The sequence below is a fragment of the Galendromus occidentalis genome, unplaced genomic scaffold (genome assembly GCF_000255335.2).
Source record: "Galendromus occidentalis unplaced genomic scaffold, Mocc_1.1 scf7180000077485, whole genome shotgun sequence".
Classification (NCBI taxonomy): Eukaryota; Metazoa; Arthropoda; class Arachnida; order Mesostigmata; family Phytoseiidae; genus Galendromus; species Galendromus occidentalis.
The window spans coordinates 1245158-1313215 of record NW_003805473.1 but is presented as its reverse complement, the minus strand read 5'-3'; the positions used below and the strand labels follow the sequence as shown (position 1 = coordinate 1313215).

The following is a 68058-nucleotide window of genomic DNA, read 5'->3' as shown; positions in this document are numbered from 1 at the left end:
CCATGCGATTGATTCCGGGAATTGAAAACAATATCTGCCACCTATTCATGATTTATTGATCGAGGAATAGATAGTCATAATTCGAACTCGAAAATGACGGAACGGCCCCGCACAGAGAACGTGTTCTAGCCCACATATATACAAAGGCTCGGTTTGGGGGCACTTCAGCTCAACTATGTCATCTCGACCGAGTTGGGGTTCCGAACTCACGTAACGGGTCAGGGTCCGTCGGACGTGCCCTGGATCATGGCGTGTGGAGACACAAACAATCCTACCGTCGATGTTGTGTCGGGCGAGCTCAAACACTCTCGGCTGCTTTCCAAGAGCCCGAACTCAGCAGGCCACACTTTTCGGACGCGAATGCTACCACAAATAATTTTTTTTCGTTTGCGCTTGGGGTGGTCGACGTCGTCGGCATCGTCGTTACGATATTGAATTACGAGGGTCACCCGCCAAGAAATCTAGTTACATTGACCGAGAGGCTGCCGACGGCGCCCACATGATCGTCGGATCCTTCGTTTGCTTGTTTAGATGTCGCGACGGATGCTCCGTAAGTGGCTCAATTCGAGGATTATAACGTTCGGAGGTTCCCGGAGGAATTAGAGAGCGAAGCCTGCGCATTTGCAGAACAATCTCCTCTATGTCTGACGCGCTATAACGCGTGCGAGCTCGACGCGGCGGGGGATTGAACGTTTCTGGATTTTGATTCCGTGGGGCAACGCTCAGCTGATGCGGTCAAGGTCCTTGCCCACGGGCTCTGTCACTGGCGCAAAAGCTCGAGAACGTTCAGTCGTGCGGAGAACTCGTCCAATCCTTCTGTGGCTGCGCGGTTCAGAATGATGCTTCTGTCAGATCTGCTGAAGGTCACGGAACCTGCGATGGACGATGCCCCATCGGCGTCCGAATGCTCTGCGCGTGACGAAGACCGAACACTACAGGCGAATCGCAGCGGCAGTATTTGGCCAAGATGGAGAATTTGACGGAGCACTGGCAAGCAGCGGTCGCTCTAATACTGAACCTTCTCGAGAGCATACGCAAGGGATTCAGGAAACGGGTCATCCCGAGGAAAAACGTCTTGTATGAGATCTGTTCCCGCTCTGTTTCCCTCCTCCGAGTGCTTGTTTCCAGATTACTCAGTCAGTTCAGAACAACAGCCCCCGAGGAGTGGGACTGACTGTTCTTCAGTCTCTTCACAAACACTGTCAGCCCTTCGACTTCTTCGAATGTTGTTCCGGTAGTTTTGCTTTTCGATGCAAAAACAGATGATGATACGGGCTAAACCATGGAGGAATTTTATATTTCTCGATGTCGTCCATCGATGAGACGTGATGCTGCCGATTGAGGCAGCGGGAAGAAAAACGGGCGAAAAGATTCGGACTTCTGGCATCAGTCGATGATTTTTGTTGTTCTGACGCTTCCGCATAACTGTCCCTTCGGTTTACCGAATGATCTGCCGAGTTGCCAACGCATTGATTCGGGGGGCTTATTCCATCGAAATTCTCCGCCTTTCCTTTCCATTCGAGTTCTTCCTCAAACAATCGATGTTCACCATCACACTCAGGTGGTACTCGATGCTTCTTCTGTCGCGCCCAACCCTGTACCGAGGACCGGTGGAAAGGATGTGGAATTTGCCTGGGACAGCGGTACATATTCCCATGATCGACTCCATATTTTCATGGAGGCTGAGGGGAACTAGGGCAATCCGCTCGTGGAAGAATAAGACCGAGCGTCATGTTGTTCATCGGCAGTGAGCTGATCGAAAAACCAGCTCGAAGAGCGATAAGGAATCTCGACGAGACATGAGCTGCGAGCGGAACGTATATCTCCGTCGAATTTGCAGACTGAGCTCCGGAAGCTTCCCTGAGGATCCGCACGCGCTCGAGTGGGACTCACGCTCACAGCAAGGAATTACAATGCTCCGAAAAGCTCGAAAACGCAGCGTACAATGGCTAATTTGTTCACCCAACGGAACACGAGCTGAATTATGTTTCCGCGAGCCCTTTCGCGCGGTCGTTTGCAGAGGAGCTTCGTTAGCTACCGCAAAAAGCTTTTTTGCGCGGGACAAGACGCAATCGACGTTAAGTAACCTTTACAGATTACGAAGCACAGAGCGCGAGCTAATCATCATTTTCCTCCGTATCATGAATCTGACTCGAGGCTGAGGCCATTTTCCTCGAAGACTGCGAAACTAAAAATCTAAAAACTTGCGCAAATCCTCCAAGGACTCAAATTCGTGGTGGGACAACGCTTTGTTCAGCCCTGTCTTGCAGAGTGATCCCTGCAAGGTGGTGCGAGTGCTCGTACGTAGGACCCTTCGCACAGCGGCATCGAATCGAGGAGCAGGTCAAGCTCAGAAGGGAGAAATCCGAGCCGTGATCCATCAGCAGGCTCCCGGGGCGCGATCGGAGCTCCGCGAGATCGATTCGTACTGCGCTCCGTTCAGACGACCTTCTGGAGCGAAGACAATAGTCACCCTTAATGAATTGAAACACTCTGACAAACAGATCCTGTGTTCGACGTCCGAAGGTCGATGTCAGTTAGACTTCGTCTGGTAGTCTCTCAGAGAGTCCGAGCCTGGCTGCCACTTCGATCGCCAATCGTGAACAAAACGAAGTCAGTTCACTTGAACGTGCGTGCCTCGTTTTCACAATTAGGAGATTACGACGCACGAAACGACTCAGTCACAGCGTGTATTGAAAGCATAATTGAACGGGTTGTCACACTAATAGGACAGGGGTTCCAGTCCTCGAGGGGAAGTCACAGCGAGGACGAGCGAGGTGGTCCGCGAAATTCAGCCGATTTATTCCAAGTTCGGATTGGTGATATGTATGTGTGAGATAGATGAAAGGAATCGGATGAATTACCTGGACGGAACGCAGATGACTCTCGCCGGAAACGACCCGAGCCTTTCAATGAGGCGAGGGGAGTCTGAGCTCCTGCAGCGCGAGCTCAGACTCGCCTCAAATTGAAACAAATGGGCCGTCTTCTTTGTAAGTGCGGGTGAGAGACAAGGCGCTCGGAAATCTCGCTTTTCTGCTCGGGTCAGAGGTCAATACTTCTTCGGGAGGAGTACAGCGAGTCTGAGGAGCGTACCCAGCCACCGTTTACGTCGAGCGGGATCCTTAGTCAGTTGCGGTCGTTTTACTGTCGGGCCGAGTGCGGTTTCCGTAGCTGTGGAGTATTCCAGGGCTTATTCGAGAAGCGGCCGCCTAACGGATATTAATGAAACCGACACTCGAAGCTGCGTATCGTTCGTTCGGTTGGTCGTCGCTCCGGACTAATCGAATATAATTTATTCGAATAATGAATGGGCCGCTTGTTCCTTCTCCGATGCCAGACGTCTCCTCAGAGGGGCTGACTCCGAGAATTCTGCGTTTGCTTACGCTTATGAACATCGGGCTCTGGAAATTTTCCCATCTGTCTAGTCTCCGTTGAACGATGGTCACTCTCTCCGTTATTCCAGAGTCGAAGAATTGTATTCGAATCGGCGAGAATCCGAATCGATGGCTTCTGTCCCAGAGAAGAAAGAAAGATCGATTCGACTTGTTCTCATGGAAATCTTCGTGCATTCTGAATACTTGATTGTGTTTTCGGAATACCTTGAGTGGTGCGGCGTTCCTCGCAGCACGAATGCACTCGATGCAAGCATGTCTTCTTCATCTATCGTGCGACGCCTGGCTAAGATATTCCACGTCACGTACCAATACTCGGAGTTGTTTTTGCTCTCTCGCCGTCGGTTCATGCCTCGAATCAGCGAGAAAACCGAGAACTTTCTACTCCCTTCCAAGTTGCTGGTCGGAGGGAGAAACCACCGAACTCCGTCCGTGGAGTCCACTCAGCGATGAATGGAGCCTCAACGGAATCAACGGGGAGGGGAACTCTGTGAAATTATTGCTTGTTCCCTCATTCTTGATTGCTCGGGGGCATCCAGACTGAGGCGGCGAGTTTCGACTTTTTTTCGACCGTGGATTTCCTGATTGAAGAGAATGCTCACCTAAGTTTCGAGCCTACAGAGCCTGCCCGTTTGTCAGGGGGCACTCGTATGTTTGGAGCTGCTCTTCAATCCTTCTACTTTCCAGGGAGAGAATAGAGCGAATTTTTCTTTCAATGCTTCCGCCCTGGATTAAGATGTAGAAATACGTGAGCCATTCGGAATGGTTAATCGAAGCCGTTTCCGATGACCTTCTGCGGCATTCAGGGTATGGATACCTGAACCCCGACTCAGGGGGTTGCCCGTTCAATGGAGACTGCCCGTATGTTCAAGACTGTCCTGTCCTAGAATATTTGCGGTTTTGACCCTGATGTCGTGTCCCTGCACAGATCCATTTACACTACGAGAGTCGACTGAGTTCCCCCGACCCTCTGGGAATCTGGGTTAATCCAGAAAGCCGTCTTGATCTGATCCTTGGCCTGAAGTGACATATTTTGTATGGGACCTCGGTGGACTGTAAACTCAGTCAGGAGAATACTCTAACAAATGACCGAAAATATCCAGAACAACGTGCTTGCCGGAAAAATCGGTCTTGGTTTCCGCTGAGTGTGTGGGCTCCCCGGGGGATTCCCTTGGGATCTCCGCGAGGTGTCCGGAGGGTTTCCGCAGGGATTCCGCAGGGTTTCCGCAAGAAGCAGCCGACTGCGAGATCAGAAGCAAGGACCTCATGCAAGACACGACGTCCAGGTAGTCGAGCGCATAAGCTCTGCACACCCTTGTGACACCTTCTGGCAATTTGTCGGTGGATGAAGGTCCCGGAAGAAACTGAATTCGACAGATCCGTGCTGCGGCCCACTCGATCGGTATACTCGTCAGTCTAGACATGGGTACAGCGCATCGGGCCAGCTTCTTCCCGTGACCCGAGACCTGGAGCTCGCCGGACTTATCAACGTATTAATTATGCAGTAGCAGTCGGTGTAAGCGAATCGGTTGTCTGTGACCAACGAACAGTATTCTGAGGGCAGTTGTTTGGCATGGGCACAAAACTCTTCGTTGGATACGAAAACAGATGTGTGGAGGTCCCCTACCATTCGCAAACTCGCGCCCCGGACATAGCATCGAGATCACAATCTCGAATTGTCTGAGCGAAGTCGCAAGTCCCTGCTTCGTTTCCATGGCGGTTCCGCTTGTCTCCTTGAGTGCTCAACTGAAGTTCCAAGCCTTGTCTCAAGAACTCGGAGAACATGACGTTCAAATGCAGATCAAACATTCAACCTGAACGGCGCTGTGGTGCCGCTTCAAGACGCAGTTCTCCCATCGACACCGTCCTCAAAATGAGACCGAGACCCCGGCAGGAATTCCGATCGATGGGGTGAAGGGCGGCCACAACGCGCGTCCGGAAAAATGTAGGCCAGTCCGCGATTGATCATTCGTGCGTGCACGACCAGCGCAATGCGTAATTTCGCCGGTAGGATATGAACGTGAGTCCATAGTCGAAAAAAAAATTTGACCTGGCCTCCACCCACATGCAGAAAGGCATCGCGGACGTAAGGTGATTATGGAGAAGAAATGACGGTGGTGGGTCTGAAGACTGCGCGAAACTCAATCGAGTGCCATCAAATGGAAGGCGACATTCACAATCTCGTATTCCATCCGGAAGAAGAAGACTCTCTTCATCCTTTTTGCAGTATGATAAGTTGCTCAATCCAAGCTGGGAGCGATCCCGGGAACATATTATATATATGTATCTTCAAGACGGAAAACGGTTCCGACGTCGAATTGCTCCGAAAGTGGGAACATCGTGCAGACTCTCTCAGGAAACGTGTTGAGGATGATTTAGGATAAACGTGCGGAACTCCGACAGTTGGAGAGTTTTTTTTGTTATAACGAGAACCCAACGACGCCGCTGCCGGCACTCTGACACCTGAAAGATTTGTTCCTTGCGAGACGTTGAACGACCCTTCCCGCGGCGCTCTGAAATCCTTTTCGAGTACGCACTCTCCGCTTAATATTTTAATGACACTATCTCCCGCAGCACTTCGGAAAGCTTGCGGAGGAAGTGGTTCGCCGACCCTTGTCGGAATCGTGCGCACACTTAAAAAAAGTGAAGTGGAAAAACGATGATTGACGCCTGAAGATTTCAGGAGACGGAGACCGGAAGCGAATAGAGCTGGATATTGGCCCCGCACCACGTCGGACCATCAATAAATTGTACAGAAGCGCTCTCCCTCTCGAGAAATTGTATAAATTTTAATTGTTCCGCCCGAATCACATAATTCCATTTTTCGAACCGTCATCTTCATTACGCGAGGCTAGCCTTGGATTTCTCGTCTTCGTGCCCATGCCTGCAAGTTCCCCAACTTTTAGGACCCGAAAAAGCAGGGAGTCGCATCGGAGTTGAGCGAAACCGACAGCGAAACAGTTTCAGCCTCATTACTTCGGGTTGCTTCCGTCCCTAATCGAATTCATGCAGGTCCTCAATGTTTCAAATCTCGGGACATTCCGGTTATGCAGGCCTAGACTCCGACGCAATCCCATTCGCACCCGTCGGAAGCTTGTTCCATCAATAATCTCTTGTTCTCTCTCGTTTCCACAACAGTTCCCAAGCAGGTAACGGCGATACGAGACGTAGTTGTATGCATGGGTGGATTCAGCTCTCATTAGAGAGCCTAGCTCGATCAGCAAACGAAAGTTTGCAACTCCTGAACCGCTTTCGGTTTGCCCCATGTCTCCGAGCTTTCGGCTCGCCCGTCTAGCTGATACGACATATTCGTTACACCTCGTCCCGGTGAATGCTGCGCAATATATGTATGTAGACGAAAAAATGCAAGCCCGAAATAGCGCCCCTGCGTGCGGCCTAAAACGGAGGGCTGAGCCGAAACTTTCGTACTTCCTGTAAACGAGGCGAGGGGAAATTCTACGAACTCGTGACCCTTCTAGATAGCTGGCCGGCCGGACGGTCGGTCGCTTGGCTTTTGAGGCACGGAGAACCCTCGCGGGAGGAGTGGAGGAGGGTTCTCTGGTCACGAGAGCGTGATTCCAGCCTGCCAGCGGTGCTAGGCCATGTGAATGAGACTCGGCTGCCACGGCTCGAGCTCGGAACTCATCGGTGTGTCCTAGGGTGCTTCGTGACGTGTTTCGTGCTCGCTCTTTCCGAGAATATACCAGAAGGATATTTCGCGTGTGTGAGCTGGAAGAGATGATGGTTTGTGTTAGGTGAGTAGTTCTTAATGACATCAATGGTGGAGCAGGGGCAGATGGTGGAGACGACGGGATAGACCCGTTTCTAATCAGTCTATGCGTGGGATTTCGAGCTGGGTCTATGCCAAAAATCGTTGATATCACTTATCGGAGATGAATATTATCTAATCGTTCCGTACGCTGACATGGAGTCTCTGCATCCGTCAGAAAGTATGCGTGAGTCGCGGAAATTACACCGAGTCTTAGGTGATCGCTTCTGTTTTCCTTGTTGAAGTTTTGAATTACCATTCTGCTCGAGTGGACATTCATGCTGACGATGCGCTGATGTACACGATTAGATGCAGAGTCCCGGAGAGAGAAGCTCTCGATCGAGCCAGTGATATGCGAGCCATACTCTTAAGTGGAACATTAGTTTGCGGTACGGTCGACAGAGCTCAATCAAAACCAACCTGCAAATATCAAAGATCCATTTCAGTCTACAAGAATGATTCGGAGTTTCGCTGATTCTCTGCCGTAGAATTTGACTTTGTTACATGTGAGACCCCTGTTTTATTGCCTGTGTAGACGAAGTAGGAAGCGACGTGACTTGATTCGCTTGCGGCTTCAAAAATGCCATTCAGCAGATCGGTGACCGAAATTCATGTTCGACTCTCCACCTCCAGAAGGATGAATGACACTGGGGATTCACTGGTCCAAAACGATGCGAACGCATGAGAATCGGAGCTGCGGCAGAATCGTGACAATGTCGCATGAATCTCGATCCTGTTAGCTGCCGGTGGATTCGTATCCCTTGGATGACGTCATTGTCGATAAGAGCGGTGTCGCCTGTGAGGCACGAAGGCAGTGACTTCCTCCACGACAGAGAGAGAGAGAAGTTGAGATCTTAAATTCTGATCATGGTCGGATCCGCGCTCTTCCCGTATTGAGATTCATCTTGTCCTGTAAGACAAATCAAGGTTCCAATCGCAAGACGGTGAGTTTGCCCTGAGCTCGTATCATTAGCTCGATGGACGAGTCCATTTACTGTGTACCGAAAACGCTCTGGTCTGTGACACATTCATAACAGCGTAGCGTCGCAGGAGCCCGTCGAAGAGCCGCGGATTGTTCGATTGATTGCTTGCGGTGAACGCGAGACGTCGTGTTTGCAGGAGCTGAATAGCTTGTATCGATCAGACAACTTCCGGTACGCTTCATTCTCAGCGAGCTACTCGGAGAATCACTTGATTCACTCGCAGTGACCTTGAGATAGGCGACAAGTTCGACGGCCTCGCTGAAAACGTGCGGTCCACGCCCTGCGCTCAAGCTGGTTCGGATCAGCCTTCCCCCAAAGAATCTCCGATTTTACTTCGTTTCGTGCGTCCGTCGCGCCTCGACCAGAGGTGAAATTTCCCACGGGTGTTGTGAGCACCCAGCCTCATGGGACGACGATCTATAGACATATTCTCTCGGGAGTTCCCGCCTGTATTTTTCCGGACCTCGAGGGAGAATCTGCGACGTGAGCGACGGCTTCGGTTTCAGGGCTCTTGGAACCGTCAGCTCTGCGACAGACCTAACATTGAGTCGACATTTCCATTGGGTTCATTGGGTTTTCCACGGGCATCCCCTCCATCAGCGAAAGACCTCATCTGACGCAGCTTAGGCAACAGCGTGGATTCCGGACAGCCCTCTCTGCTAGGACTCGGAATCGTGTCGATCCTGAATCCGCTCTTCGTGATGTCCTCCGTTAGGCATGGCGACCTTGAGTGCCTCTCGCCGCGTGGCAACGTCATGAAGCTCTTCAAAGTCTCTTTGTCGATGACTGAGACGGAGTGTGTTGCTTGCGAACTGATGCAGCCAACCGTCGCCGCAGCTTCCGTCTACAGCAACACTGACTCGGATGCAATGATGTCAGAATGATCTAAACTCTTCGCGGTTTCGAGAGTGTTGATACAACGCAGTCGACAGGAAGATACACGGCCCCGGCACTCGTCGACTGACCTAGGTTCTCCTCGCGCCAATACGAATCAACTGTCGTACCTCTAGGCAAGATTCCGGGGATTCCTTAATTCATTATTATTCGTGAATCCTGAGAGGAACTACTCCGAGCCCCCACCACACCAATCAAAAGAGCTGCTTAGGGCTGGACACCGCCCCAGTTTTGATAATAAGTGGTCTCTGATGACTTCCCTGCTCCTCCAAGTACCTATCGGAGACTGCATGTCAGTATGGTCGGTCGATTGGCGACACATGCGACACGCGGGCATCCGTTCCTCGCAGGTTCCAAAATCCGTGACCGGGGCCATCGAAGCAAACCTGTGGAGGGGGACAGAACATCGCGGGAAACAGGACGAGAGCAAGTGAGTCGGCGTGATTGCAAAGCGAGGCTCGTTCGGAGTTGATTCAACCATTGCTAGAGTCCTTTGTCCCCTGTCACGGCGGAATCATCGTCATCGATCCGAGTGGTACCTACGCACACAATGACATCCGTGGGCTACTTTCTTAGGCAGCGCAAACAACATGGATCCGAGCGCTCACCGAGCGGGTACAATTTCGACCGTCGATCTGAAGTCGGTATCTCCCGAAGACTTTCCGTTGCCATAGAGGACGTTTGCCAGTCGATGAGCGCTTCGGGGACACCAGACTCAGCTTGACAATGACTTCAAAGACGGGAAACTAGTTATTGTTCTCTATCGGCATCCCGATCCAATGTTTGCTTGCGGGCTGTCTCTCTTCTAACGCGGCTCGACTTGCTGCTGCTGCCGCCAAAACGCGCGCATTTCTAACTTGTTTCCAAACATCCAACAAAGTCCCCGAAAGCACACAGGCTCCATTGAACTGGAAAACACTCGAAACTCACAAATTCGTAGTCCGCTTTCCCTTGGGCTTCAGGTCGGGTCAACAACGTGAAAGTTTTCAGTCCTCAAACAAGCCTACCAGACTCGGGAGCGGATTTTCGGTTTCGAATTCGTTATTTCTGTGCGTCAAACGATAGCGGGATTTCCTACTGTACAGTCTATGAATAGATCGGCAACCGGGCGATCCGTGCTAAATTCGTTTAGAATATCTGGTTTGGATTGGGAGACGCTGTCGCAAGCCGCGCGTCATCGCTGTTGACCCACGATTTCGGCTGCGTCAGCTCTTACGCCGTACCGTTATGACCACCACATCTACGACATTCTACGAACACTGTTTAGAAGTGGCAAACGATCGTGAAGCAGTGGCCGTAGGGCGTGTACCCGCGGTTGTTAGGGCCAATTTCCTTATTGCCTTTACATAACACTGTTTGTAGCAACGACGCCACCGACGTCGACGACGGTTCCTGCCAATGTCAGTCTGTCGACGGCGTCGCCGTGCCCGACCGAAGACCGAAAGCCTCACATGGGAAGCTTTTTCATCGAATCGTTGGAGTGAATCGCCGAATGAATTAACGGCGATCTCTTTGTGCCATCGTCCACACTTCGTTAGTTGCCTAGAGCATTATTCGAGCTCCGTTGAATCCAGCGAGAGAACTTCCAAATAAAGTCAAAACAAGGTCTGCGACCGTTGCATAACTATATCATTGTCGCCGACAGTGTCGTCGACGCCGCAACCGCCACCTACACAAGCGCCCCAAGCTGAGAGTGTCAATCAAATCTGAGTGAGAGAGCGTCAGAAGATGACTCGCGGCTGTTTCGGTGGACTGCCGCAGCGGAGAAACATCGAATGAGAAAAAGTTCTGGGATACGTTCCGGGGGAGAAAACCGCACGGCATGAAACTGTGGTGACGAGGCGGGTGTCAAGGCGTACGGCGGGGAATTCCACTTGCTGCTGTACGGATCCCAGCTCTAGGGAAGGTACCTGGGGGGGATTCCTCCCGGAAAAGTCAAGACATTGATCGAGTAGATTACGAGTCTCGGATCGACGAAATTCATCGGTGTTCACGCCAGCTCAGAATCTGCTCATCGACGAAAATCCGTCCGGTCCCTGAGTTTTTCCGATTAGTCGCGAGGAAATGGCTCGAACTTCTGCCGCGCTCTTGATCGGAGCGTCTGATGATGATTCTTCTCCCGAATAGAGATCACTCAAAGTCAAGGTTTTGATGCCGCTCCACGATCCGGCAAGTGCGGTGTTGCGATGACACATAAGCTGAGTGATCCGTAAGTGCCCTCCGCTCGAGTCCGCTTCAAAGCGAATGGTAACAGTTGTAGCGGAATTCTCCTGAAGAGCCCTGGATATATCGAAGGTGTTATGCGATATGTCGCGTACATCGTCTTCGATGTCCCGACCATACCACAACAAACTTTCGAAGCCCATTCTCGCCTAATGGTCTGTCGCACGCTTTTCGGCCGGTCTAGCAAGCAGACTTTTTGCGAAATCTAAATCAATGATAATTTAGGCGACTAATGTCGCACGATGCTTTACGACCAACCGTTTCGCCTGGAGCTGGAACTCTGCCCCGTAATCGTTTTTCACATTTATGATACCGTGAAAGATGAGGTCAAGGGAAGACCTTGAATTCTACCCGACCCCAGCTAACGATCGTGGTCAGCGGTCGAGCCAAAGAAGCGCCTGCGCAGATTGATTTCGGAGACTTTAAGTGCGTCACAAAATTAGGGAACATCGAGATCGCCTCTGTGGAAAGGGCGAAACTCGTGGTCTGATACCTCGAAACGCTCTGGGGATGTTCAAGCTTGGAAAAAAAGAGTTTCCGCCCATTGTCTGTTTCTTCTCGGTTTTTTCGACTCTAGCTGTTGGACTAGCATAGTCGTTCTGGAAGCGGTAGTTCTGAAGAGATAGACTCGCGCAGCCGGAACAATGCAGTTGAATTTCTGATAGAATAAACGATTGAGAAGAGAGAGGCACGGGATCGCCGAAGAGTTAGCTTCCACAGAATGCTATGTGGCGACGATCACGCAACCGGATCTTGCGTTGTGGTCGCCGTAGATAATTTCATCACGCAACATTTTATGTGTGGATGAAACATCGATACACGACAATCAGTCAGTCTGCACTCCGGACAGCCGACGTCGTGTGCTGCTCTTGGTCAACGAATCGGAACCGCATAGATCGTCTGGCACTCGACTGGGTCCAAATTATCTCGAGGGTCCCCGTCCTCGGAGGACGCTCTCCGCTGGGACGGATCGAGTCGAATTTATCGGTTGGACTAATTGTATTGATCGGCAGCGGATAATCATGGTCATGGCTAAGGCTCTGTGTCTGCAAGCAGGACATGCCGCTCCGGGGAACTCTTGCGAAGGTTGGACTCACGTCGATTCTCTTTTTGCTTGAGCCGGCAAGCGTGGCAAGCTCTCTCGCAGAAGACTTTCTTCTGAAGACCTTTCGGCATTGTAGTTGCGGCTCCGGCAGACGGCACAGTCATCCACCCGCCGCCTCTGTCTGACCGACAACCAGCCAGCCAGCCCGCTCGGTCGTTCGTTCGGCAACTTGCTGCCGGCTTCTGGAAGCACGACCGAGCCGCCAGTCAAGCGACCGCCGTCTACCCGAAGTCGGCTGTCTGAAGCTGCGGAAGAACTTTCTGAAGTTCAACCACTTCTTCGACGCACGGCGAAAATTTGCGACTCGACGCTCGGTGATGTGGAAGCGGAACTTGGACTAACTCACTATCGGAAGACTGGCTCAGGAGCTATACAAGTTGGCATCCTGTCGAAAGTCCTGATCTTTGCGGCGACCTCCTCCCTCGCCGTCCCTTGCCGGAGCCTTGCCAAGGCCAAGGCCACCTGGCCGGATTACATTTTCACAACTACTGGTCCCCCTGCGCCCGCTCATTCGCCGACCGGAGTCGAGGTGAGGCAATCGAAAGATCGGCTCCGGGCTATAGATTTCACAATTAGCGCGATCGGAGGGTAAAGAGCCCGTCGTGAGGTTCGTGGGTGATCACAGGAATGAACGTGGCTCGATTTGGATGTGAGTTCGGTTGAAACCAATCAACGAGGACGTGTGCCTCCTTCTGGATTAAGCGGATCGAAGCAAATGAAACCACGGAATATCAAGTGTGTGGCGTGTTCAGTTAGCGGTGTCCTCTCGCTGTTCATCGACCCGATTTATGCATGAGGCCTGAGCTGTTGAAATCTTCACTCGTTTAGACTGCACACATCGGAGCCGAATGAAAAGTAATTCATACCTCTCGTGTAGCGGTAGGAGTTGTTAGCACAGTAGCCTCCGGGCACGTCCGGCAAGTGTGACGACATAAAAATGACCATATCGATCAGACAGAGTCGCGAGCGCTTGACTCCGGCGATTCGCAGTGTGTAGCTATCCGTTTACTCTGAGGGTCCCCACCCCTACACTCTGCTGCCCGGATTGCGATTCCTGACCCAGAATGTGTCGGAAGGATACCACATGGAAAGCGCTGGATGGAGCCGAGGGGACAGTTTCCCTCGGTGGGGTTTCCTGTGAAGAGTCTAGAACCAAGGGACTTCGGGCATATGTACGTTCGCATATGCGCGGATCAGGCGTTCCATTGGTCCAATCATAGGCTCTTCGAGTGTGCCGGCAGCTTAGGACAGGAAAACACTCATTGAGGCGTCCCGGCTGTTTCCTGGATCCCTCGCATTCCAACACAATAAGGAATCCGCCACCGCAGACCGAAATGACCGTCGACTGACGAAGCCTTCCACGGCCAGTTTCACAAGCGTAGATTACGAGGCGCGTTGTGGCTTTTCTGGTGAATCGATCGCAGTCAGGGAATCCCGGAGGCAAAATCAAATTCAGTACCCGGATATCGCTTGCTCGACCGTTCTGGAATTAGTCGGTGGTGGTGCGCCCATTGCCTCCACGTTTTAGGGAATGACAACCGCGGCTCGATTCTGGTTTGAGTATTTTACTTCGCGTGTGCTCGGTCGCTTGGAACGTCGTTCTAATTCGCTTTAGTGCGCAATACTGTTCGTTTAAAGAATCTTCGGCGGCTATAGTTCCGTACGATGGAGGCTTCACCGTCGACGCCGGCTCGAAAATCCCGAGCGTCGACAGTGTCTCAGCCTACAGCGGGAGTCGAACGCGAAGACCGGTATGAGTCCCTGTCGACCGATATTCCAGAATCCCACGTAGAAACAGCGCAGGGCCGCGGCTAGTTGACTTTGCGAACGAACTAGCAGCTTGCGTTACATTTCATTGAAGCTGGCCTCGACTTCAATCTTTCGCTTCATCAAGCAACACATCAACAGGCGCTGGAATCGACTTGAACCGAACAATGCTCCTTTTAGCAGCAACAGCCCCGACAACAGCCGTGGCCGCCTCTCTTGCAGACGGCCGCACCAGTAGCGGACCCGGGGTCTTAGCTCTAATGAAGAAAGAGATCGTTAGATCTCTCAGCCATATGTGTCCCTCACGCAATCTCATATAGGAGGACACGTACGTCAGAGGCTATATCTCCCCTTTCGCGGGAGTCTTATCCCTCAATCAGGAACGAATTGCGAGATCATTCTCTCAAATGACCGACGGACGACGTACATCCGCGAGGGACGAAACGAGAGTCGGATTGGCAATCTGCGTAATGTTTGAGCTAATAATAACCCAGGAAAAACATTTTCAATCGTCACGATCAGTGTCCGCGTTATTTTCAGGCTCTGAATGGTCGTCGTCGGCGCGCTTGAGCGTCAGCAGGCTGTGGATACCGCCCCGGAGCTGAGACGATGCGCCGATACAGAGCACTTGACTCACTCTCGGAGTTGATACCGCTGACTCGCAAGGGGCTCGTCGTTTCGGAATAAAGGTTCGTCTTGTGGATGTGAGGAGTGAGCGCGCGCAAACTCTATCTATTGGTAGCGAATGGAATTGAGCATCACGATTTGGAGCTTCAAGAGTTCATCTGAGCTTCAGACTGTCTCCCTCACCCCTCAACCATCACAAAAGTGATGGAATCGAAAAATGAGGTAGAGCATGCGAATTGGGAAAAATTCTCCAAGTTTTGGGACAGCCGCTCCCAAGCCAGCTATCGGGCAAATTCCTTCCCCGATTCAACTAAATTAATTTTTGTTTTTTTCAATCCTTTTTCCAATCGATCTTCAGTTACTCCCCTCCAAGCCTCCCAGCATGGTCCAACGCTATTATTCCGATTCTCGCGCGAACTCGCTGGCAGGAGATCCCCCCATTTATTATTGTTCCTCCTGATTGGGATTTTTCCATGATTATTGTTTTCTCCCTTTCAGATCTCCGTCTCCGACTCGAAACGCTGAGGTGCGACGTCCGTCGTCCGGAAGAGAAGTGATGCTCATCACCTGACCTGTTCGCGTTGGATCCGTTGCATCTTCCACACGAGTCGAACCCCGTTGTCGTCGTCGACGTCGTCGTTAGCGGCAACGTCTTCCTGTCGCCGACGGGTTCGTTCGTACCATGAATGGCGACACTACCGGGAATAATGGCTCTGCTGAAGAAGTCAAGGACTCGAGCTTCTCCGCGTTCGGACTCTCGCTACGGAAGTTCGGCCTGCGCTCGGGTCGTAGAGCGACGATCACGTCCTTGGGCGAACAGGATGAGACCTGCGGCCTGTTCGGCTGGAAGCCGCGTTGTCTTCAGCGATTTCGCACCGTAGAATGGTTCCTGTTCTTCTTCTGCAGCATGGGCTACATCCAGGGCTTCATCAACAACGGCATCACAACTTCGGTTTCAGCGCACATCGAGCGCCGCTTCGAGCTCAAATCGGTGGATATTGGACTAGTGTACGCAGGGTACAACATAGCTTCATTTGCATGTATCACTCCAGTGAGTTATCTCTTGGCCGAGAGTCACCGGCCGAGGGTGTTGGCTCTGGGAGGAGTTATCAACACGATCTCGTACTTTCTGTTTACTGTGCCCCATTGGATTGCTCCGGCCCACGAAATCGGAGCTTCTAGCCATTCTCTACTGACCTGCGGCTATGAGTCGTCAACATGCCGGCAGAGCGAGACGAACCTCGAAAATTACAAATGGATATTCATTCTTGCCAACATTCTACACGGAATGGGCTCGTCGCCGTTCTATACGATCGGCGTCGCCTATCTCGACGACAATAGCCCCGCCGAACGCGCGGGGCTCTACATCGCGACGTTTTACGCCACAGCGATTCTGGGTCCGGCTTGCGGAGTAATGCTGGGAGGATACTTTTCGTCGCTGCCAGAAAACCTCAAAGATATCAGCAGCTTCTCGACGGGTGTACTCGCCAGGAGTGAGACCTGGGTCGGCAACTGGTGGATCGGTTACCTCGTTTCCGGATTCATCTGCGCCTCGCTCACGATTCCCATGGCGTTCTTTCCCAAGGTCATCGAGCCGAGTAAAGCGACCTTGCAGGATTCGCCTACGAGCGGGGAGAAGCAGGACGTCCCGGAGAAAACCTTCCTTCAGTACATGAAGTTCCTGCTGACGAACCCCATTTTCATTACACTTTCGCTCGCCGCCGCCAGCGAAACGTTCGTGGCCACGGGATACTTGAGTTTCGGTGTGAAATTGTTCATGACTCTGTTCGGTATGACAGGACACAGTGCCGCAGCCGTGCTCGGCGTGGTCGCTGTACCGAGTGCTTTCGGAGGGACGATACTCGGCGGTTACTTGACGCGTAAAATCAATGCGCGACCCGCCGTTGTGATTCGCATTTGCACGTTAATCGCGTGCGTCCCGTTCATAGCAACGTTCGCCTTCCGAAATTCCTGTCCGCCTCGCGAGTACATGATGCAAGGCGGCCCGAGGCCTCTGTACGCCAACTTCTCCGACAGCGACCTCTTGATGCAGTGCAGTTCGGCGTGCAGGTGCACCAAGAACACATTCGAGCCCACTTGCGGGTCGGATAGTTTCAACTATTATTCGCCTTGTCACGCAGGCTGTCGAGAATCAACGATGACTCCGGAGGGTCACGTAGTCTACTCGGACTGCCGTTGTATGAGCAACCATACGACGGGCAATCTGGACGGCATTCAATTAGAGCCCGGCCAGGCTCTGAAGCGGCCCTGCGAGCCCAAATCTTGTTCCGTGCTGTACATATTCTGCATTGCGGTGTTCGTGTATTTATTTTTTATATTTCTCGTAGCTACGCCGTCCTTACTGGCGATGATGAAATCGGTCCCCGAGGACTCGAAGACGCTGGCGTTGGGCATCAACTATGTCTCGTTACGATTGTTCGGAACGATTCCGGGCCCGTTGTTATTCGGTAAGGTGGTAGATTCAAGCTGTGTACTATTCAAGGACAAACCGTGCGACAGTTCAGGCGCCACCGGCAATTGTGTGATATATGAGAACGCGCGACTCGCCACGAACGTATTCAACCTCATGATCATTGTGAAGACTTTCGCGTTGGCGTTCTTCGTGTTGGCGTGCGTGGTCTCGAAAAATTCCTCGCAGACGGCTCCGGCAGAAGATCACCTCACTCCCATGAAGATGCCGACCGAAGAGAAGGTCTGATGTTTTCTTGCTTGTTAGTTTTCGTGAGTCATTCATGGAAAAGTGTCTTCAACGAGAGCCCGATTGAAAGTACCCCAGTGATAGGCGTCGTCGTTTCCCGATCGTTTTTTGGTGACAATGAGAGAATACTGCAAACTGAGACGCATGAAGACAAATCAACCGAAAAGTCAGAATAAAGTGAAAGTAGGCGGTATTTTTACAGCAGAAACGGATCGTTTCTACCTGAACGAGGGAGTACTCATTTCTTCGCTCGGAGCTGTCTCCGTGCCCGTCAGTTATTGGCGTTCGCTTTCTGGGGTTTGGACGAGAGCGGCACGCAGACAGATAAACAAGCGAGCTACAGATTGATTCGATGATTGTTTGAGAATATCCAGAAACAGACGAGCTACCATTGTGCGGCCACTGCTATTGCTGCTTCTTCTTCTTCTGCTTCTTCTGCTTTTTCTGATCTTGGTCGCGGTTGTTGTCTCGGTAATACGCGGCAAGATACGGACGGCATCCGAACGATGATTTCCCGCTGACGCGTCTCCCAAGGCTGTTGACTGGTTGCGATTCGTTTTTCTCCGCTTATTCGCTTGGTCGTCATCGAGGACGAAGCTGTACTTTAAGCCAAGTTCCACAATACACCAGGATTGCGTAGGTTGCGATTGCTTCCTCCTGTTTGGTTCTGAGGTATCCATTTCGGAAACTCGTTTCGCCATTCCCGCAACGTGGAAGCTTCCATTCACAGTAATCAATACTCTCTTCCTCAGGGAGGCGGAGAAAAGTATCGTCCTGGGCGGCTTAGGTAGAAATTTTGAACTCCCTCAGTAATAATGTAGCTCACCAGTATTTGCACGAGTAGCGGCCTTGTCCGTGTATGAGAGAGAAGCTCCTCGGCTCCAGCATTCTGTTGATACGCCGAGTACTGTTTCCTCACAATCGAATGGAAAGAAGCCGATCAACGTAAAATTACGGGGCTTTCAGAAAAAGCGAAAACCGCTTCGTCTCGCAGCCAGAACGATCTTCCAAGACCATTCAGTGGAGCAGAAATCGACCGCGGTATCTCTGGGCTTCCGTACTTTTCATTACCGAACGCGATGGGTTCTCTCAACGCCTACGATTTTCTGCTGGACGCTCGCGGCGGTCACCTTGGAGATGACGAAAAGCTCCTCCATTCGGGGATGCTGTCTTTCTACCAGCATTCCTTAATCCATTCCGTCAGCGAAAGAAGTCTCGCGATGGATTGTGATCGTCTGGAGCTCCTCTAGGCTCGCTGACTTCCGGTGGAATATCGCCGAACCCTCCTGAGACCGAGAGGATCAGGGACATAAAGATCGTTTAATAAGGCGTGCTGCGACCAGTGGTACGCTCTCTGAGTGGACTTCCCGGCCGCATGCCCAAGGCCGCTTCATTCAGGCGGAGAGCGGTGACACATGACACCTCCGTCATGGTCCTTGGTACAACGAGCGCGCGGCGGATGGAATACTGATCTGTTGAGCGAATAATCGACCGTTCACTATCCAAGCAAACTGTTCCAGAAATTACGCAGAGTGTATACTCTCGGCGATTGGGCCGATTGCGAGACGAGCGAGACATTGAATTCGCAATGGAAGTTCTGGAAAGACATAATTTTGATCGAAACCTCTGCGGGGGGAGGGGGCGGGATACGTCTGAACTGGACCCCGCGGAACTCTTATTCGTCTTCCGCGTTCCGAAGAGAAGAATCAGAATTCCGGAGAATTTCTCGATCCGGGAGGAAAATGCTGCACGAAACGTGGCCGCCGGGTCAGGGCTCCCTGCCTCCGCTGCCAGAAGACTAACCTGCTGCTATACTGGTAAGAATGAATAGGGAACTAGCGTGCCGGATGAATTCGGTAGCGGCATGAATAATTTAATCCGCACGTAATTGCGTCTGGTTCAAAAATTCATGTTGAGAGAGGACAGAATACGCTTCTCTGTCTGACGTCCCCGAAGCCGGAGGTGATAAACGAGCGTGTCCCGCGGCGAGATGGGAAATTCCCTAGGCAACTCCGAGGCTCGGAGACCTCCCGCCCTCCCATGGTGATTCTTGAGAGCTCTCCCGCGAATTCCAGTCGTCGCTGATCTCGGTCGGCCTTCCGCGTGAGATCCGCCTCGACAATGGGGAGAAGAGGGAACTGCCGGGAGTAATCGCTGCCCCCCTGATCATGGCGGGTTTGATGGGCGGGGGCCTACCATTTGTGGCGAGCTCGGCTCCGTTTCAGGAATCCACGATATGTCGTGCTCTGGTAGACCAGTGATACGCGCTCGGGGCTTATTCCCGGGAAGCATCAACGCAGCATCGGGAGCGTGATGAAGCCTTACAACCAGAAGAACTCCCCGAAGCTCGAAGCTTTGAAAAAACGCTTGAGTACTAGAGATTGTTTGCGCAGAGGATTCGCTATCGAGGGGCATCCAGACGGTCTGAGCGGAGGAGGAGGAAGTCATCGGCTGAGGCTGGTCGCGAGTAGCTGCTCCTCACACCTCGGGAGGTAAGACCGTCGCGTCTTCCAGACGTTTCCCAGAGGAACGTTTCTCGCTAGATATCTTGTAGAACAGAATTCGTAGCGAACAGATGTTAAGAATTCCGACAGGGTAGTCTCCTCATAGAGGTTCTGGTAAAATAAATTAGCCTCAAGATAAGAGGAACCCCGGTGCCCGGCCTGGTTTCCCAGCCTTCCTCCATTGGCGGGGGAGCGCAACGAGCCCGGTCGAAACTTTTGGGAGCGTTCGAATTCGGGGCACGGCACGCAATCGGTCGGAGAACTCGATGTCCACCAGGTGGGACCTGACGTTCCTACCGATCTTACTCTTTTAAGAAAACAAGATCGCTACGATACAGATCGAGCCTTCGTTCTTGCTGAGCTGCTGAGCGCCTCCAACACTTATCGTAATTACCTGGATTGGATGTTTTTGCACCATCTGCCTCCCTCTCCGACGTTGACGTGTCTGGAATACGGACACGACTCGATGGCCTGAAAACATTCGTGGGAACCCTCTATAATGCTTCTCATCCTTGCTTATGCCTTGGCAACACTGATGCCGCATCAGTCTTATGCCTCGGTATACAAGAGTCGGGGGAGTTTCTGAGCGATTCCATTCGGTCGGAGGAACAAATTATTGTGAGACTACTCTCAGGCTTTGCATGCGCTTCCCTCTTCATTTTCGTATTACTCCTCTCTCTGAGCGTTCTCCGAGAACCAGCCGAATTCATTGTCCAGATTTTTCGGAGCTCTTCCGCCGTTACGCACACCGCATTGGGGCTCCAACAGCATGAGCGTCTACGACGGGGCGAATTTCCCGACTGAGAGTCGGACCTGGCACCGTACACATGTCTCTTCTAGAATCGACTCGTGGGACAGAACGAGTAAAGACCTCGTGTCGGAAAGACACGGAAGAGCACGCGGATCGTTCCGCGGGCTCGAAGTCTCCCCAGACCGGCGTTTCGTGGGAGCGAGAAGTGTGTCACGAATGTCATAAATTACAGGTCTCTACCATTCGGCTTGATTTCTGTTCTTGTTTCCGATCGAGAGATGCGACCACGGAGGTATTCGTACTCGATCCGACCTTGACATGAGTCGGAATCTGATCCTGATCACTACGCCAACATCGACCATCTCGAGAAGTGAACTACTAGGGGTATTATATCGGATTAGAAATTCCCTCGCGATTCACTCAAAAATCATGCATACGATCGATGGAACGGATCTGTATGGAATCCCGATTCCCGAGTTTGGATAAAGGTGGACCTAGGACGATCCCCGAGTCTCCCTCGAAGTCCTTGAAAGGCGATGGTCATGAATTCTTCACGAGGTCCCATTACCATGAAGAGCGTACGCTTGGAAGAATATACGCTCAGCTCGGAGCCTCTGAGCACCGCTTTGAATTTCTCTAACGTCTGCGTTCGCAACGGCTGCGACTCAACGGAACTGCTCCGAAAAATCCGGAGCCGCGGGCGACGGGTGTAGGCTTCCGACCGTGTGTCGGTCGCTGGATCTACTCGATCATTCCACCGACTGACTTTCAATGCACCGGGATTCACAAGTTGTACAGCAGTCGAGCAATTAGCGTTGAAGGACAACGCAGCTCCTTGTCGAAAGCAGATCGATGCATAACTTTCCATCTCGCTCCAAGACGTCTATCTATGGCGCGTAATATTTCACGCTGGCACCGCAGGGATTTTGTTCCCGGTCGGTTCGGGGCCCCCATCGTTATGCCCGTGATGAAAGATGTGGCGAGCCGGTTGGGTGTACCGTGAATTTTCCTGTGGACGGGCAAACTCTGATAGAGGGGCAGTCTCCACTAGACGGGAAATATTAAGGGTGCGGCTTCAAGTAACCGAGACGCGAAGAATGGAGATTTCTCTCGTGGCTCTTTTTGTGAGTATTCGATGTGCTGAAGGTAGCTATATGATGGCTTCAATATAGTATGCTGAGATGGGAGTTCCCTTCGTTGGCGGACGGGAGAACTAAACGGACAGTCTCTGATGATCGGGAAGGTTTCGGATTGTCGAAAAATTGACGGACATGACGTTCTCTCAGAATTTCAACTGTATCCTACATAGGATCAGCGGCTCCCGGATGGGTTTCGGGACGAGCCTTCATGTCGTTTGTGATGAGTCGTTTGTAGAGATAACACGGAACATGGATGGAATCCTTCCGAGAAATTTGGCTCAGGGAAGCTCCCGCCGGCTCCTTCAGCGTGGAGGCGAGCACGTAAGCTAGAGTATGCTTCGAGAGCCTGCCGATGTTGTCCGCTCAGAGGACGTATTTATGCGGCGGCGTCACAAATGTAAGATGTCAGCGACCGGGATGCCAGATTGTCATATTGCCGAGAAAGACCGAATGGCAGAGCCGCCCTCGGGACCAAATCTCAGATTAGGGACAGTATGCGAAATTTCCCGGTCGTCGATACATTGTCCCTGGCTCCGACTAAGAAACCAAGCGATTGATGCAAACATGTTCTGGACGAACCGAAGATGAGGTCTTCTCCTTTGGCAGAAACTTCATACTCTTCGCGGATGATATGTAAATCATCAGACACCTTCATCATGAATCCCATTATTGCACAGCATCCTACGATTTTGATTTGAATTATTGAGATCGATGCACCGCATGAATGAGTCCACGATTCTCCAAGTCGATTATTCCCTGAGACAGGTTTTGTGTCCCCGCGAATTCTGTGCCATCATCATTTCATCAATGAACGGGAACTTGTCGTGTCCAATATGTCGTCTGGGTACGTTGCGTATGATAACAGTTGGGTGCGAAAGATAATCCACAATCCCAAACCATCTCTTATTGCAGAAGTGCGCTCCGCGCCTCCAGACTTCCTCGCCCTTTCCGAAGATTTCCAGGATTGGACGAAGCTCTGGGGCGAACGAAGACGATTTTCCCTCTGTGATTAATATCAATTCATTCCAGGAGGGTCATTCGAAAAGACGAGTTTCCGGAAGCCCCAAAACCTGTGAACGAGAAATCTCTGGGAAATATTCGCAACCCATTCGGCGAACTGACGACGAACGACCGCATTGGGACACATAATAACAAGCCATGAAGGGACTCGAGCCGCACCTGAATGCTCTCCGGTCGGAGCCCGGACTCACACATCTTCCACCAGCGAATTCACCTTCCCCGGGTTACCGATTTTTTCGTGGCCTCCCTTTGCCTCGGAGCTCGGTTGACCGATCCCCTGTATCTCAAGGGGGGGATTCCCAGCGCAGGTCGGAGGGTTCCGGCCATGGGATACCTGGCGAATGTAGAATGCTGGATCACTGGTTTCCTAGGCTTGCTTTAGCGTCCCCTGAGGAGTGAATCAGTGCAAGACTTGTCGACGAGAGTCTGAACTGAGCTTTCGCAATCTAGAGCCCATCGTCTCCAACAATACGAACTCGGAAAGATGCTGGACTTGAGCTATCATCCATCAATCTTTTCCGGATCGTGAAGGGGGACCGATGAAACTTCAAGTTCGGCCGTCCCGGACCGATCATTTTCTACCCATGCCCCGCTACGCCACCCGATGTGGACATTCGCCTTCCCAACCTCGACACCAGATAGCATTGAATGAGCTCGAGACAGCTAACGGTAACATTTTCGATGGGACTCGGGACCTTACATCTCCGGCCGTCGAGTCTCTAAAACGGGGAGCCTCGACGAGACCCTCCCGCTTGGATCCGATCGGGAAGTCCTCCCATCGGGGTTCGCGTACGCCATCCGGTGTTCTCGCTGTATTCAAATCCCGTCGAAGCTTGTGATCTCGAATTTTCACTCCACCAGCGCGTTTCCCTTTCGCTTCAAGCGCTCATTTCTCTTGGAGAGCTCATCTTTGCGGTATATTCTCCCCTGTTCCAAAAGCCTTCCTTCCGAGTTTTCGAGGCTTGGATGTCCGGCGCATTGAAGTGGGATCAATCCAGCATGCTCTGGCTGGTTTGCGGGGAGAAACTTGTCTCAGAATGTCGAACCACCGATCTGAGGGTCATGAAGTTCCTGAAATATGACTTTATCGGGATACCAATCCCGATAGTAGCGAACACCTAATGAGCTATATCAATCAAAGCTTGAGGACACCGACAATTCGACGCTGATCGACATCGGCAAACCGAACGAAAATATTTCAGCGGAAGCCGACTTCGGCCAAAATCAACGAGGCATTACTTCTTCGGAATGCTTCTGACGAACTTTCGTAGGAGAGTCGAGGGTTCGTCGAATGTCCGAGCCGGGCTGGAAAGACGCAGACCGGCTGTAGCGTTCCGCGAGATCGGAATCTCTCGATATTTTTCTGTCCAAAGTATTTCCTCGAATACCAATCCCCTTCTTCATTCCTTGAAACCCGACTAATCGTAAGGACACCGGCGAGTCAAAAATAGATATTCTCGTCTCGTTTCCGGGTGTGTTCATTTTGCGGAATCTCAGAGTGCGGATCCCTCCACGCCTGGTCCCAGGACGACGATGGAGACGATCCATCCCAATTCACGACCGCGGCTGATAATAATACATATCTGCGAAAAATGAGGATATCCGACGGAGACCGCCGATCGGAAAGGAAAATTATCGCCGACTTTCGGCAGAAAGCGTACTTCTTAGCTTCGATACATATTGTACAGGATTTTCCTTCCGAACGCTGCTTCGTAAGACCTCGACTGTAGCGGAGAACTCCACGATAACAATCGCGATCGGTCTCTTCGTATTCCTGCCTGTTTCAAATTTTGCGGAGGCGTTCAAGCGCGTTCAGGAGATATCTCCTACGCAGAGTTTCCAATCTTCTCCGACGGAAATCGACTTCGATCCCATTGCCCTCGGTAGCTTCGAGTTCTTCACTGCCATTCTCAGGTAGTTGCTGGTCTTGTTCTCCGCTGCTTTCTCGCTCCCTTTCCCCATCGTCTGGAGGCTCTTGGCTCCTTTTCTCCAATTCCTGGAAATTCCGGTCATCTGGTGAATCCTAGCCCGGCTCATACCCTCAGAGACGAACAGATAAATCGTGCTCTCCTAATTGCTCTCCGACGTTACCTGAGACCCCTCTTCGCTATAGCTCGGCTCCGTAATCGCTTCCGGAGAGGAATCCCGCACCGTGGGAACGTTTCGCGATTCCTGCGAGCCCTCGTCAGGGCTCACGGTTGTGGAATCGTCGCAATCCGGCTCAAGAACCTCGGCCGCAGTCGGCGGCGGAACAACTGTCGCCTTGTTGGCTGAGCCCTAGAAGTCAGCTGCGAGTTAGCTGAGTCGGAGTAACAGGGCAAAGAGCCGATTCCGCTGAGAGCCGGGGAAAAGCGGAACACGCCAAGAGCTACGTAGTCAACTCACGGAACCACGCTGTAATCCAGCTGCTGCACCTGGGGCCCCAGGTGGAGCTAGACCGAAATGTTGCAGCACCGCGTTCAGGTTGATCACTTGGCCCAAAATTTGGAGCACGGCAGGCACGTTGACGAACGACAGGAGCTGCTTCTTCTTCTCAGCGATAAACCGGAGGTCCCTGGAAAGACGTCGTTGGAGCTATTTTTCCTTGCCGGATAAAAACCTCTGTGTCCCTACTGTGAGTGTTTGCGGAAAAAAATATTCCGCGGTTAAATTCTGCGGGGATCACGAGCGGGAACGTACGGTTTAATGATCGGAATGAAAATCGCTTCACCCTCTTCAACGTGGTTCACCAAGACGAGGCACACAGCGACGCTCAAACTAAGCAGCATTGAAGAGCGCTTCATCCTCGAGCTGAATTCCCCAACACTTGTAATCGATTGCACTCGTCACAGAATCGGGGAATTTTATCGCTCCTCCAGTCTCGCCCTCCGAATTCTCCTCCAGAGTGTCACCGACGATGAGCTCCTCCGAAAGAGTTACCAACTCGCATTGGAACACTGTTCACTGAATTGGAAGTTTCCTCTCCGATTTGAATTTCGCTCAGACTGCTCTGTCTTCGGATTTGAAGTCGTTCCATCTGTGCCTCATTAAATACCTGATTCGAAGGAAAGCGCAGATCTGATAAGTTCCATGGGGACTTTGCTGTCCGTAGGTCTGTCGGCCGGCGCTTGCTTGGCTGGTCGATTGGCTGGCTGATCATCGGAGCGAGGAGGGTACTGGAGGAGACGTCGCAGGAGAATGGGACATGACACATGGGGAGCGTCTTGAGGAACAAACCCAAATTTTCGCCGGACTCGGCTCTCCGACTGCGAGACCGATTCAGGGATCGATTGTGTTCTTGCCACGCTGAGCCGAGACTGGATTGGCGTACGGAGGAGGTCCCAATCCTCGTCATGGATTAGTCGAAAGTCGGAGAGGTCTCAAGACATCGTTCAGGATGTATGCGTAATCCATTCCCGAATTTCATGGCATAGACTGTGTAGACCATCTCGGGTGACTGACGGGAATCGCGACGGATAGTTCCCCCCTCTAATCGCTGGGGCGCTTGGGAGACGTGCATTAGGGAGCTTCAATCATAGTGGCGGTCCGAGAGAGTTTCTCGGTCGAGTATCCCTGCGTGAAGGTTTGCTCCCCTCCCCGAAGCGTGCGATTATCTGGACCCGCTGTTCGGGGAACCTCGGGAGCCACCTCGAGCTCCGAATGCTCCAGACGACGCGGGGAAGGATCGTTCCAGATTGTGTGGGAACTCACCTTTCTTCGCGCTGCGTTCTCGGGACTGTGGAGCTCTCCTCCTCACAACATTTCGAGTCTAGCTGAAACTATTTTCTGTGGATGAAAGATTCTCGAGCAAGGAGATCCCGATCTACTCGGAGAGTATTCGTTTCTCATTCGCGCTCGTTGAGTAAAGGGACTGCACAGGAGGGGGGACAGGCGAGGCCCTGGATCTACGTTTCCGGGTACGCACTTCGCCCTCCCCACGAAGTCCTTTGAAACACATCAAAGGATGTGGATTGGACAGGCGAATGAGGAAATTTTTTAGACAGTTTGCGGGAAAACTCGATTACAGCGGGCCAAGAGCATGTATCTCGGTATCGATGCGCGTGATTATCATTGCTCTATTATTCGTATGAATCCTCTTTTTTATTCTACATTGATTCAGAAGCCCTTCGGCTCTGTGGAGCGGTCTCCATCTGCGCGTCCCGAAATAGCCGAATTATTATCGGATGCGGTGAAGCTGACATGAGCGGGTCGAGGATCTGAGAAGTCAAGCGTTCTCTCGTCTTATCGAGCGTCGTGAATCCGGTAGCCATTTGTCACATGTGACAGCAGAATCGACGAAATTTCACTTTGCAACCTTCAGCTTGACAGAATTTTCTTTTCTCAAAGTCGAGGTTGGCTTCCGTGTGACGAATCCGACAGCCACCATCTGACCAGCCTATCGTGTTCGCTGCTGCGCAAAACGAAACCTCAAATCGGGAGATCGGCATTTCATAATTGTATTTGACCACTTGTATTTGATCCGAGAACAGACGATTCCGTCCCAGGCATGGGGTGGAATCGATGAGCTTGACCTGTTGTCAGACAGTCGGCTCCTTCAAAGGTTCTCCGCAAGGGGCTCCACATCTGAGAATAGAATTTTGACATCAGCCTCATTGTTAGTTGATGGCACACTTCCGTCGATCTGTTGAGCAGTGCTCGCAGTTGGAAATCTCGTTTCGATCCCTTACAAGCCGTCTCCACGCTGTTCTGCGTCCGCACTCTCCCCCGATGCTTCCGAATTCAGATCAAATATTAAAAAGTACGCAGAACTTCTCCTCCAGAGAGAAGGAAGGAATTGGAGTCAGAGCGGAGCAGACGCAATGAAGAGAAATAGATAGCGATAGACCGTGAGAGGAGAAGCACCATCGGCCTGAGAGGAGAGCCTCGGTCCTCGAAGAAGAGATTCCTGAATCGAGAAGTCGAAAATCTTTGAGCCGAGGCGTTCGAGGAGAGCGATTCGATGAAAAGGGCTCTGCTGTAGACGACAGAACGCGGATCTGTTGGATAAACCGTAGCGCCTATCTCGGGGACCGAGGAGAGAGGGACCGTCGAGAGCCCTTTTTTCCCATCTGTCTGCACCCAGAGCTCTATCCAGACGAAAACTCGGTGAGTATGTCAATATATCTCTCGTCCAATTTGACCAGCTAAAGCTGGCTCCCGCCGCGGCCGATGGGAACTGCTTATTAGGTGTCTCAAAGAATACTGGATAGTGTCAGTTCCTGTCGTACGCATCTCGTTCGTAAAACCCGCCGACGAGACCGTGATTCCTTCATATCAACTGAAAAGTCTTCTAGAATCCAAAGTGCATTATCGTGTTCATTCATCGATTTTCTCGATTACCATCAGAATGACAACATTCACCTCTGAGAACGGGGACCGAAAAACTTGGCTGAAAGCGAGGAGATTGGCGGGCATACCGGGGGTAACTAATGTAATCGAAGTTCATCCTTAGATTCAAGGAGCTAAATCTGGACTGGCAGAACCAAACCTCGATGAGAATACAGGCGGCCTTGTGGCAAAGTTTTCAGCTTAGGGGAGTGTTTCTCTCTCTCGATGAAATTCTCTCATCGCACATCCTGGAAGCGACGTCCCCTATCCAATTAAAACGCAAGCTCAGAGAAGAACTCACTTGTGTTCGAGCACTGGGAAGCGATCTCATGAGAGATTCCGACAGAGATATCCATGAAGCCGAACGATCGTCGAATCACCCAGGCGCGACATTGAGTGGCGTATGCCAGCAATTGGATACAGTTGTCGAATTGCTCGAGGAAGCTAGATCCAAGGACGGAGTTTATAGCATACGGTGCTGCTGGATGCATGTCGGGAATTCTTCGAAAACCTCTCGAATTCGCCCTCAAGAGTTCGAATGTAGTCTCTTGACGACCTTGAGAGCGCCTCCGGATTGAGTAAACCCTCACCAACACCGATACTCACAAACACCGATTCGCAGTTCTCGCGACGAGAGAGAGAGCTGTTTTCTTGATGCTCTCACAAATCGCGACGGAGGTGCGCACCCTACTCGGTTCGCAGCGTTTGATATCAACGAAATTCTCCAATCGGTTCCGCTTATTCGGGATTCGATATCTTCTCGGGCGCGTCTGGTTGCTCTTTCGTTCCCCGAAGTGTCGCACAAGTTTAGTTTTCTTCATGATTTTCCACACGTCGACGTCGGGCCCCGGAACTCGTTTTCTCCAGAATTGCTCGACTAGAGACAGTATGTCCTCATCTCGAGATCCGTTTCTATTGAAAACGTCATAGTATTTCACCAAACGGTTCCCGGAGTTGGCGATGGCCACCAGCTTCTTGGTTCTACCTCGAGAGCCGAATCGGCTATGATTTCGCAGGGTCGTCGACACCATGGACCCGAGTGCATCGGTCGAGCTGCTATCCTCTTCGAGTGCTGCGAAACACACCAGCAGAAACGAGAGGTTGATGAACGAACCCGCTGTCATGGAGACACAGAACATTCTACGCCAGTTGAGCAGAGAGCTGAACATTTCCGGACGGAACCTGGAGCTCTTCATCGAGATCCATGAATGACATTCGGTTGCGCGCACAGACCCGAGGCTAAGACATACTCGCCGGGTGAGAGCGTCTTCCGTCACCGTTTCCATCTCCAATCGATCATCTGACTGTCGGTTAGGTGAAAAATTATAAGGATTGGAGAATTGTCGCGGAGACTGATCTTCGCTGGGAGAGTCCTCGTGATGGAAACGGGGGAGAGCACCCGAATCGGCGGGGAAACAGAAGAAGAAGAAGCGAAAAGTCAAACTTTAATTTGCAGAATCGGACAGGTAATGAGAAAAGCTCCGAGCGCGCCATCTGTAGCATAATTGCGTCGAGAAAGTTTCCGCGGTGAGCGGAGTGCAGCTAGTCGCGTCGTAATGATGATCGGCGTCGCTAGCTTATTAAAAAGTTGAACAATTAATACTGCGCACCTCTAGATGAGGACTGCAAAAACCCACATCTGGTTCGACGCGAGGGGAAACTCCACTCGTTTGTTCGAATACTTTCCGGAGGGTTAAAAATAACCCGAGCGTCATTTGAGCGTCGAATAATGAGAGTCCTCCCTCAGCGGCAGGCTTTGATGCACTACGTACGTCATCTTGTCTTTCCTCGGCCCCACACCTCGGGGCCTGTAAGACTCAACCCTCCTCAGACGGCTGTCCTGGGGCGTCTCCACGCAGGGCCTGATGGGTCAGAATAATTGAGCAGCAATTGAAATGAATCGTCGAATAGTGTCCGAGCGAGAAGCGGATCAGGGTCCGATCATTCATTGGAAGCCTCCCCGCAGTTTATCCCAAATCCACTGCTGAAGCACCGCGCACCGTGATCATTCGTATCCAAAGCATTCTATGAAGTGCCGAGTCTCTACAAACCCACGGTACGTATCGAGTCGGGGAGTCTCGAGGGAAATCGGAGACGGAGACTTGAATCTGGAAGAGAAACCCCCTAATCTCTCCGTAATTTTATCGCTTCCGGTTCCTCAACATGATATCCGATGAGACTCTGCTGAGGCATGTGTTTGGGCAGCCCTCTATCGCTCAAACCGGAACCGCGAGCCTCAATGCGAATGAATATACAAATAACCATAATGGTGATTCAAATCAGGGAACCTCTGGGGAGATGATACCATTCCGTTCGGGCTGCGTCGATAGGTGCTCCGCGCTTGCACCTTGTTCTTGAGCTTCTGGGAGCAATCTCCGCTCCGAGTATCTCGGCCTCCTCTCCAAGCCTGTCGTGAGGTGAATGGGACATATCCCTCACCCGCTCCATTCCGAATCGACAGGATGGTTCACTTGGGAAACACTGGCAGCAAAGCAGTCAGTGTTACAGCGGGAGCGTCCTCACACAACTCCTCTCGGGTTCGCAGATAACGGAATCAAGCTTCGTTTACCCCGCTTCCTTTCGACTCCAGACCTCGAATTGAGGAGGCGCTCAATGAAGAAACTCTTTCTTTCAGGGTTGAGCGCGTCATTTCTTCTCTCGTTATTGTCATTCCTCAGAGTAACACTCATCTCGGAGCCGTCTCCTGAGAGACTTGAGTTACAGTAGGGTTGTATAGCCCTAGTATGATAAATACAATAATTACAATGGAAAGTAAAATCTTCACTTGGACATGGAAAATCGGTCCTGCCACCGGTGCTGGTGCTTGGAAAAAAACTTTGGTGTTGTGATGCCGCTTCGAGCAGGTTCCTACCTAGGTTCACATAACCAGGTGACTTTACTGGGTGCTCCAACTCATTTGTTCTGTGAGCTCTGCGCAATCACGTAAAAATCATCTATCAGTTCGTCTGGAGCTCGCAAAGCGTGATCGGGGCTGAACTCGGTTTTGCGCTGCGACTCATCTCCTCGCAGAGCACTAAGCTGCTTTTTGAGTTGCTCGTTCTCCTCAGCTAGCTCCTTGATTCGGTTTGCGTCTTCCTCGTACTGCAATAATGTTGGTAATGGTGCGTTCTGGAAAACGACTGATAGGAGATTCCTCAGGGACACCATCAGAGATTCCTGCCAATGTCGAGTGAAGTACAGTTGAAAAACAGGGTTCTCCTCCGGAGCTTTTATGAAAGGCAGGACGAACCATTCTTTCCATTCGGGTTGGCCCTGGATTTCAGGCGTCATCTTCTCGAAGAAGTCTGAGACTTTATCCAACTTCCCGGTCGATATGCAGGTAACTAAATAGAGCCGGTACACGCCGAATTCCATCTTGCGGACAGGGTTCTGATATGAGTGCTCGAGCCTCCGGAATATTTGATTGTCCAGGTGGTGCCAAGTGTCTCTGAGTGCTTCGAGATCTCCAGCGTCGATGCAGCTTGCCATGTTTTCGACGATTTTATCCGGTCTCAAGGCTCGAGTTTTGTCGTTCTTCTGATCCACCTCAAAAGATTTCAAGGTGGCAACGAATCCTCGATACAGCAGGTAGTCGCGGACGAGCTCATCGACGTACTGGATGGCTGAAGCCATGTTTTCGCGGAGAGTTCAAGCGAAGTCCCTGATGAACTTAAGTCCTCCGCGGCTTTTTCGGTGAAGAGCACTTCGATCAGCTGTCAGTCACGAACGTTGTGGGTATGGAGTGGGGTCAGGCGCCTCTAGCGTTGAGGAGCTCGACGCACGCTCATCAGGCTTCCAGATGGCACTTATTTCCAATGGTCGAACACTTTTCTGTGAACTCAGTTTCTATGCAGCACTCTGCTGTCATCGCAGTTCCAGGAGTTCCTCCAGTGACATGGTGTGTGTGTTTCGATCTGTCCTTTCCTCTTCCCGACAGAAGATACAAACAAGGAATTTCAGATAGGGTGCGGAGACGATGGACCTCCCTCGATTCGATATTTTTCGGCTATACGCTACATGCTCCTTCTTATCTCGAGCATTTCCTTGTTTATTCAGTTTTCTACAGTAGCTAGGTCTGTGGCCTCCGGCGGACTCTCCTCTTCTTCGAGCGAGGGTATTGTTCGGGCGACTAATTGAAGCAAATCTTCGAGCTCCGCTTCTGAGAGTCGTTCTTCCATGTTCTCGATAATCACCTGAGGACCGCCACGAATGCTCTCATGAGATTGCTGCAGCAGGAGAGCCATGTGATCGGAATGCTTTCTAAATAGACGGCAGGAATGGGGAAAGAACAACCACTAAAATCAATCAGAGCAGACTCACCTGAATTTCAGCAAAGTTCGTGGGCCGCAAATTGAGCAGCTGCAGCTTCTCGGCCTTCGTCAACGGCTTCGGAAAGTTCTTCATCTCTTGCAAGAAGTTAAGCACAACCTCTTCACTCTGCTTCGAAGCGGGGCTGTTGACGAGGTGCTTCAGAGTCTCGTAGCTCAATGTCGCTAAACTCTTACAAGCTCGAACTTCGGCCTGTGACTTTTTGAGAATCGACATCACCTCAAAGTTGCTCAGCAAGTGAGACATTGCGTTGATGACACTCATCCCGAGAGAATGCGGGCACAAGTTCCGCAGATAAAGAAGTTCCGGATCACCACCGCAGAAGTTTCTCCGACGATTGAGCAGAAACGAAACACCGGCTGCCTGTTTCCGCTTCACCCTCACCTAAGCGTCTTGTTTATTCTAAAGCACCACGGAGGTACCGAGTTTTTTCCTTGATGATTCTTCGTCACAGTAGTCCTTGGATCGGACTGGGGAAAACGCCACGGAATTCCCCGGCAGGAACAGTGTTCCAGCCCGGATGTGTTCCCTGTGGGATGAGATTTCGGTCTAGTGGGAGGCGATCGCGCTCCGCCGAAGATGATAGCTGTGGTTCGAACCGAGAGCTCGTCTGGCTGAGAGTGAGGGCGATGGCGCTGTTGTAGAAAACACCACAGACCCACGTGCGGCGCTGCAAACACGCACGAGTGTCCAAGCTTCAGGTCTCTTGTTCTTCTTTTTTTTCCGGTGATTTTTCTGGGTTCTCCTGTCGAGATGGGCAAGCGGAAGCTGGAAGGAGAAGAAACTCCCTTGTCGAAGAAATCGAAGAAGGTATGTGTTTGTGTCAATTCTGACGGTAATGGCACCACCGATTCATGCATCGGCGCCGGCGTCGCCTGTTAGAATCGGAGCCAGAGAGCTTCGCGCGACGCTGCAGCAGCCAGGAACGGGGGCGTTTGGTCGAAAACCGATTTCGAGTGAGCCATCCTTCCGTCACAGATCATTCAGTGTCCGTCTTAATTTGAATTGCAGTCGCTGGCCGAAGACACCGCCGGTGAAGAAACCATCGTAGACGAAAACGTTCTCAGCTACGAAGACAAGGTAGCCACGTGCAATGCCATATCGAAACCGATGGCAACCGAGAAAGACTGCAAGAAAATCTACAAACTCTTGAAGAAAGCTTCGGAGAAGGAAAACGAACTCAGAGAACAGCGGAAGAGCTCGAAAACCAAAGCCAAGCCGGCTCTCACCTGTGGAATCAAGGCCGTGCAGAGGGCCTTCCGCAAGGGGGAGAAGGGAATTTGTATTCTGGCCGGAGACATCACTCCCATCGATATCTATTGCCACCTACCGATCCTCTGCGAGCAGCTGCAGATCCCGTACATTTATGTTCCGAGCAGATACGATATCGGTGGAGCTATGGGTCTCAAGCGACAATGTTCTGTCGTCTTGGTCCATGCGAACGAGGACTTCGAGAAGAACTACGATGCCGTCAAAGATGTAATGGAGAAGAGGTTTAACGCAGTCGATTTCCAGAATGTGAGTGCGGCGGCTTAAGATACGCGTTTTGTATATACACTAAAATAATAAAACCAAGCGTTCGATGTACTTCTTTATCTTGATCTCATTGAGCACTCTGTCCCAACGTTGAGGGACGCTCATTTATATATATTTTATTTTTTAAATCTATATTTATTCACATGAGTCCATAGCTACAGAACGAAAACGACTAGGTAGGTACGATGACGAGCGAGCCGTCAGTTCAAAAACTTGCAAGATGAATGAGTCTCACTTCGGATGATTCATGTACCGCTTATATTCTTGAGGAAATTCGTCATCTCCATGGCTACCTGAAAGAAAAGTGTTCATGGGATCCGCGCGTCTATTCGTTCACCGTCCGTCCAGGCGACGGCGTAGAGATTTTCCAAGGCGCCGCATCCGCGAATCACGAAGTGAACAGCGAATTCCGCACTACGGAAGCTCTACGTGTGAGCGAACCATGCCAAAAGCTCGACAGAAAATCCGTTAGTGTAACTGTTGCATGCTCACCTGGTGTGGTGCTTCAGCGAGGGGTAGTGTGCAATTGGCAATCTGGAAGGGTCTGACGCATGGGAAGCGGGCGAGGTTGCGTCTCGTTTGGTTCGCGTTTGGTGAAGCACCACCATAAACAGCCAGAGTGGGAGTCTTCAATTCCAGGTTCAAGGTTTTGCGTTTCGCGAACGCGCGCACGAATTCAGAGAGATTCGTCGGATGCTGCTGCTTGAACTTGTGGACGAACGCTGCCACGAGCTCCTTGTAACAGGAGGAGTCTAGTTCTCCACAGAAGTACCGAAACAAAATTTCTTCCGCCATGTCGGTCAATCCGAAGCGTTCTATTTCTGCTGAGGCCTGATTGAATGCCATGTAGTCGCGGCATGACGAGCCGTCTGTGACGACGTTTATCACGATCAGCGCCGATAAATGTTCTGGGTGCTCATTGGCGAAACCTGTCATGATGTACGCGCCAGCACCGTAGCCCAGAGCGACGCATTGAGCTATGTCGAGACTTTTGAGAACGTAGCCGATGCTCTCGATAATTTTCTCCAGGTCCGGGACAACCACATGTTCTCGGCATCCGGCGTGCTGACCCGGCGCATTGAGGTGGTAAAGACAGAAACGCGAGAATAGCGCAGATGCTGAGGGGTGCTGAAGGAAAGCGTCGAAAGTAGTTTCGGAATTGAACGCGAGCTCATGGAAAGTTACGAGAGGTGGTTTCGTGCGGTCGCCATCGATCGCAATGTGGATTTCACCGAATGGGGTCGGAACAACGGTGCGGATTCGTGTGTCTTGAACCGTGATGTCTCTCATCATGTTCAGCAGAGAATCGTCCACGCTCAGACCTCTAGCGCTCTCCATCGCTCAACCTGGAAAGGGAACGGGCGTGCATGATGCCTACAGCGTGCGATAAACCGTAGGACGGTACACGGCTCAGGCCTTTCCCCCGACTGCCATCGACAAGCATATTGGGCGGACTGGCCGTTCCGCAACGCTCGCTCCGCGCGAGAGGAGTTGATACGGTCCGACCCATCGACTTTCGCTGAAGTCTCTTAGATTTGAGACCATGCGAAGAAGGTAGCTTCTCATCCCAGCTGCAGTGAGATGAGGCATCCGGAAATTCGAACGCGAATCCCGACAGTATCTCGATTGATATGAATTTCCCGACAGTCAACCCGTATCCCTCAGTCAGTCTCTTTGTAGAGCTTCCACGCACGATCTCCTAGGAAACTCGGAATCGAAAACTTTGAGTACCTGGGCGATGGAATTCCAGTACTCCGATACTTGGTGACACCGGAACACTCCTCTCTCGTCCTCGATATCGAATATCGGAAACTGAATGATAGACCGCGGAAAATAGATACGAATTGGGCGATGATAATGATGATTTCTTCTTTCTTCCTAGTTTCCGAGGGGTCATGGGGCCATTGGGGACTCGAAGTTCGGTCCCGAGGACCGATGGATGCGAGGACGCAGCGCTAAGAGACACAGGGACGCTGTACTCTGAGCAAGCGTTCCTCGGATTGCACATTAACGCAGAGGATCGCAGAGGAGCCGAACCTTGTTCCATCAACTTCGGCCTCGCGCCTCCGCAGACGAATGTTCACCTACTCCAGATGATGATGATCTCTGCCTAACGCCGACGGGAATACATTCTTCACTCTCTCGCAAATGAGAGGAATACAATGCTCCGGCATGAGGCATGAGCATTGATTGATCGTTCAACGTGACCTGGCCTCTCTATGTCTCCGTAGATGATGGCTCGGCCGGTCAGAGTCATCGACGTTCCTCTTTCCTCTTCTTCTTCCTAGATGCCGCGAGGAGTCGCATCATGAATCGTTAAATCCAATAAAAGGCGAATATCGTCAACCTCGACATCCCTGCCACGGGTGAACAATAACGAGTCCCTGACCACTGATTTCACGAATCGAAGATCGATCTACAATAGTTTCAACGAAAAAGAATCGTCTCGACCTGGTAGCGTCTCGTGCGGCAAAAGCAAGATTTGACTCCCGTGCTTGTCTCCTCCCATCTTCAAGAGCGACAATAAATGATCCATCACCGGATGTTGGGCTCAGAGCCTCATCACGATGTCGGCGGCATTCGAGTCGCGGTATCGATGGAAGAATTCGCGGGGCTGACGATCACCTCCATGAAGTAACTAGAATCAGACTCGAGCTTAGAAGAGGCTCCAGACTCCTCTTGCTTCCCCCAGTAGATGGGAGTACGGTGAAATATTGCATGGGTTAATCAGAACAGAGCTCTTTCCGACGGAAAATCGGACCAGATCCTCCGCATACCTTGCTTGATGGTGAATCGGCGCGGTGCCGCTCCATGCCCGAGAGGACTCAGTTGAATTTCTTCTATGTCTCCCGTCTTCCCGCCGTCAGAATTCCAGCCGCGCCGGATCCTGTGTCTCGAATTCAAACACGCTTTGACGCAGCTTACATCGCGAGTCGTAACGTCAGCTGAGAGCGGGAGAAAATTCCTCATAGCCAAGCCCGTGAGCAATACTCGCACCGATCTTCTCCCGAATAACGAGGCATGGAACGAGGAATCCAGACCCTGAACACCTACAACTTCGCAAGGACCATGCCTCCCGATTTCAGCGGGGGGGATGAGACGTACAAACTCGCATACTTTTGACGCTCCCGGGAAAATCTGAGACCATGATACGAGAAAATAATATCACCTCCCTTTACCTCTCTACCTCGGAGAGATTTTGGCACATTCTACGTCATGGGGACTCTCCATTTTTTGTTTGAAGCAAAGATCAGCACCATCAGCGCCATACAAACGTTCAAAACCCATGTGGTGGCATGGAACGAGGAAACGCGCGAACAGCTGAAAGAAGTAGTCTTGTGCAGAGGAGCTGACAGCGCCTAGTGGAAATCCGAGCTCAAGCAAGTCGTCATGAGGAACCTAAAGCTATCAGAACACAATGCTGTCCCCGGTGTTCCGGGGGACGGCAGGTGCATAGTTACCGAGAATACGCAGGGAAACTTGGCGGCAGCGTGCGGCCGAAAATTATGGAAGCTCGAAGGTGGCCAATGGCTTGAAGTTATGGACCTCTTCGACATGGACGAGGATGAGGTGGTTTCCTTCGAGGCAATTTTCGGAAAATTCTGCGCGGCTTCCAAGATGGGACAAATCGTACGTATTTTCCCGTTCCGTCAATTGCGAAGTTCTTCGATCATCTTCATTTCCGTCAAAGGACCGACGTCGACCTTACGAACGCCGCGTTCTTCCGTTATAGGTGACCTGCCAATTGGAAAATGGCTCCGTTGAGAACGTCGGGGACATTTTCGGCGGAATTCAGTGCGCTAAATGGTCTCCCGATCTGGAACTTCTGGTAGTCGTAACTGGAAAGGGTCAGCTCTTACTGATGCGAGAGAATTTCGACACGGTTGTCGAGCAGGAGTTGGAGACTGAGGAACTCGGCGAGAAGAGTGCAATAACCGTCGGCTGGGGTCAGCTTCCACATCCGATATGATCATTATTATCGTTCATGTCTATGGCTCCTATGTGAGAGCACGGCTCGAAGCTAAGCACTACAATGCTCTCCCACACGAATCAGGCAAGAAAGAAACCCAATTCCACGGATCCGAGGGGAAAAAAGCGGCAAAAACGCTGGCTGTACAGCGCCAGGCTGTGGCGGATTTCGATGATCGAAGCTCTTACGTTGTTTGGAGAACAGATGGACAGCATTTCGCCGACACCGTTCATGAAAACATGCGGTGAGAAGAGTGTCCTCCCGCGCAAATCACAGCTCGGTGGAACGCCGCGAGGGAAGTCAGCAAGAATAAAACGTGAGATTTTTCCTTGCAGGAAAATTCGCGTGTGGTCTCGGGATGGAATCCTGGGGTATACGGCCGAGAACATCCCGAGACTACACGGTGGGCTCGCCTGGTGGTGGGGCGACGAGAACCTCATCGTATCCACCGATACCTCCGAGAAGGTAAGGTCTGCGATTGGTTCCTCACTTCCTCAGTCTCGTATTTGCCCCGACGGACCTTACCAGGGACTCAGGCATCACCCGAGGCAGCGGAATTCAGTCGATTGGGTCATTTGCAGGGTCAGAGGAGGGTAGTCTTCTATGAAACCAACGGTCTCCGTCACGGCGAATTCGAATTACCGCGGAACTACGTGGTCAGAGATATATCTCAGGGGACCATGAAGGCCGTGAGGGTTCTGACTCTATGGTGCAGCGAAGAGGACAGCGACGTCATCTTGGTGTACACCATGAACAACTATCACTGGTACCCGAAGCAAACCCTCAAATTCCAGCGGAGGGTACGAGGCATTATCTGGGACTCCCACGAGAACCTCAGAATATTGGCCGGCGAGAGACATTACCACTACAAGTGAGCTTCTATGTTCTTCGTGTTCTACAAACGTATTCTGTCGCGCGAACGATGAGCTCAGACCGCGGACAACGAATGAGGAACATTTTTCTTCTCCTCAGATGGGTCTTCTCCGTCGATCACGACGGTAGCGGCTCAGTGGCAAGTATCGACGGGGATCGTCTACTAGTGACCGACCTCTCGAAATGCATCATCCCACCCCCAATGGCTGGCTCGACTCTTGTCCTACCGCAACCCGTCAATCAGGTCGCTCTCTCGGAACATTTGACGGTAGCGCTGACCGCAGACGGTTCTATCCATTTTCTCGATCGAGATGGCGTACGCAAAGGTTTTCTCTTGCCGGATCAGTTCCGCAACTCCTTAATTCATCTGACTTGTTTGAATGAGACCAAAGTACTGGCCGTTCACAGCTCCGACGGTTCTCATCGTCTGATCACAATCGACCTTGCGGGCGAAACTGTGGACAAATATGTCGAATTGGCGGAATCCCCTGAATGTCTCTGCGTGTCCGATGCGAGCATTTGGGTGAAATTCAAAAAGTCGATTACACAGTTCTCGAATGAACTCGAAACCTTGGGGGCTCATCCCAGTTTCATGGGAAAAATCGAACAGCTGCTATGTTGTGCAAGGAAGCAGATTAATGTCGGTTTCAACGCTTCGGAGCGAATCGTTTATCTCAATGACCAAGAACTGTGCGCTTCCGCTTCATCCGTTGTACTTCACGATGACGCGTTCATTCTGGTCACTACCCTGGACAACACCCTTCGGACTTACCCATTGATCTGCGAGCAAAACAATTGTTGTGATAGTCGACAGCTCGAAATCGGTAGTCTCCTGGTCACTTCGGTGCCAACAGACGGCAGGGTCATTCTCCAAATGCCGCGAGGGAACCTGGAAACCATTTATCCTCGACCTCTCCTCCTGCGCGATATCCACGAGCAACTTTCTCGGGGGAAATTCGCGGAGGCCTTCAGGCTGATGAAAGTCAACCGCATCAATCTGAACCTGTTCTACGACGACGATCCAGATGCGTTCAACGGAAGGGTCGAAGACATTGTGGATCAGATCTGCAATAGCGCCGATCTTAACCTACTCGTCATGGATCTCAAGGAAGAGGATGTAACCAAAACAATGTACAAAAGCTATTACTCTTTGCTGCAGAGGCCGAAAAATCTGGCGGTCAAGGACATCGCTCAGATATGCGATACGATACGCGACGTGTGCCTGCGAAAAGACGCTCAAAAGCTCCACTTGAGCGTGATCGCTTGTCATGCGAAGAAAAACAAAGTCGAAGATCTAGAGGAAGCTCTGCAGTGGATCAGCAAGGACGAGGAGCGTTTCGACGAAGCGCTCAAGTATCTTCTGCTGCTCGTCGATGTAAAACAGCTCATGGACGTGGCGTTGGGGCTATACGACTTCAAATTATTCCTCAAAGTGGCCCAATTCTCACAGGTGGATCCGAAAGAGTACCTCGCGCTACTCAGAGAAATGAAATCGTATGAAGATGAGAACTATCGGAATTACAAAATCGATCTCCATCTCAAACGCTACGAGAAGGCTCTGAAGAACATCGCGAAGTGTCCCGATCATTTCGCCGAGTGTTTGGAACTTGTAATCAAGGAGAGACTTCACAACAAAAGCCGGAGTTTATTCCCTCGACACTCGCTCGAATCGCAAGCTTTGGCGTCGGCTCACGCCGAATATTTGTTCGCGAAAAAATACTGTAAGGATGCCGCGATCATGTTCATGCAGGCTCGAGAATACCAGAGGGCTTCACAGTGCTTCGAGAGAGCCCTCTGCGTCGAGCTCTGCTTGGAGGCCTCTCGTTTGGCCCGCAAGCCATTGGAGCCGATCGTGAAGCGAATCATCGCGACGCTCGTGTCTCTCAAGAGAAACGGAGAAGCCGGTGCGCTGATGAAACGATTCAACTATCCCGCGGAAGACGTGTGCTCCACATTCATCGATGGCGGTTGCTGGGAGGAAGCTTTCTGTAATCTACACCTCGTCCCCTCGGACCGGCAGGATTACCAGCGGCAGTATCTCGAGGACACCCTGCTCTCGCAAATCAAGGTCTCAGAGGAGAGGGTTTGCTATCTATCGATGAAACTCGATAATTTCGTTAAGCGACTAAGTGAAGTGCGGGAAACGAAAGTTTCTCGAGAAGCGGATCGTATAAACTTCTACGATGACTCGGATTTTCCCATGTCGGAAGCCGGTAGCATGATCAGCGGGGCTTCCGGGCGAAGATCCGCGGCGAGCTCGGCGAAGAGCGGGAGCATAACGACGCTCCAGACGAACAAGCAAATCAGGAAAGCAAAGAAACCTCGCTACACTCTGAAAGTTGGTTCTCCGTACGAAGACCTGGCAATTGTTCAGGAGTGTATCGATATCATCGAACGAGTGAAACCTCTTCATCAGGACATTGTGCCCATGCTCTACGGTTAGTACTCGGATTTGCGTGGCTGTTTGACCCGACGTCGATTCTTTCCGATCGATATCCAGAAATCGCAGGTTCCTCTTTTTGTTTTGCAGCTTCCCAACTACTTCGCGTGGCTGAGGATGCCGTCCGTCTGCAGAACGAATTCTCAAAACTGCTCCACAGAATCCGCGACTCCTACCTCAGCTCTATATGGCCTGAGATACCCGAAGGAGAGCCGCAAGTCATTTCAGATGCCGCACTCAGAACCCGCCCAGACCTCTCTGGAATTCCAACAACGTCATCGCTCCTCGCGACGCTGTGGTAGGTTGGTTTTGGATCGTACACCTTTCGTCGAGTAGCACTCAACCTCTCCTCTGTGACCAGTGGCTGGTTCGACAATCTGTGCGAATTCGTTGGATGAATGACTTAATAAATGTTTATTCTGTGATTCCTCGATGCTTCGAGCTTCATTGTCGAGCCATGGGATGTTCGGTAGAGGCTGTTGAACTTCCTCGAGGTGTACTTACGGAAGGCCTGAGGAACCGCGCTCAGCCGATTCTCTCTGGTTTGAGAATCGCAAGATGCTGCCTAGAATAGCCGATTCGGGATTCCGTTGCGGGGAAGGGGGACCCCAACCCGATCCGCTGCACGAGAGCGACACTCCCCAGAGCTGCTCTCAGAACATGCGAGAAATGAATACCCATCCATGTTCCCGCTCGTGAAGATAGACAATGACCAGAATATCAGCTCTCCCATTCCGTCTTTTCCGGAGTGTTTTTTTTGAACTTCCTTGCTAGCTGGTCTACTAAGTTCCTCCCCTTCACCCATCTCCCTGACTCGCTTGGGGAGACTGGACAAATATCGAATTAAGGCTCGCTCAGCGGGAATCACGCATAACATTATCGGAGCGATTCTCTCAGAGAGCGGAACTTATCCGTGCCCCTGGGAAACTCGGAAAAGCTCAAGTACCACTCAACACCGATCATCCATCATCATTCAATCGGAGCAAGTCCATTGCCGGGGAGGAACGTTTGACTAAATGTACAGTCGAATGAGGACGATGAGGTCCCCGTCCTCCCTCCGGCGGGGACCTCATCAACATCAGAGTGATTATCGGTCGCATCGTCATTACGTCATAACGCCATCGTGGAGCGTAATGTTACGGCGGACGCCAGCGCGAAAGCGAAAGATGAACTGAATCCGAGCGGAAAGATAAGATGACGTCATTTCTTCTATGGAAAGAACACGCCTTCGATTTTCTGGATCGGGTCAAAACGGATGGAACTGATAAGAGCGAGAGAGAAGCGACAATGCTTTGAAGAGTCGCGACGAATTCGCAGAAGTTCAGTTCTCAATTCTGAGAAATCTCTCTCCAGCAGGGTCAGGATTTGCTATGCGGGAAGAAAGCGGGATCTTCCCGGTCGAGGGAGGCCCTTGATTCCGCAGATGAGCCTCGAGGTTTGGGGAGGAGGGCGGAGCCAGAGTTAGGATGCCTCCAGGTATTCTGGGGTATACGCCCCCGGAAAGTGGGAGTATGAGACCCGAAGCATCTGCTAAGAAAACTCGCCTGTGATTCAGGGTCGCTCGTGTGTAAAATGGAAACGTGTAGACATGAAGGAGGATCACGAATAATCCATAACCCTCCTCGTCGTATTGATGAACCCCCACGGAATATGACGTACATCTGTGAAAAGTCCTCGGCATTGGCACTGAGTAGCTTTCTGGGAGCGTCGAAGACCAAGATTCGAGGCGGAGCTAGCATGGAAACCGTCGTACCGGTTCTTTTCGGGGTTGATGCCCCCTTTGTATGTAAACATTTACGGATGCAGTCGTGGCGACGATTCGGGTGAGTTGATGCCGGAAAGCCGCCGAGAAACAGACGGGGAAATATCGCTGAGAGTCGATTTCCGGACGGGAGAAAATACTCCTGCATTTAGAGGTCGCATAATTCGAAGAGGATCCGCCGTCGGAGAAAGAATTTATTACGATCAGATGAGATGATTCAGAAAAACATCGATTGGAGAGAATTCCCCTTCTGGTCGTGTCGATCGAGGAGGGTGACTGAGTCGAATCCAGGTGAATGTTGGGAGCGCTCCAGCGATCATTAGCGACTAAGCAGAATTTTGAATTTGACTTTTCCTACACTCACTCAGAGAAACCCACGGATTGGTAGTAAAAGTTTACGCGGTCAATCTTCGAGACCCATAATATTCCGGGGAATCAGGAGCGTTCCATCCTGACGCCTCACCAAAACGTCCCGAAAGGCGGTCAAGAATCGCTGGCGGTGACGAAGCCTTCTCTCTGGAAACCGAGGAAATCGAGAGTCTGTTGTCCCCAGGGAAGCATGATGTCCCCCTGCACCTGATGCGAAGCATGATACAAGCGCTCAATCAGCGGCCGCGAGATTACAGAACATCGGGAAGTGATCTTTGAGAGCAGCCGAATCAAAGTGCATTGACATGATCAACTCCTTGCTTACAATAACAGTCCCAAGGTCTCTTCCTACGGACTTCTCATTCACCTGTCCTTGGCATTTGATGCTTGATTAGACGAGCCTGACCGCCGTCGTGGCTGAGAATGTTTATCCATCTCCTCCAAAGACTTCCGCCACCGCTCTCGAGTCATGTTCGGATACAAACAATATTAAAGGTGTATTTCCGACACGAAGCATCCTGGAAGCTCCGGTGTACCCACCGAAGCCCAAGGCAACCTCAGCTCAGTCCAAGTCAATGACAGTCTCTCGAGACCTCTCATTCCGTAAATACCTACATTGCGTGGTTTCCCATCTATTTCGCCGACTCACGGCCTTTGCAGAAGCTATGCAGACTTTGCCGAAAGCAGCTCGATCATCTCAATGTACTTGAAGAAGATGGGGGAATCAACGAGATCGAACAAACCTTTCTCTACAATCGTACGAGGGTGCTCTGTACGTGCTGCGGGAGCGTAATCAGCATGAGGAACTGCTTATGGAGTTTCTCCATCTATCACTTCGACAGATGGGATCAGATGGAAAGGCAGCCCGTGGAGATTGTGGACAAAGAGAGTCGAGCGCAACTCATCTCAGATGCAGCGAGTTCGGTAAGCACAATATTACATCCAGAAAATAATGTCCCAGTCGAGCTTCATCAGAACATCATCACGACATGGGAGCCGTCAGTCGCGAACCGGTTACACGTTTCTGGTAGAAACGCTTCCGGTGAAGTTGAGTCCGACTTCCACGGAATCGCCCAGCGCCCGGCGTTCTGCTACGCGCTCGGGGATACTGATCGGAACGCGTACGGGCTGTGCGGCAAATTATACTCCAGACTGCCTCAGAAGATCAAAGCACTGAGGATGGAGAGATCAGCATTTCTCCACCTCGTGAGATTCTTTTCCACTTTCTGTCAGATCGCTCTCGCGGCTTCCCTGCTTCTGACGGAGTCGATGCTCACCGAATCTGACACTACGGAGACCACATATATTTTATATAAATAAAACGCTGACCGAGCAGCAGCCGTCACTTCTTCTACCGAGACGTCGTCGAGAGCGTCATGTTTCAGCTGGTGAGCGACAGGGATCATCCGTATTCGAATTACCTCGACCGGTGACCTGTGTTCCTTCCCGAATATCCTCCATTCGGGAAAGCGCTGAGACCAGGATTTCCGAACGATAGGCAGTAACCTAAACTTATTCGATAGCTCAAGACCCTTCTGTGCGTTACCCTTGTTGTGGCAGCTCGCGGCGCCCCGGCTCCCGAGGGACATCCTGATTTCGATGGCCTGGTCGCTGCTGTTCCTGTGAGTGAGAGCAAGCCCGAGGATAAGGTAGATCGGCAAGTCGATGCCAACTACGGCAAGAAAAAAGGTGTGGATGCAAAGAGCTTCTTCGGTCCCGGTCCAGGTTTCGGGATTGGCAACCCCATCGGATTTGGGCTTGGCTACGGTGGACTGGGTGGCTTGGGGGGGTTCGGGTACGGCGGATATGGCGGAGGTTATGGTGGCGGGTTTGCCGGCGGTAGCCACGGTAGCTACGGTTCCTTCAAGCAAACCGGAACATTCGGCAACTACGGATCCTTCGGACAAGGCGGCTACGGAGGCGGTTATGGAGGTCATGGAGGTTTCGGTGGCTACGGACATGGGGTCGGACTTTACTATTAGATGGAGTTCACGCTGAGCTATCTGTAAATTGATCTGTGATATATCGCTAAAACTTGAAGTGCGCCACTGCTGATCAATGAAAGCTACTCTGATGAATAAAAATTCGGAACGGATATCATCATTGTACGCTCTTGCCCACGTATTATTATGCCTTCAATGCTTCGCTGAATTTATCATTGTAAGAGCATTGTCTATTGAACTATGACCATTCGCAATGAAAATCATAAATGTTCGATCGTTCTCAAGTGGAGTTATGCTGTGTGAACATCCTCTGTTAAAATAAAACTGTATGAACATTCTCTACTGAAAAATTTGTATATTTGTATGAACATTGAGGATTTAGATCGAAACTGTATTGATATTCGCAACGGAAATCATAATTTTATGAGCATTCTCTTGGAAATATATATAATACGCTCTCCTCGACAATCGGTAGAGCAATCTCCAAAGAGTGCTCCGGGGAAACAGTCACAGATCTGGAGTCGAATCAGTCGCGGCCAGTCACCCTCTTCCCGCTGCGAAGATGGAAATCCGGGATTCTTCTCGGGAGCGTCATCAGGACAAGCAGCCTAAATGAACCGTCGGAGACCTCGGAGAGAGTTACGGCTTCGTGTCTCATAATTTGGAGCGGAAGCCATCGAATAGTAACTTCGAAGCTCAAAGGAAGACAGGCAAGAGAGAAAACCGGGCCTTGCACCTGATAAGCTTTCATGGAGCCAACAGTATCCGGTCTATTCGGATATCATACACAGCAGCTCCCCGAGATTCTCTGACCATTCACGATCTGATTTCAACACCTTCAGACTGAATTCTAGTCCTTGCTGGCATCACTCAAGAATATTCGGATGATCCACCCGCTACGAGAGGACTCCTCGGAAAGAGAATATAATGCTACGCGATCGGTCCACGAGATACGGAATTGTCGGAAGTCACGGACAGCAGTCAGGTAAGGTGTCGGAAATAATTCCGACTTGACTCTTGCCGTAAAGAACTCCGTAGCTTCCCTCGCTCAATCCAGCCTCTCAGATCTTTGGGAGATTCTCCTAATGGGTATCAAGGGAGTTCGCGGCCGCGGGTCGGAGGAATATATCTGTACTCAGAATAAAGGCTGACTTCCAGGCCAGTTCGAGCACTGTGGAATAAATGATTTTCGCCAAAGAAGAGCCGCTGAGTGTAGATTGCTCCGAGCTCATCGAGACCTGAAAATGTCGCGACCGATTGCTTCGCAGTACGTCTCTCTTGGAGTCTTTCGATATTCGTTATCCGTTCCTGGGGTTCCGAATCCATGATGCAGGAGATCCGATAGCTCTAGGTGTGGAATGGTTCATTCAACGCCCGTTTTGGGCGGGGGTCGCATACCGGAGCGTCAATTGGACTTTCTACAAGATCATCTAGCATCAGGACTGTCTCTCCGGCGGCCTCCTCCCCACAACCGAACCATGTACATCACCGTGAAAATTCCGAAACTTCGTTGAGTTTTGCAAGGCTGCTGTTAAAGGCAAACTATCTGCGATTCTCGGGGATTTATCCGATGATCAGCCTCTTACATCAGGTGCAAAATCCATCGACACACCCCGGATCACGGCTCCGAAGAGAAGCCTAGAGCCGTTCCCGATCGGGACGTAAAAGGGAGCGTAAATTCCGGTGCTGCGGAGTTTTTCACTTCGTTCAAGATTGATCCTCCTCCCAGAAGGAAGTCCTCACTCGGGACCTATCGAATCAAATGGATATTGCGGTTGCTCGATCTGAACTCCGTACGATTCTCCGGGAATCCGTTAAGATTTAACGGAAACGACTTCTAGAAATAATACCTCATTAATTCGGGGAAACATTGAGCGAAATAGTCCAAGTTCTGGGAAGATCCTAGAACTGTATTTTCTCAGAGAGGGCGATGCAGTACCGGCCTCTTAGTTTCGAATTATCTCAGCTAGCGGAGACGTCGGGACAGCCCCTTGCCGTGTTTATTTTTTCAGGAACGGCAGTCCCCTTCTCGCAGGGCTTCTGGCAGCGCGTCGGTTACCGAATATGACGCAGTGTGTTCGGTGCCGGTGTATAAAACAAGCGAGCCGAACCCGAACCGGCATCATTCTCATCTGACCGAGACAGCAACTCACAGCAAACAAGGCAATGGCTCGCATGGTGAGCTTTGAGGACTCATTCTCGGTCCGATCTACGGTGACAGAACCGAGCTCATTGATGAGACTAAAATCGAGAGTTTTCCAATTTCAGTTCAAGATTGCTCTGTGCGCAGCGCTCGTGATGGCCGCTATCGCCGCACCTGTCGCCGAAGACAGCAAAGCTTCAAAGGAAGCCTCAGTGATCGCAAAATCTTCGGAAAAGGCCACTGAGAGCGTCGATGGAAAGATCTTTCCCGGAGCCGGAATCGGCTTCGGACAAGGTCTCGGACAGGGTCTTGGATACGGTGGACTCGGGGGATTCGGATACGGTGGTTACGGTGGAGGATACGGCGGTGCGAACTACGGAAACTTCGGCTCCTTCCGGCAAAGCGGATCCTACGGGAACTACGGCGGTTTCGGCCAGGGTGGTTACGGCGGTGCCGGCGGACTGGGATACGGCGGTGCCGGTGGATTAGGATACGGCGGCTACGGTCAGGGAGTCGGTCTCTACGGCTGAGCTCCTGTCTCAATCTCACCAAGAGAACTCGTTGAATCTGTGATACATCTGAATCAAATCGTGCTCAAGCGAAGTCATCTTTCTTTAATAAATTGAGAGCCATGAGCTTCCAAAAGATCGTACTCGATGGTATCCTTCATCTCTCAGCCGTTCGATTCGATATTCGCTCGAAGTGTCCTGGAAGTTCTGCGGAAAAGACTTGAGTTGAAACACGGCGTCGAGGTGATGTTTTAATGTTATAGGCGCTGTTTTATTTCTCGATTGAATACAAATCGGACGAGAAAGAGGGGATATCTCAGCGGTTCGGACGTTACGTGCGGATCTGATCGCCACGTTGACGTTCCTTCGAGCTGGAGGTCGTGATCTCGGATCCGACAGCCGGCCGCTTCCTACGGAAACAAAGAGTTCATGGTTCCCTTCGGATCAGTATCGGAATGGCTTCCTTGGGTCATGGCCGGCCGGAAGCCGGACCTAACTTCCGTGGCGCAGGCAAGTACGGCTCCTGGCGACCGGCTCGAGGTAGGAGGAAGGAGAAGAAAAACAACACACGTTTGTATGCCGAGAATGAATCGAATATATATCGATAATATATAATGTATTTTAAAACTAAGCATAACTAGTTTGCATGTCATAGCTCAGGTATTTTCAGATCGTTGCGGAAGAGATCTTCGCGAAGTCCTTGCTGCCCTAAACAGCAGAGAAAGTTATTTCAAATGAAAATCCACCAAGACAGTTCTTAAGTTCATATCGAGATCGCGCTCGAATTTCAATACACTAGAAACCATGCTCTCCGCGGTTCGCTACACCGGCTGAGAAACCATCAATCGCTTCTGTTCTCGCTTTTTCTCCATCACAATAACTATGGCTAGTGCTAAAAAAGAGAAGCCTCACCTAATATATAGATATTAGCCAATGATTTCGAACCCATCAAATGAATATTGCTCGCTCTCTGAGAATTATGTACAAGATGTTGGCATTCGTTCATGCCGTCGATCGGGCGAGATTTCAATTCTTGAATCCTCCGTCCAGTGAACTACGATTCGATGGGTAGAATAAATCTATCTAGAGTGACCGATGTGGCTGGAATTAGTGGACAGAATCGACGCATACGAGGCTCGGTAGGAAATCGCGAAGGGCATCATGGACGCCAAGACAAACAGCTCCTGAATGGTTCAGTCCTCTGTTCTTTCGTCGACAAATCCCAGCTCCACGGAACATTCGTATTGCCGTGAGTACAACAGAAAGTCAACTAATTCACCGGCGACTGATTTCGGTCATGGGTCCCTATTGCCCTAATATGGCATCGCTTGTTTTGGCCGAGGAGGCTTCGATTTTCACGTCGTTGAAAGTTTGATTGTTGAGACTCTCGTTCTCGCAGTTGAACTTTGATCTGTAGAATTGTTGATCATGATATAAAACCAATCGATGGCCATCCTTTGCGGATCAGTAGTTGAGTTCCTGTGGGGGTTAAATTAGTCACCGCTCGATTCGCAACAAGTCTCAAGCAGATAAACCGACAATAAAGGGTTTGAGACCATCGTTCTGGTTCCGAGATGGACTCACCTTCAGACAGAGTTAAAAGCAATGTCGTTCGGGCTTATCGGCGAGTTGGCGCACTTTTGCTGCTTCTGCTCCCAGCTCTTCCGCGCGGTTTTGTATCTCTCCATTTCATGGCACCATTCAGAGTACATTTTTCGGTATTCTCCTTCGTTGGGAGCCGTGCAAGTTTGAGTATCGAGAGTGACGTTATGAGCGCAGATAGGACCCCCGTTAGGGAGCAGAGACTGCTCGTAGCGGCCTGCGTCGCGCTGGTTTGCCCCCATGATGACCTGCAAGCGAAAACTCGTTCTTGGAATTCTGGATCGATCCCAGCCGATCCTCGACCGAAGATCTCACACAGTCGGTCGATCATCGATCAGCAACACCAGGGGCGATCGGCGAGGAAAGATATGCTTTTTCGCCGGAGGCAATGGGTAAATTAAACATGCATATCGTTCCAAGATTACAGGGATGCTCACCAATCCTCCGTCCCATGTGAGGAACTTGCGCGGACCCATGACGATCTCGACCCCATTGTGACGCCATTGCGGGGGCTGCCCCTGAGGATGACGCTGCGGGTCGACACAAGTCGCCAGATGGATCGTTTCACCCCAGAAAGCGCGAGTTTCACGACGTTTCAGAGACGCTGCGCAGACGGATGGCATCACGCCGGCGACGTCTTGGATGAATCCAGTAGAGTAGGGTCTACACTCTTGTTGCTCGGGATCCCAACCGCAGTAGGGATCTCGGACGCATTGGTTGCAAGTCTTGTGACGCGTACGACACATGACCAGGTCGAGTTGAACAACGCCTGTAAATATCGGAGAGATGTCTAAACTCAGGGAATTGGCGCGACGGGGATCGTGAGGGAAGGACATTCATCGGGGTATCGGATCAAATCCGGAAAAATTAAAACTTCGAGCAGATGCACCCACCGGAATCCGAAGCTACGAAGAGAGCTCGATGCTTCGTGGAAATCTCCATCGTACGGATCGGTTCGGGAGCGGTGACGCGCATAACGTCCACCAGATGCGAGTACGGCTGCTGGGTCCCTGTGTTACCTTGGACCAGTTTGAAAACACGTCCATCCCGAGACCCGGCGTAATGAATCGTGTACTCCACGCCTTCAACCTCTTCGCGGTGCACAGCGAGGGATGTGAACACAACGTTGGCCCTGCGAGAATCCGGAACCGATGTTAGCGATTCTCGGGCCCCTCCGATCCCAGAGTGACTCAATTTCAAAACAATCTCTTGAGCGTCTCGCCACAGAAAAAAATCGAAGGGACTTCGAGTCCACTCACCGATGGTAGACCGGACGCCCTCCAGAATGACCGACAGCCGAGTCCATGAGCGAATGTCCCCGTATGAAGTTGAGCACGGAATCAGGAAGGGTCTGAGTGTCGTTGACACAGGATCCGGGTCGAGGTTCTGGAACCTTCGACGAGAGTACCGGCAGCCATGCCGAAGATGAAGTTTCTTGTTCTTTGAACTTGCCGTTGAACACCTCGTTGATCGAGTCGAGCGAGAACGCGCACACAGCTGATCCGTAGAGACCGTTCATCGGCGTAGTGAAGACGGCGTAGAACATGCGATCGTCTCCGGGGATCTTGTAGACAGATTGGATCTCGTTGAAATAGAAGGGATAATCGCCCGGAATCGAGCAGTTGAGACGGGCCTTCAGGTAGGTGGCCCAGTTCTTGTTGAGGATGTTCTTGCCACCGGTGTCTCGTTTACAGATCCGAGCCACCCGGGAATAAACCGATTTCCCGCAATTAATGTACTCGACGGCGCTCTCACGGAAGAAGAAGTACACGTATTCTCCTATGTCGAAGGAGCCCACGAAATTCGGCCTGTCGAGCCACTTGGAATCGTATTTGATAGTTCTTTTGAAGTGATACTTCTTCTGGCGAGTGGTCTGATCAAACAAATCGGTCCGGAAGATGACCGTGTCGGCTTTCGTGAATTCGGCTACGGTCCCCGAGTAGAGCCCAGGAAGATCGCCTGGGTTACCCTTCTCGACCCAAACTGCGGTTGAGTTATCATCGGGATCGAAGGGACACTTCGCTACGCCGCTCCCGATTCCCGGGATCGTGTCATGAATGTGCGATAGGTTTGCCTGGAAAAGGAGGGAATTCTCTGGTGAGCGACGGTCCAGGGAGGCTAGCCAGTCCGATTAGAGAAGAGTGGTCAGGTGGGTAAAAGTCTCACGAGTCGTCAGTCGATATGTACTCACATGAACGACCCAATCTTTGGGGTTTTGAGCGTTGGTGCCGCAGACGTAGAGACGGTCCCGTCCCATGGGTTGAATGACTTTGATATGGTTCCGACATTCATATTGCTCGCTCTTGCCTTTCGAAACGCAACTCTGCACGTTGTGGGGATTCAGCGCGAGGGAGTCCATGTCACACCTAGGGTTCAAGCCGCAAGTGTTTTAATAAGTGTACTCAAAATCGATCGCATCATTCCCGATAGGGGTTACGGTCGACTTCGACTCCCGGTTCGAACCTTGTACGATTGATGTCCTTTGTGGGGAGCTTGAAAATTCGATCCATTGAACCCACATACAACGCATCGTGTCGTTGGTCCAAGTGGAACGTCCTATAATGGAGTTTTCCACACGAGAACATGCGAACGTGAGCCTTGGAGACGAGGCTCGAAGCCTCGCTCAGCGCCACCAAGGCAGTAATTAACAGGATAGCTCGCATCTTTCCTCGCTCCGAACTCCTCCACTCCTGGAAATACTGGCGGAGAAGGATATTTAGAGAATAGTCCCAGAGTCTCGCATGCTCCCGCGGCATTTCACTGCACAGAAAACCCTGAACATGGAAATCGAGAACCGTACATCCGCAAAACTCGAAATTCCACAGACGGAGCTCAATCGTCCAGGGAAAGAAACAGAAAGAATTGATTACGAGTTTGGAGGACGAAGTTCCGAATTTCCATGGCGACGGCCTGGGTGAACTTCCTCCGAGAAGTCTCTGTGCGTCAGAAAATTCTGCTGGGAGATCATGAACTTCAATCCCGCTAGCTGAATGAGAGCTCTAAGCGAACCCGGACGAAAGTTGTCAAGTTTCGCCGGATTAGAGGAGGAGCCCTCGATTCAGCACGGAGGAAGCGTATGGGGGGAACGGCCGAGCTAATGTCACGAGAGCTCATAATAGTTCCCTACTGTCACCATTCCATGGACATCGATCTCAGCTCACCGTTCAGAAAGTCTTCACTGTGGACTGACGCCTCAGACGATCATTTCGGGCGAACTTCCAAAGAGAGGTTGCGGAGAACCGGTCGTGATTGAAATGCAATGTCCGCCACTCGCAAAGCTGGACTTTATTCTCAGCGAGATTCCGATCCTACGTAGGTCACAAAACGCAGAACTCGGTTTTCGGAACTGAAGCTTCAGCACCGCAGACACTCGCACCACACAAACATGGCTCCGCTCTCTCACTTCGCAGCGACCGATAGCATAGTACCGACGTCGTCTCTCGAAGCTAAGACAGATACCCCCTGGCAGCGCTCCTGTGTATTCCGGATATGTCCCGATTGCTTCAAACGGAATTCGGGCTCGAATGCTGCTTCCTCTTCCTCCGACCTCGGAATATACGTGCCTCAGGTTTCCGCTTCCAGCTGGGCCAACGAAGCAGCCCGGCCCCTTTGGGGGCGCTCTTCAGACAAAAAATACAGTTGGCATTCCCTCATCTCTAGGGAGAGTCATCCTTCGCTATTGTTAGATCATTCTCGAGAATTCGAATAGGGGGACGCACTGTGGAATTTTCCCCACCGTTTCTCGAGCTGTGTACGTTCCCCCTGGATGGCAGCGCTCGAGAACAGGATCGACGCAACTATGCTGTGAGCGCCCCGGTGCAGAGCGACACACGATATGTATTGTGCCTGGTTCTGGGACGTACCAGTTTCGAATACCCATCAATCGATGAAATCATCGGACTCGGGGAAGGCTCGAGCAGAATCTCCGCTGTAATAACGTCGAGTTCCGAAAGCTCCAGCATACTCAAGAACTCACGAATCGGAGATGAGCGAGACATGGCAACAGGTTCCACACTCCGGAACATCTCTTCCGCATTGGTAGATGAGAAAAGGTCCGAGGCTCGGAGTCCACGAGCAGAATCAGCTCTTGCCGGCATGGGAAGCTTCTCTTTCCTCGCGGCTCAGTTTGCCGACTCGAGGAGATATTTTGAGGAGGACTGGATTCAAGCCGGAACTCGTTCCGGAAGGAAAACTATGGTCTGATCCGCTGACGTAAGGAAGACGACCAACGCCGACGCATCAAGAATATTACGGGACAGGAATATCGACAATTGGCTCGCCGTTCATTGGAATCATTCCCGAGAAATCCTGAACCGTCTCAGAGGAGAGCGGGCGCCGCGTCTCCCACGAATGCTGGACGAGGCTCGAGAACGATTGGGTGCTTCAACCTAATTGGAAGCGCTCGATTCAGAAAGCGAACGCTATAGATTCAGGGTTGCGGTTCTCGGAATTTACTCAGCAGACGACGACACCCGAGAGATGAATCATGATTTTTCCCCGATTCTCGGCGAACCTGGGCCCAATCACGAGATCGTTCCGGGAAGCAAACTACACCCACGCACGCAAGGCTCGTATCCTCCCTTGATGCCATTACGATTCCATCATCTACCGGCGCTACATGATTCCGCCTGCTCCCCCTCGCTGCGGCGCTGTTTCAGGGGAACTGGGTATTCGCGGCCTCTCGATCACTCATGACATCTTCGTGGGAGGAGCCTGAAAATCTCTCGAGTACCCCCTTCCCATCGGACGGGGATGAGAGACCGCATACACCGGAGTTCAGGGAGAAGAACGACCGCGGCGCCTTCGAATTCACTTGCATTCGAGGCGTTGCTCTACGTTCTACGCGGGGAAGCTTGTCAAAATCGGACAACTGTCAGAACGAGGGAACAGTATCCGCTTCAACGAGTTCCTTCCGGAACATTGAAAGCTATCGAGTTCCCTCTTATGCGCCTCGTGTTCGATTTCGTACACAGAGTGGATACATGGTACGGGTGGGCTCTCGCTGCTGCCTGAAGAGGGAAAATGAACAATGTGTTCTCCGCTTTACCAGTCGCTCGTCCGCCGAGCCATCCCACCGAAATTCCCCTCGTCGATCCCGACTCAATTTTTAATTTCATTTTAGCTCCAAAGTCCCTGAGGCTTTCGAGCGCCTTCCCATTACTCCGAGCCCCACGTTCGCTTTCTCGTCCGTTCGTTCGTTCCCACAATGTCTTCCTCCGTACCAGCCCCACGAGTGTCTCCGGCTCCCCACACCCCTCCCGCACTTCTGTCTCGGAGCGTCAGAGACTCGTCGAGCAAATACATTCGTAATCGGTAGGTTTTCTGCTCGGATGGTCTTCTGAATCATCCGGCGATGTAGAAGAGCGCAGAGAAAAACGAATTGAATTAATATTCCATTATCAATCGTCGATTATCATCGGAGCCAGGTAGAGTTCTACATCCTCGACGGGAAGACTGTGAGCTTCATCAAAAACGCGACAACATTCCTTCATTTCATCGTAACACGCCAGCTGTCACGGCTCCGCTGGCGTCAGCTGTTCCGAGACGCAGAGAGACGGTGGGAGACGCGTCGCCTGTCGAGATGTACGGGGCGGATGTAGAGACACTCCGTTCTCAGTTTTCCGGTTCTCGGCGTTCGAATCATCATCAGGAGGAAATTATCCCACCGAGACCTTGGGACCTCGCCGAATTCGTTCCCCTCTTGCTGCGGCAGCGGCTCATGGTGCGAGTGATCAGGCATTGAGATCGGATCCTAATATATTTAGTGCGTGACATTGTTTAGTGGTTGTTTCGTGTTAGAATTATCACAAATCATCGTTAGCTCGGCTGCTCGTTCCATGTGAGTGTGTCTGTGCGCCTCAAAGGAAGAGCAGAAGAGGAACACGAACAGCGTTTTCCGACGCTTGTCTGACACAAAAGACTCTTGGCTCCCTACCAAGCTTTGGTCCCCGAGAAGGATCAACGACGGAGCCTGCCAAGTCTGGAGAATTTTACTGCCACGCGACCGAAATAACAACATCGACGAAGCTACCAGGGGTGTCGACTTCAAAATTCTGCTTTAAAAACGCCGAGAGGAATACGAGCTTGGTCCCACCCGAAGATGCGCTATGAATGTGCTCTAGGAATAAGTACGTCGCCGATGGAATTCCCGAAGCTGGCGGGGAGCAGATGTGACCTTGAATGTCGATGAAGGACGAATATCACTTGCGAGGCTCTTGTGCCAATCAAAATCGCTGCCAGGGAGCCAATGCCGTAAGTGTCGCTCACCGCCGGAATCTCGAGGACGAAGGATCGATTGAGCGGATCCATGAGCATGCGGAACTTGGGCCTTGTCGAGTCGTGGACGCGATAGTTTTTCTCCGGGGCGGAAAATACGCGATATTGTGTCTGTCCGAGAGACAAACCTTTTCGAGCAACAATACTTTTCTTCCCTGCACCGATCGAGACAATGCGAGTTCCGAACGATTCTCCCCTCGTTGTGGAGGGAGTAGTCGTAATTCAATTCCTGTATCTTGAGGGGTTCGAGGGGAAAGGCGCGATTCCCCAAATCCAAGGTGTGCTCCTTCCATCCACCCCGACTGGCGCTTATTTCTTTCCGGAAATCCTCTTTGTCGGCCAACGAGATCTAGACCGGAGCCCGGCGAAATCAGCTCTGGATGTGCTTTAAAGATCTGCGAATCGCTTTCTGCGTCTCATCATCTTAGAGGTCTGCTTCTCAAGGACGCCGTTCGGTGTAGCTTTGTTCAGGTTGGAGCGGCGCAACAATTCCCCTGAGCTCCACAAGGCCGAATGAGCGGGAGATAGCTGATGGATCGGAGGCAACTCCTCACTCAGAAAAGACGGGGAGGTAGATGGATAAACGAAAAGCGTATCGATCAAATGGACACCGAGCGAACCGCCGATGAGCGGCGAGCAGAGTGCCAAGGTTGGCGCAGCTTGAGACTAGTCGGAGAAAGAAAAACACAACGGAAGAGGTTCAAAGCCGCTTAGACCACTTCTCCACTCGACCATAGATGGATAGAACTAAGACGACGCTCTGCTTGCTACTTCTTCGCTTCGAGCTTTCATTTTAAGCCGCCTACTGTTTACACGGGAAGCTCCGAGCATCGCTTGGCGAAGCTTGCCGTCGAGGCTCCGGAGGAATCGAGGACCGTTTTCCCAAGAGGGGCGCAATCGGTGACAGAGGGAAAGGGGGTACTTCCACATTCGGAATTTCGTTCCCGTGTCCTTTCCTTTCGGCGGAACAAACAGGAAGATCTTGGATGTTAATGAGCGGAGGAGCATTTGAGTGAAGGCGAAATAAGTCATTAGCGCTCCTCAAGGACGATGTGACGAAGGGGGTTTGGGAGGGGAGCGTTCATTTTCTACCCACCGTCGAGCTGGTTTCCTATTTTCCCTCATTCGTTTGCATTCTCAAATCAGAGCATCTCTCTCACTCACTACGATGGGGAGTGATGATGTGACAGCAGCGCTGCAGCGTCGACATCCGGTGTGGCGAAGGGGTCTAGGAGCAGGCAACAAAAAATTCGGGTCGCCGGCTTGGTGGTCATCGAGATTGGAACCGACGCCGACGCCCGTAAACCCTAGACGAGCTCCGCGGCTTGCCCTGCTAGGCACCGGGGACTAGCTCCCCGGGGGCGTCAAGGGTCACCAGACAGGCTCGCGCTGCTTCGGCAGCTGAGAAGATCTGAATCTAAAAAGAATTCAGGGAAGCGGTGGGAAAGAGCGATTCTCGAGAGAAGACATCGTGTGCCCGTGATGTCATTAGAGTTACGGCGGGAGCCCACGATCCTTGAAATGTTGCTGAGATGCGGAGGCTTCGCGTGTCAAGGCTTCGCTCCAGATGTCGTCGTTCTCTGCTCCTCGCTCGGGGACCCTTTGAACTCTATGCGGAATCTACTTGACTTATTTTTTCAAGTTTCCCATATCCGGACCGCTGCTGCTAAAACCACCATGAATGGGCGTGGGGACCGCGCTTGAGCGAGGTCCAGATGCTTCCAGGACTCCTCGAATTGAATCGTTTTAGATGGCCCTAGCTCTCGATTGAGTCATCAGGGAGCATACTCGTAACAGAGGTTATCGGAAGAGCGCATCAGATTCCAAAAGAGCACCAGAGTCCCCGTGTGCCCTGGATGAAGGTTTCAAGAATAACCGAAGCGGCCTAATCCATGAGAACGACGTCCAAGGTCAACGTTTGTCTCCAATAAAAATGGATTCCCCTTCTCTTCCTCGTCTCGAGACGAGGAGTCACATCGGCTGCCCTGACGAAGCCAATAAGTGCTTCAAAGTGAAAAATCGATCGAAGGCGTGGAAGAATAGATCGCCAGCGGTGGTCGCTTGGTAGTTGGTGGGTACGTTCGCATATTTTTCGCCCCAGTCGAGGTTATTTTTAGCGACGATATGCGGGAGACAGATGCTCCGGTCTCGTTCACCCCGATCGATTAGAGGAAGACGGATATAAGAGATTGAAAATAAAAAATAGAAAGTGAACACAACGAGAGGGATTTTCTCGTCGTCTCCGAGCACATCTCTCGCGTCGACAAGGAAGAGGACCCTAAGGTAAACCTACCCGACCGGGGCTGATTTGCATTTTGACAAATGATCGGATATCGATCGACGCATCTTTAATGCGAGGGACCCGGCAAGAAAAATATCCGCTGGGCCAAAACGATCACACGCCTGGGGGAACTCCGGATCGTACATACATAAAGTATCAAGGGCTAGATTCAATCTGGGCGCTTCCGACGAGGACCTCAGCTGTACACGATAGCGGACCGTCTTGCGAGCGAGGAGCCGTCAGTTTTCATCAATGGTATAAGAATTGTATCGCTATGATAGGAAAGCGGCTGACAATGGAAAGGGCCCCCGAGCCTGCCATGAGAAGGAAGGCCACCATCGCCTCGCTGTTGACAGACATCTCCAGAGCAGACTGACGGGGAACCGCGGAATGTTTTCCGTTGTCCTGAAGAACTTCCCGGGATTCTGGAATCTCTCCATGCTAGACCAACTCTCGGGGCCGGGCGAATGATCTCCCTCTGAACTGATAGCTCCACTAACTTATAAACATACGTATATACGCTGCATCATCATCGTCATCATGTCCCATCGAGCTCCGCCTAAACGATTTCTATCTAAACGAGGCGGCGAATCTCTGAAAGAGCGATAAACGGGACTTTCGTGGGAAATCGTCCGCCTATCATGGATGGAATAACCATGAATCATCCCCGTCGACGCTTCGGTAGTGAAGGATCTCGAGTTTCAGGAACTGACGGCCTAAGTTGGGGCCGCAGCAAAGTTGGAGCTGCCATCCGTCGAGGTAAGTATCGAATACGGAGATCGGATTCGTTGTCGCATCGTGTATTCCAGCCTGTCAAACTTGCGGGATCTCTTCATCTCTATCAATGGTCCGGCTCATGTTCCGAGGTAAAATACCGAGGTGAAATACCGAGGACGGTCGTACATACATAAGTTCCAGCCCCAACGTCGGAGCCGACGCCTTCCCATGGATACCCTGCTCCATCCGGGTATCCAACCAATGAGGATATTAGCTCATATTGCTAAGCGTCATGGAAGCTATTTCGTTATACGGAGACTCCCTTGGTCGGATCCCCGCTATCTGCGTGACTGAGAGTCGGCTCGTATAGGATTTTCATTCAATCTTCCCTAGATGACCTTTATTGAGGGCCATCTGTTGCCCGTTGTCCGTATATATATCGACTCTTCGGAAAACCGTTAAGTCGAGCCGCGCTCAAGCAGCAACTTAACTTATCTTCATCTGGTCTGCAATGCGAGTAGTAGGCGGAATTTTCAAGCTGCCCAGCGACAGTTTCATGATCATTCAGATATATGGACATCGACAGCTGCTTCGTCCGCTCAGGGTCCGACTCCACTACTACGCGCTTCTCCCAGCCATGAGCTCCCCAGTGTACCGATCCGCTACGAAGCGGCGATAAAATGCTTGGAGGCATCAAGGCACTTTCGCCGTACGAAGGCCATAAGGTTAAATATTTATTCTTGATGATGCGTCGGCCTTCAGTCACCGGGCCTCCTGAATCGCTTCCGACCCATGTCGCAATCCGTCCTCGATCGAGAGCTTCCGCCATCGTTCCCGAGAGCGACAAGCTTTGACGCATTCAACAAGAAACGGGCGAATGGCGAGCGACATATACATTTCTCAATTGCACAATTTTTACCGACCAACGTAGTTCTTGCGGCTTGAGTATCTGTGTTTGTACGGCGGCTCGCTCGCCGCAGAGAGTTCGTTCTGGCAGTATTTGCATCGTAAGACGGTCCGGGAAGTTTCCTCGCTCCGAAAATGAAGGATCGGCTTTTGGGGCTTCTTGCTCGCGAACCCCTTCCTGGAGTTCCCCCTGTCTGCCTGTCTTCACCTGCGGGCAGGGTGAACGGGACGGCAAGGCACGCGCATCCCGCCCCGAAATATAGGCATTCGCGCCTGATTATCACGATGTAAATGCAGATTTGTTCCCCTTCCTGTTATTTCGCTGCACCCGACGTTACTTCCTCGACCGAAGATTGCCTCGGAGTCCTGAACATCGCCAAGGGGTCGTGCCGTGAACTTCAAGCTCGAACATTATTCAAATCCCGGAAGGAGGGAATCGCTGATCCTCGAGCGCTGTGACGCAGCTGCCGTTGTCTGCCGAAGCTCCAGAACCTGGTGTGTCCTGCTATACAATTTCTAAACCGTGAACCAATCGGTGTCTTGCGGAATTGCCACGTAGCATCGGGAGGGAATCGTACCGATGAGGGAATCCTTCACTACCTCATGGCTCATCGGATTCCGCTTCATGGAGGCCTCCACTCCGGGTTCTCCCGGTTACCAGATCCTCTTCTCCATCAGATGCAATCACAACCAAACTCAGCGTTCACTGTCTGCCAGGTCCACTAATAAGCAGTGAATCAATAGCCATCGGATGTCGATCAGACGAGGGTATGCCGCGACCCCGAGTCTCGTTTACGTTCCTGGGAATCTCCCACAATTCCTTAGACCTCCTCTGCGTAGAGCAAGCTCCGCCTCGTCACGGAGCCTTGCTCGACTAGATGCTCGGATCTAACTAATTGTAAGGATCATGATTCCCAACAAGGATCGAATCCTTGAAATTTAAAAGGTGTCTGTTTTCCTCTTCCCTCGAGACGGGATCTCTATAGGGACGTGATCACAACTCCACGCCATGAGATCAGGCTGCGGATCCGATTCTCCTGTTTGCGAATCGAGACCTAAGCGAAAATATAGCGCCGGACAGCTGTGCGCCGAAAGCTGATACAGCTGTTAACGGTGGACCATTCCCGGAGGCTCTGCTGGGAGAGAGATTTTTCTCCGAGAAGGTCAACAGCAGCGATTGGCAAGCTGTGCACAAACGTGAACACGTCAGTCGGTAGGTAGGTTGGTTGGTCCGTCCGTCCGCGGGACGCTTGGCCGCCCGATCTCTTTGGTCGTCTGACGGGCCCGCTTGGGCTCTCGTTGGTTCGGTGGAGTCAGCAGAAGAGCCCGACGAATGATTCGCCCCCGTCGAATGTGACGATGAATCGCCCGGAGCCTTCCCTCGGCGGTTCCCAAGCAGGAGTTAATTTCAATTTGAAAAGGCCTGACTGACTAACTGAGTAGCTGGGCCCCGGCTTGGGCGGTCGGTCGGTGGTTGCTCGTTCGTTCGGACTTGGTTGCTGGCAGGCCGGCTGGCTGTGTGCCAAGAGACTGCGGCGACGACTGCTATAGAATCCCGAAACATTGGCGGAACAGCATTAGTCGCGCGGAATCGCTGTGAACTCCCTTAGGCCGGTGGGTGTTACGACAAGGGCTGATAAAAATCGTTTTTCGATACTAGCTCGCTGAATCGCTTTTGGCTCGTTCGCATTCCTTGCCGGACATAAATACTTTCCGTCGGGCATTCCATGGAGCATAACTGGAAAGTGACCCGAATACGCTCTCATCATCCACGTGTCGGGGGAGGATCTTCTGACCGCAGTGGGCTGCGACATCCCGCCCCGTCACCGAGGTTGTCCGATTCCCCTTTGAAATCAACAAACCGAGACCCTGACCTTCTGCTGCCCTCGCCTGCTACTGCCGAACGGGAATCCCGCGATAGACAGGCTAGATAGGTTCGGACCCGAGGCTCCTCTGTTTCTCGTATGCAATTCTCCAAGGAGCCTCGCTCCGAGTGAATTTTTCGGACAGGGTATGTTCTTCATTGGGAGGGGACATCTAGCGCCCCAGAAGGCCGGAGGAAATCAAATAAACCAATGGCTGCGTGTTTCGCCGGCGCAAAAAATCACCTCTGATCAAATATGAGCTGGGGAACTCGGAGCGAATGAAAGTGCGTCGAGGCACGCGGAGTGACAGGTTTGGATCCAGAGAATCTGCTCCGTTTTCAGAGAGAAGACAAATGAGGATAGTCTCCAAGGGATTGCCCCGTCTCCGCTCCTTCCGCCTCCTGTCATGGTGAATGGAGTCTTGTTGTGAGTGGATTCGCCATTTCTCGATCCCAATTTGCTTGATCTGCCACACTCTCATCAGCGTCGACTCTCCTGGCTCGTCTCTTTCTCCGCGGACCATTATGACCCAGATTCCATCTGCCCAACCGATTTCTCCGACCCGTCTTCCTCCTTTCCCGTTCCTGAGCCCGTTCCCCTATCAGCTCCGTGGTACCTGCATCTTCTCATGCGAGCATCCGAAGAGAAATCTCATCTCCCGAATCGACCCGATCGATGAGAAACTTGCCCACACGATCGTGGAGCTTCCCCTCAACGAGCCCCCCGTCCTAACAGGATACAGACGCGGGGTGTAGGTAGGAGTGAGGGGAAAGGGTAAAAAACTTGAAAACGGAATCCTCGACTACCGCCGTCCCTCAGATTCGACTCTTCTGTGGTGAATTATTCATAATTACCTTCCCTTCTTGCGGAGAATAGGACTCTGCATGGGGAACGAGCGACCCGGGAGCGGTCTTGCGGGGAAATCAGGGCGCCGTTTTGTCGTTCATGGATCCGCTTGTCCCTTCGGCTCGGTCCTCTTCGTGTGTAGTATTTCGCTGCTCACGTCTGAGAACGAAAGACTATTTCATTTGCGAGACTGTCTGTTCCAAGTTGGATGGGACTGGGGAGCAAATTGATATAAATTGCGTCTCCGTCGGGAGGAGGTAGAACCTACCAGAGTGAAGAACGCCCGCTCGCTCTCCCGACCGACCAGCGCATGAGCGCGCACGAGGTAATCGTTGACGATTTCAACTGACGAACTCACTCATTCACCGACTTCGCAGTTTCTTCGTCGTCGTCGACGTTATCCCATCTCTTGTTTCGTTGCCTCGCGGCGACGCTCCCTCGCTCGTTTGTGAGCGTCGACGGACTCGGGAACAAGCCAACCAACGAAGCAAGCGAGCAAGCAAACGAAGAACGAATGAACGAGCGAGCTAGCGAGCGAATGAATAGCCTAAGGTCTATTCTCTGAGGATTCTTCACAAAAAAGCCCTGCCGGCTCATTTCGGAACTCGCATTAAAATCTCTCGTCGGAAAGTCGTTTCTCCCGCCCCTCGTCCACCCGTCCGCGCTGCTCGTTCGCTTCTCCCGCGCTCCCTCGCCACGAACAGCTCATTTTCCAACTTTGTTTCCTAAAAAAATCTATTCCTCCTCCAAATGCCGCGAGCCATCCGACCGAGTTTGTCTGGAGTCGATTCCGACTCTTTCAAAGTGTTCTGCAAATTTTTTTTCTGCATGAATTTCGCAACCAATCGGTTTCGAACACACGGAAACGTATTTATCGAAGTCTGCCCCAAGGCCTTCGAGGTTCTCTGCTCTGCAGGACTGCCACGGTCCTTCGAATACTTTTCAGATCACGTGGAAATATCGCTGAGCAGCGAAAGAAGATCAGCAGAGGGGATACCTCACAATTGCAAGGTCGATTGATTGATGCCGTAGGACTTGGAAGGAAGGCAACTCGACGCCAGATGAATTATTCACGATGACTCTATGCCGAGAATAGATGATTCCGAGAGAATCAAATGACTCCGGAATAAATATATAGGTGTACATTCGAGGGGCTCGATATGATCCAGGTTCAATGAAATCATTATCGTCCTGGTCGAGATTTTTCGTGCTATCGATATCGAATGAGTGATTCCCGGTGGTTCCGGATTCCCGGATCGTCTGAGGCTCATAGGCTTTTACGTTCCAAAATCCTAGCGCTGGATTTCGCTTCTCGAGGAATTCGTCTTTTTTTCTGATCGCTTATATTGACGTGTTCCACGACGATCCTTATTGCGAATAGGCGCGTGCCGTGGAGCCCCCCCTAACCCCCAGACACGGTCCGCCGGATAGCACAGTTTATGCAAGCTCTCGGTCTGAACAACTCTAAGTTGTATGCATACTTCCTGTCTCCATTCGACGAAACCTTTCAAAACCTTCCCTCATCCGTCATCTGAAGAATTCGATGTCGTATCTACGCATACCCTCCCGCTCGACTCTTCCTCCTGGCTACTACGGCCCTCTCCCATGTGGGGAGAACCGAGCCGCATCTTCGGAAAAGATTCGGGCCCTATCGCTCAGACTCCTAAAAGTTTCACGAACCGAAGTCCCTGAGAGAACTTCGCTGGATAGAAGTATCAACATGTGCGTGGCACTCGTAGTTTCCAATCCGTCGAATAGAGTGTAGAATATGCCCAATGTAGACACCGTGCGTTCTAATATGCTGAGAGACTGATGTGTTGTCTCGAGAAACTGTGCCATTCAAATCAAGTTGAGCAGTTGTGTGAGTTCCCGGGCGCCGAAATAGCTATGTAACATTATGAGACTATCGCCTGTCATCTGCTCGTTGATCCTTGCAGCGGGACAGTTTCAAGGTAAGAATTTCACGGTGATTTCGTGTGAGTCCTCCGATATTCTCAAAGTCCTGTCGGGAAACAGGCTCCTGTAGGCTGCTCGAATCTTCGCTGGCTAAGAGGTGGTGAATTTCTACGGATTTGACTCCTCTCTCATGGAAATGCACTTTTTGAACAAGTGTACAGGGATGATCCCCGGATCGATGAACTCGTGTTGGGAATCAACGCCAAGAGGATAATTTCCGTAGCTGATCATCGTCGGATGTGCATCTATACTGATCATGACACTACTTTCTCTGCCCCTTCGTCCCATCGACCCGGTGGAGTTTCCGTGGCTTCTGAGGAATTCTACGAGTAACCAATCGGGGAACGATATCGGATGGTGACGTACGGGGACGCAACTTTCCGCTCCTAGGACACCTTCTTATTCGCTGGGAGCGGAACGCTAGAGTGTGGCTAGAGCTCGGACTCACCTCATACATCGTATGGAAGTCACAACTTAAAATTTTATATGAAGTCACAAGCTTGATCGAGGGAATGAGGGAAGACGAGTTTGTCCGACGCATGTTAATCGAGTCGAAAGCTCATCCAGATGGCGAAACTTGAAGGAACATGAGCGAATTGCTCGTTTGCTCGGAAGCCTCCCTCTCGGGGAAATCGTCCGAAATGAGCGAACGAGAGCCGAAGTGAATACGTGGGGGACAAAGTTTAGAACATCTCGCATGCCCTTCGGCTAGGTGCACCGCGCTCGTCGTCGCCAGAACATCGTGATTGAATTAAATCATTAAAAACTTCGAATTCCGTCTCTCGCTCCTCACTGCGAAAGTGGCTTACCTCGCTTAACTTTGACATTCAACTCGATACGAGCGCCGCGGCGTAAACGCCGAGTGTCCTGGCTCCCTTCAAGAAAGTTCTCGTCGAGGGGGAAATCGCTGAATCTCGAAGGAGCGTTCCTGAAGATCCCTTCTGAGCGACCTGAGGTTGAAGGACCGATAAGCGCGACGGTTGAGTGCACTGACTATCTAAGAACGCGAGAGGCATGGCGCCGACTTCCCCCTTCCTCGGCCGCATATTTAGAGTTTCTGATTCAAGTTTACCCCTCTTACCCCTTCCCTAGATTCCGTTTTTGTCGTTTTGATGCGTGAGGGGAGAACATCATCAATGCCGACAAAAAAACAACCGCCCTTCCCCCCCCTCCCCACACGAGAGAGTGAAGTCCGTAGACTGACTGACTGACGGGCGGGCGGGCGGACGGACAGGGGAGCAACCCGGGCGAACGAATGGGCATACAGCCGGCGGGACAGCAGCAGGAGTGCGCGCGCGCGACGCCCTGTCGCCACTTCGCTGTGTCCTTATCTGTGGAAGGAGAACAATTTTTCATCGTTGCTAGATGGCTGAAGGCGGACGAGTTGTGTTCGCTGGGGTAGAATAGATGAACACTTCGCGCCAAAACTACAACCTCCGCCAGTGTGTGCGGCAGCGGCGGGAGCGTCTCGACGCCACTTCGCAGAAAGGGACAACGAAAGCGAAAAGAAGAAAAGGGGCGGAGTGGAGTGCTTCCCGTACCGAGAACAATTTTTCATGTGGCAACGCTGTGGCGGTGCCTGCGCCACAGAAGGTCACATACATAGAGGAAAATTTGCCTATTTTTTTTATGAAAATGTTGCCCGTTCCGTCTGTTTTCCTCGAGCGTTTCGAAGTGCTGCCTCATCCTTCAAGCTCGCACTTCGCTCACGGGAACGCGGAAGAGCATACACGGAGGATTCACTTGAGGAATCACCGCGGCAATATCTCGCTGACGTGAGACGGCGCTCGGCGGAGTTGCGGTGCTCCTTTTTCCATCCGCAGTTGTATCCGACACTTCAACAATTATTCAAAGCGAATCGCAAACAGCGGACTCGCTCGCGTGCACACTCGAGAGAAAGAACAAACAGCGGCTTTTCGATGCCGTGACAGATAAATACGAATCAGTATCTTGCGGGACCACATAAGAATTATCCCACCTTGTCATTCCAACATCGTGCGCGTCAGTGAACAAAAATCATTCGAAACTCTGGCACACTCTACGGGCTCGAGTCAATGATGACTTTCGGAAGATACTGCCGGTCGCTGGGAAACTGATTTCATTCGACCCCCGGACAGAGGGGAAGCGCGCGTTGGGACGTCCCAAAGCGTCGGGAATGTGATCCCCGAGCAGAGACCGTCTTCGGTGGAAAAAGTCGATGAAAATGAAATTCGAGCTTTGACAGGTCTGGGGCCGAATTCAAATTCCACTCCTCGGGTTTCGAGGACATTCTTACCGAGAGTGAGGTCGGTCGCAGAAAATCTCTGAAAGGAATAAGCACTGACGGGAGGCCACAGGAAGCGTCGCGTTCTGTGAGGTGATTTTTTTGCGACAGGAAAGTAGAACCCAGAATTGATAAAAAGGAGAGCCTCCGGATGTCAGATGTTGGAAACTTCAAAGAACTTGACTCGAAAAGCGAACTCCCGGGCACGCAACGAACACGCGCTGATAAGGGATTTGACGGAGTTCTTTTGTTGATCAAATTAAATTGAGTCGGATACGCTAACAAGGACGTCCGCTGTGACAAAGTTTGCATGAATCCCTGGCTGACTCGTTCGACGAATTCCCCAGCTGGATCGAGATCGTGTCAGAGGACGCCATTTGTTCTGAAAAAGGCAGTTAGTTTGAATATGTTGCTGCCGGATGTTCCCGTCGGCGTTCGTTAAGGAAGAATTCCGAGGGAGTAAACACAGAGAGATGCTCGAGCCGGCAGAAAACAAAGTTATTTTCGTTTCTTTTGTTTTCCTTTCAGATGTGGCAAGCGCCCGGAGGCTTCATCTGCGCGGAGTCCAAGTCTTTGGAGAGGTTTCAGAGCCGACCATGTCCAGCGAGAGTTTGTCAGCTGTCCCCTCAAGCCACGGCTTTCGTCAGCCGGTCGTGTTGGACTGCGCCTACGATTTGATCGACGATGGCGGCAACTCATCCATACGGGACATCTACCCTATAGTGAAATGGTTTCGGAACGACGAACCAACGCCATTCTATCAGTGGTTAGCTCACACTAACTCACGGACCTTCCACCATTCCTACATCGGTACGTGAACTTTCGTTGCGAGGGAGCCAATGTCGCCGGCTTCCAGTTCGGATGCTCGGCGGGAGACCTGTTGAGAAGGAAAAAAAGACCAGATTGACGTCGATAATCGATATCACATGGCTCTGCTGTTCCTATCCGCAGACTTCGTGGACACCATCTACAAACTCAATGATGTTCCGCATGAGATGTTCAGGGCGATTAGGATCACCCATCCCGTCAAAGAGCTTTCAGGGAATTTCAGCTGCGAAGTAATTGACGAGGACGAGAAGGGTGAGGAGCAGTTCCAGGAGCTCGCATCACACGCCTTGTACATTTACGGTGAGTGGCTTCTTAGTGGTTATGGACACGCGCGGAATGTGTGACTGGGGCCAGCTGAGAGATCGACTCTGAAGGCGGCTGCAAACGAGGGACCTGGGACTCGGGGAGACGAGGGCGGGGAGACCATCGGCACCACAATTGATT

The 68058-nt window shown here is 51.6% G+C and overlaps 10 protein-coding genes across 12 annotated transcripts in view; 6 read left to right on the top strand and 4 right to left on the bottom strand.

The window, feature by feature from the left end:
* Positions 1-15442: 15442 nt before the first annotated feature.
* On the top strand, positions 15443-17687 carry LOC100907037 (solute carrier organic anion transporter family member 4A1-like). The gene has a single exon (XM_003745867.2). It carries the CDS (start codon positions 15443-15445, stop codon positions 17477-17479), a length of 2037 nt encoding a protein of 678 aa, XP_003745915.1. The 3' UTR covers positions 17480-17687.
* Positions 17688-30895: 13208 nt separating this feature from the next.
* LOC100903947 (WD repeat-containing protein 91) lies at positions 30896-32240 on the bottom strand. The gene has a single exon (XM_003745768.2). The coding sequence runs from the start codon at positions 31831-31833 to the stop codon at positions 31114-31116; it is 720 nt and encodes a 239-aa protein (XP_003745816.1). The 5' UTR covers positions 31834-32240; the 3' UTR covers positions 30896-31113.
* Positions 32042-32793, bottom strand: Polr3I (RNA polymerase III subunit I). Its single transcript, XM_003745866.2, has 2 exons — positions 32521-32793; positions 32042-32393 (listed from the first exon to the last, which is right to left on the bottom strand). The coding sequence occupies exons 1-2, from the start codon at positions 32791-32793 to the stop codon at positions 32253-32255; spliced, it is 414 nt and encodes a 137-aa protein (XP_003745914.2). The 3' UTR covers positions 32042-32252.
* Positions 32794-33207: 414 nt separating this feature from the next.
* Positions 33208-34118, top strand: NHP2 (NHP2 ribonucleoprotein). The gene is made up of 2 exons (XM_003745767.1): positions 33208-33339; positions 33541-34118. Exons 1-2 carry the CDS (start codon positions 33283-33285, stop codon positions 34063-34065), a joined length of 582 nt encoding a protein of 193 aa, XP_003745815.1. The 5' UTR covers positions 33208-33282; the 3' UTR covers positions 34066-34118.
* Positions 34119-34203: 85 nt separating this feature from the next.
* LOC100904094 (uncharacterized) lies at positions 34204-34953 on the bottom strand. 2 transcript variants are annotated; one of them, XM_003745769.1, is made up of 2 exons: positions 34558-34953; positions 34204-34358 (listed from the first exon to the last, which is right to left on the bottom strand). In XM_003745769.1, exons 1-2 carry the CDS (start codon positions 34909-34911, stop codon positions 34311-34313), a joined length of 402 nt encoding a protein of 133 aa, XP_003745817.1. In that variant the 5' UTR covers positions 34912-34953; the 3' UTR covers positions 34204-34310. The 2 variants fall into 2 exon arrangements, with proteins under 2 accessions (XP_003745817.1, XP_018496010.1); XM_018640494.1 differs by having other exon boundaries at positions 34235-34354.
* A 2502-nt stretch (positions 34954-37455) lies between these two features.
* On the top strand, positions 37456-41710 carry Elp1 (elongator complex protein 1). Its single transcript, XM_018640468.1, has 7 exons — positions 37456-37695; positions 37799-38012; positions 38120-38279; positions 38371-38500; positions 38617-38906; positions 39008-41346; positions 41439-41710. Exons 1-7 carry the CDS (start codon positions 37456-37458, stop codon positions 41648-41650), a joined length of 3585 nt encoding a protein of 1194 aa, XP_018495984.1. The 3' UTR covers positions 41651-41710.
* A 2567-nt stretch (positions 41711-44277) lies between these two features.
* On the top strand, positions 44278-45461 carry LOC108864551 (keratin, type II cytoskeletal 1-like). The gene is made up of 2 exons (XM_018640467.1): positions 44278-44403; positions 45003-45461. Exons 1-2 carry the CDS (start codon positions 44278-44280, stop codon positions 45459-45461), a joined length of 585 nt encoding a protein of 194 aa, XP_018495983.1.
* A 2078-nt stretch (positions 45462-47539) lies between these two features.
* Positions 47540-48213, top strand: LOC100903662 (keratin-associated protein 19-2). Of its 2 annotated transcripts, none has more exons than XM_003745766.1 (2): positions 47540-47600; positions 47691-48213. In XM_003745766.1, exons 1-2 carry the CDS (start codon positions 47589-47591, stop codon positions 48093-48095), a joined length of 417 nt encoding a protein of 138 aa, XP_003745814.1. In that variant the 5' UTR covers positions 47540-47588; the 3' UTR covers positions 48096-48213. The 2 variants fall into 2 exon arrangements, with proteins under 2 accessions (XP_003745814.1, XP_018496007.1); XM_018640491.1 differs by having other exon boundaries at positions 47547-47585.
* Positions 48214-48397: 184 nt separating this feature from the next.
* Sema2a (Semaphorin 2a) lies at positions 48398-53069 on the bottom strand. Its single transcript, XM_003745864.2, has 8 exons — positions 52838-53069; positions 52140-52375; positions 51868-52042; positions 50936-51750; positions 50570-50808; positions 50114-50445; positions 49659-49924; positions 48398-49553 (listed from the first exon to the last, which is right to left on the bottom strand). The coding sequence occupies exons 2-7, from the start codon at positions 52337-52339 to the stop codon at positions 49661-49663; spliced, it is 2025 nt and encodes a 674-aa protein (XP_003745912.1). The 5' UTR covers positions 52340-52375; positions 52838-53069; the 3' UTR covers positions 48398-49553; positions 49659-49660.
* An 11161-nt stretch (positions 53070-64230) lies between these two features.
* The window catches only part of LOC100906457 (uncharacterized), a 4705-nt gene continuing 877 nt past the window's right edge, over positions 64231-68058 (top strand). Inside the window, exons 1-3 of the mRNA XM_029112172.1 lie at positions 64231-64519; positions 67315-67596; positions 67738-67914. Coding sequence (XP_028968005.1) covers positions 64465-64519; positions 67315-67596; positions 67738-67914 — 514 coding nt within the window. The 5' untranslated portion in view covers positions 64231-64464. The remainder of the gene's footprint in view (positions 64520-67314; positions 67597-67737; positions 67915-68058) is intronic.

Coding starts and splice junctions, on each gene's coding strand:
- LOC100904094 (XM_003745769.1), bottom strand. CDS start 34,911: ATGGCATTCAATCAGGCCTCAGCAGAAATAGAACGCTTCGGATTGACC. Junction 34,359..34,557: donor TCGCTGAAGCACCACACCAG/GTGAGCATGCAA, acceptor CTTTTCTTTCAG/GTAGCCATGGAGATGACGAA.
- Sema2a (XM_003745864.2), bottom strand. CDS start 52,339: ATGCGAGCTATCCTGTTAATTACTGCCTTGGTGGCGCTGAGCGAGGCT. Junction 52,043..52,139: donor AAGGACATCAATCGTACAAG/GTTCGAACCGGG, acceptor CTTGAACCCTAG/GTGTGACATGGACTCCCTCG. Junction 50,809..50,935: donor GGGCGTCCGGTCTACCATCG/GTGAGTGGACTC, acceptor GGATTCTCGCAG/GGCCAACGTTGTGTTCACAT.
- LOC108864551 (XM_018640467.1), top strand. CDS start 44,278: ATGAGGAACTGCTTATGGAGTTTCTCCATCTATCACTTCGACAGATGG. Junction 44,404..45,002: donor TCTCAGATGCAGCGAGTTCG/GTAAGCACAATA, acceptor CTTATTCGATAG/CTCAAGACCCTTCTGTGCGT.
- LOC100903947 (XM_003745768.2), bottom strand. CDS start 31,833: ATGGCTTCAGCCATCCAGTACGTCGATGAGCTCGTCCGCGACTACCTG.
- Polr3I (XM_003745866.2), bottom strand. CDS start 32,793: ATGAGTGTCATCAACGCAATGTCTCACTTGCTGAGCAACTTTGAGGTG. Junction 32,394..32,520: donor CGAACTTTGCTGAAATTCAG/GTGAGTCTGCTC, acceptor GGCGGTCCTCAG/GTGATTATCGAGAACATGGA.
- LOC100907037 (XM_003745867.2), top strand. CDS start 15,443: ATGAATGGCGACACTACCGGGAATAATGGCTCTGCTGAAGAAGTCAAG.
- NHP2 (XM_003745767.1), top strand. CDS start 33,283: ATGGGCAAGCGGAAGCTGGAAGGAGAAGAAACTCCCTTGTCGAAGAAA. Junction 33,340..33,540: donor TGTCGAAGAAATCGAAGAAG/GTATGTGTTTGT, acceptor TTTGAATTGCAG/TCGCTGGCCGAAGACACCGC.
- Elp1 (XM_018640468.1), top strand. CDS start 37,456: ATGAGGAACCTAAAGCTATCAGAACACAATGCTGTCCCCGGTGTTCCG. Junction 37,696..37,798: donor CTTCCAAGATGGGACAAATC/GTACGTATTTTC, acceptor CTTCCGTTATAG/GTGACCTGCCAATTGGAAAA. Junction 38,013..38,119: donor TGCAATAACCGTCGGCTGGG/GTCAGCTTCCAC, acceptor CACACGAATCAG/GCAAGAAAGAAACCCAATTC.